General features: G+C 34.3%; 1 protein-coding gene and 1 pseudogene across 1 annotated transcript; both read left to right on the forward strand.

Moving 5' to 3' along the window:
* The first annotated feature begins 13,267 nt into the window (after positions 1 to 13,267).
* Positions 13,268 to 45,920, forward strand: RASSF9 (Ras association domain family member 9). Its single transcript, XM_035257270.3, has 2 exons — positions 13,268 to 13,506; positions 40,688 to 45,920. Exons 1-2 carry the CDS (start codon positions 13,460 to 13,462, stop codon positions 41,946 to 41,948), a joined length of 1,308 nt encoding a protein of 435 aa, XP_035113161.2. The 5' UTR covers positions 13,268 to 13,459; the 3' UTR covers positions 41,949 to 45,920.
* Positions 45,921 to 55,014: 9,094 nt separating this feature from the next.
* Positions 55,015 to 57,884, forward strand: LOC100392342 (TM2 domain-containing protein 3 pseudogene; annotated as a pseudogene).
* Positions 57,885 to 72,089: the final 14,205 nt, after the last annotated feature.

Here is a 72,089-nt window from a genome sequence, read left to right on the forward strand (position 1 = left end):
TTTTCTATGCTTCCAGTGTGGCCAATGTCATTTTAACTAAGGCATTATTTATTTAGATGTGATAATGGAACCAATCATGTTTCTGTGAAGTTTTTTCAGGTGTCTTTGAATAACTGTTGTTAATGTACTATTGTTAATTTACAGGGAGGATGGAATCTGGAACACAGGGGAGGGGTTTGCATTCAGAAATGTCATATTGGATTTTAGAATTTTAAAAATATAGTTTATTGCCATTCATTTAATATAACAAGATTTCACATTTAAAAAGTCAGATTTGTAGGGTTTCTCTTGAAAAAAAAATCAGAAACTGCAGAAATAATGAACCCATGTTCCACAGAGGGGCAATCTGCTAGAGCTACCTAGGTCACTCTATTCATTAACATAACCTGCTTAACACCCTTGGGCAATTTAGTTAGCAGCCATTGATCTGTAGCTTCAGTTGAAAGAAATAAAACTGACTATAGATGTGCCTTACCTTTTAAACATTTATATCAAATGGTTCATAATTGGAATGTGTTTTTGTATTTAAACATGCACTTATTAAAGCACATTCAATATATTTCTTTATACAAGAGGCAGCCTTTGTAATTGCTAAAAGCATGGCTTTATATCTCTTCTCTGCCTCTTAGTAGCTTTAGAACCTCAAGCAAGTTATTTCACAACTCTATTTCCTGTTTCCCTTCTCAAATGGATTTGAACATGAGCCTATGTCACAGGCTCTTGTAAGCATTAAGGAAAGTGCCTGACATATAATATGTGGTTGTTAGGCAATCTATTTTTTACTATTGCACACAATGATGCCGAAATATACCTTTTTGGGCATTTACAATGTTGAATTCTTTTAGGTTACATTTTTAGAATTAGAATCATTAAGTAAAAAGGAAATGTGCACTTTAAAGTTTTAGAGATGTAATTTTGGCAAATTTTTCCCCAAGCAGGGAGTTTCAATTAAATACACATCAATAGTGTGTACCTGGTAGCTAGTGGAGAGTATTATTCTTTCAAAATTTGGCCAACTAATGTTTAAAAAGTGGCTTGTTTTGTTGTTTTATGTTGTCTTTCTCTGATACCTACTAAGTCTACTTGTAATATTTATTTAACTCTGTGTAAGAATTTACTCCAAAACTTAGCGTCTTGGAACATTTATTAACTAAAGCAGTTTGTACGAGAAAAGAATCTGGGAGCAACTTTGCTGAATGGTAAGGCCTCAAGGTGTCTCATGAGACTGCAGGTAAACCTTAGACCAGGGCTGCCTGCAATCTCTGAAGGGATTGTATCTAAATTGACTCCTATGGCTATTGGCAGGGGGTTGCAGTTTCTCACCATGTGCACCACTCCATAGGGCTGGCCACAAAATGGCTTCCCCCAGAGCAAGACAGAACCCAGTCTTTTAAAATTTAATTCTAAAAATAATACACCATCAATTCTACCAATATTTGTTAGAAGCTAACCCACTTTTATTCATTACAAGTATGTTAATAAGACGTTTCTAAATTTGGCCTGGCATGGTAGCTCATACCTGTAATTCCGGCACTTTGGGAGGCTGACAAGGTGGATCATTTGATGTCAGGAGTTCAAGACCAGCTGGGCCAACATGGTGAAATCTGTCTCTACTAAAAATACAAGATTAGCTGTGTGGTAGGGGCGCATGCCTATAATCCCAGATACTTCGGAGGCTGAGACAGGAGAATTGCTTGAACCTGGGAGGCAGAGGTTGCGGTGACCTGAGATCAGGCCACTGCACTGCAGCCTGGGAGACAGAGTGAGACTCTGTCTCAAAAAAAAAAAAAATCATAACAAAAACAAACCAAAAACCTCTCTGCAATCAAAGAAAGGTGAATCAATCTTTACCTATTGAAGGCAGCAGCATTAAGAATCTGTGGATGTATTTTAAACACTTCAACACTGAACTTCTTTAATTATTCTGTTTTATGTTCACATCTGTGTCTTATTTATTTATTTATTTATTGTGACAAAGTCTTGCTTTTTCACCAACCTCTCAGGTTCAGGTGATTCTCCAGCCCCGGCCTCCCTAGTAAATGGGATTGTAGGCACCTGCCACCAGGCCTAGCTAATTTTTTGTATTTTTGGTAGACAGGGTTTCACCATGTTGGCCAGGCTGGTCTCCGGATTCCTGACCTCCAGTGATCCACCCACCTTGGCCTCCTAAAGTGTGAGAATTACAGGCATGAGCCATTGCACCTGGCCTGTGACCATTTTCTAAATTGTAGATTTCAGAGCTTTGCTACACATTAAAATCAATCTTAGTACAATATAAAAATCTAAACCACTGGATTGGGAGTGTGATAGAGTCATTTTTAATGCATTATTCTATCAATTATTTGAATAAATCCATAAATCATCAGGAAATCTAATATCACTTCTCTCTCTCTCCTCCACTTCCCACCTATATATCTGTAAAAGCAAAGCAGTCCTGCTTGCAGAAAGTACTCTGGGAAAGAAAAATGACAAATGTGAACAGCTTACCTCCAGTTCTAGCTTTTTAACTGCTCTGCTTTCTATTGCTCTCAAAGCTTTCAGTCTCAAACATTGGGTGAACAAAGTCAGATGCAACCACTGCCCTAACAAGCTGAGATCCCTGCAAGTGTGGAAGTAACCTTAAGGTCACATAGTCAAACATTACTTCCTGATCTACTCTCAAAATTTGCACACTTAGCTAGAATTTGAAGATCTATAGTGGTTGTGTTTTGAATGCTTTCCAGAATGAATCCTTGCTCATAAGCCTGCAGGTTTTTTCTGTTGAACTCTAGTGAGAAAGCTGTAACCTGAGAAATTTCTTGTCACAGGATCCTTGGGTGTGGCTTTTCTGGCCAGAAACCTCTGTGACCAGTGGTGCCTTTACCTGAGTTTTGCTTAGGCCCACTGGGCTTGTTCTACCCACTCAGCCTGGCAGGCTGTACTCAGCTCCCGCTATCTGCCTACATCCCACTCCTGCCTAGGGTGAGTCAGATGCGGAGTGGTGAGGGGTGTGTGAGAAAGTAAGGAGGGGTCCCACCACTGCACAGTCAGGCATGCTGGCTGCTGCAGTGGGTGGGCAGCTCCAGATGCCAGCATGGACACCACCTCACTGAAAGGCTGTGGCTGGACCAGGTACATTGAAAGCAGCTTCCATAGCTGACACTGGGGAATGTGGTAGTACCTAGAAGCTTAGAGATGCCAGGACCTGCAGGGCCCCAAGGAGGGAGTAACAGCCCCGGCTCAGGGAGTTTCCCAGGTCTGGGCTTCCCGAAGGGCCACAGTTCTTCTCTCCCCTTCACTGGGGAGAAGTCTCACAATGTGGTGCCCAAGGAGGGTGTTTCCACCCTGTGTCACAGCTCTTTCAGCCCTTCCATTTGACCTTTCCCAAGTTCTTATCCTGCATCCAGGAAGAATGAGGTATGCGGACAAGTAGAGGGTGAGCAAGGCGAAGAGGAGCTGAGAGGACATCTTGGAGTCGATAGCTCCTCTCGGCAGGCAGGTTGTCCCATTGAGTGTTCAACTCTCAGCAGAGAGGAGGCCTTGAAGTGGGTAGCTCCTCTCCGCAGGCAAGTCACCCTATCTCCCCAAGTCTGGCTGAGTCCGGGGTTTCTATGGGCCTCAAAGGGAAGAATATACCTGCTGATTGGTCCGTGGGCAGCCATGGGTGGGCACAAAGAAAAACACCGTAAGTCCTCCCTCTGGTCCAGGAGACTGGTACCCAGTCCTCAGGCCTCAGGCCTTCCCCAGCCTGAAGGTGTGGCTTCACAAGGGATCGAACACTTCCCACTTCCTCCGCCTTCCAACCTGTCTGCATTCTACTGCTTTCTATGGTGCCCAGGCTGTTCATGTAAAAAATCCAGGCAGGCCAGTGCTGAGTCTCCCTTAGTCCCCACTTGATCTCCCTCTTGTGCTTTTCAGAGCCCCAAGTCCAGAGGGGGCTGAGGAGGCAAAGGGCTGCCATATTAGAGCTTCTCCAATTGTGCACACACCCCACTGGGCTGTGACAGCACCCAGGCCAGCCTCCACTTTGCTCTGAGATCACAGAGGGTGCCGGGCGTGACGAGGTCGGGAAGTTGGAGCAGATACCTTTAAGTCTGCTGAGGCATGGGGGGGTACTTCCTGGGTCCCCAAGACTGTAGAGATGCCCAGGTCCTCAGACGCGGCTTGGGTAACTGCATGTGAGCCGGGAGGGTGGGGATCCCACCTGCTTCCAGCCTCCACTATTACAGGGAGGCCCAGGTCTGCAGCTGTGACGTGGGCTGCTTCAGCTGTACCCAGGAGGGCAGGCAGGAGGCCTGCTCCCAGCCTCCAAGAGCACAGGGAGGCCGGGGACAGCTGCAGTTGCACCCAGGGAACTCCTGCCCTGCCAACTCAGTAGGGGTTGGGTTCCGGCCTGTCCCTGGCTCCAATTGCCTCTGTGGAGCATGCAGCCCTGGCTGTGCCTCCCCGCTGCAGCCTGCGTCTTGGCAGAGGCTGCTTCAGATGACCTGCCACTGACATCACTTACATTTGGATTTGGATCACTTTTAGCATCACTGGTATCTTTTCAGTCCAATAGGAAAGTTTAATTCATTGAAAAATTCTGTAACATTGCTGCTCAAAGGACAAATGTGGACTCAGAACCCTGCACTTCCCGGGAGGCTCCTTGATGCAGGTGCAAACTCATCCACCTCTTCTTCCAGAACACAAAAGGATAGTAAGAGGAGGTGGCTTTTATTCAAAGGGCAAATGGTACTATGGTGTCCTTTTCCAAGGAAAATCAGTCCAAATTCATCTGCTTCATATTATTGGTGTAGTAGTCTGCTGTCATGAGAAAATTACTTACAACATAAATTCATATTCTCACAGTCCTAGAGGCTACAAGTCTGTAATCAAAGGGTCCAAAAATAGTTTCTGGTGAGGGCTTCTTCCTGGCTTGCAGAGGGCCACCTTCTCTGGTTGCATCCTTACATGACGTTTTTTATCCATTTATGAATAATGAGAGAAATAGCTCTGTTGTCTCTTCCTCCTCTTGTAAGGACACCAGCCCTGTCAGTTTAGAGACCCAATGTTATGCACTCAATTTAACTTTAATTATTGCCATGAAGGATCTCTCTTCAAATACAGTCACATTGTGTTTAAGGCTTCAACATATGAATGTTGTAGAGGACACAATCCAATCAGTAACAATTAGTATTAGTGCTCTGATACATATGAGCCTATGATGTTCTCCATAAGGAAATAAAATTGGTACAGTGGTGAGTTCACATTATATTTACAAAATTTTTAGTAAGTCTTAAAAAGGAAACAGTCCCAAATCTACTAAATAAAAGTAAAGTATCACTTAAGGAAATTTTCCAAAGGCAATTAAGTGATATTATAATTATTAATTATTATTGTTAACATCTATAAAATGACAATAATAACACCTACTCCTTAGAGTTATTGCGATTTTCCCCAACACTCCTTAACAGATATAATTGCTTCTTCCCCCTCCCCATATCACCGCTGTACTGTATAAACAGCTCAATTTAAAGAAAAATGCTTTATGTTACACTTGTTTTTTCATTGAACTCAAAATTTTGAACTGCAGAATTTTGCCTTCTCATTTTTGGATTGCAGGCTTTCAGTTTAGTGCCTTAGATACTCCAGATGTTCAATAAAATGTGTAGTATCAAAGAACAAATTAGCTTCAAGCCAATGTGTCTGTCAAATATGAACCAAACATAAATGGTAAATCCTAATGATTAGCAAATCCATTAATTAAGATTCTGTTTGTATATTTTAGTAATAAAATTTAAGCATTTGTCATTACATAATATTAATATTTTATTGAGATTCCCATGGATTCCCACTTCAAATTTCCATTTACATGATGCATTTCAAGGAGGAAAACCAGATTTAATTGGTGTTAATTATATTTGAGGCAAACCTCAGGGTTTTAGACCAACAAATGGTGGTCCTTTGTAATATTTTGTAAATGCTGAATTGAATAATATTTATATTAATTTCCCCCTGTGAAGTTAATGGATTCTAGTATTCTGCTTTCATTTAGTCATTCTTTCCAATACCATTGTCACCAATCTTTTGCAATAGACATCTTTCAGCTTAAAATACCTAAAGTAGTATCTAATATCCTGCCTAGGTACATATGATATTAGCTTTTCTTTCTACATCCATTACTTATTTGTTAAAAGAGAATTCTGGATTTTTATATTTATTAGTCTTTATTAAAATGTGAAGAATAAATTCTAATCATAACACCCACATTTCTCTGTAAGACTTTACTTTATCAAAAACATTTCACTAGTGCTTCCTGACTTCATGAAATTTCTTTCCTTTTTAAAAATTAATATGAGTTTTAATCAACAAATTGTAATTTCAAAATAAGAGTACATTTCAAATGTCTCACCTTAAAAATGACAGGCGAGCACTGTGATGGCCATTATAGCTTGATTTAATCCTTCCACACTACATATGTGTATCAAAACATCACAGTGATGATGTTTCTTGACATTGGACTAAAACGATTTTGTTTCTTTATAAACTATGAAACAGAAGTGAGGTTTTAACCCCAGGCATTTAAATGCTTGCGAAAAGACCAAGCATAAAGAGTAATATAATTAAAAAAGAAGATTGCATCGAGACAGTTGTGCTCTCACTGTGTTACTGTGTGAAGTTTGGAAATTAATATATTCCCTTCTGGACTAGAACCTTTAGCAGCAAAATGAGGTCTTGCATGGATAAATTCTAAGGTCTCTTTTAGTCTCTAGATTTTTATTTTGTTCTATTTTATGTGTCAATTGAAAATAAGCTATAACTGAATTATTACCATCATTAGCAGGGTCCATTCTTGGTTCTCCTCCATGAGAATGTATGTCCTTGAGCAAGTAAGTGCATTTTTCTCTATGTCTCATATTCTTCATTTATATAATGAAAGATTTGAAATTGAGGGTATCTATGTTTCTTACCAGCTTTTAAATCATCTTTGACTTCAGATTGGCCTTGATTTAGTTTTGATTAATTATTCAATCATCACATAGCTCTCAACCTCATTTTTATTATTTATAACATTAACACTCTATTTTCTTTCCTGCTCAGCATAATGTGATCAAATAAGACACCAAATATAAAAAAGCCTTATGTAAAGCACTGTGACATAATATTATATCATTTACCATAAAAGGTGAATGTATATTTGGTGGTGTTTATATACTTACATGCGCATATTTTATGTTATGTGCATATTTTGAGTTTCATAGCCTTCAAAGCTTTCTTTGAAGTGGAGCAATTTCTACCAGTAGCCAGACTTATATGGATTTATCTCATTAGAGTTAATAACCATCATAGCTACTAAGTGAAGAACTTTGGCCTTTTATTTAGAGCACAGGTATCTGGTCACTCAATCAGTCAGCTCCTCAAATATTAAGCTTGATTTATTAAAAGCTATTTTTAATGGAACCTCCTATTGAAACTGGATGACTAATTATACCACATGACTATATAAGCCCTATAAAGCTTAGGAGTGCCATTCTAAACTTTTATGGAGAATCAAAAGCACACTGATACCATAGAAACCTAGAGTTGAAATAGAATCCCTGATTCTGAGATTTTGTCTAAACCATTTTTTTTTTTGTTTCTTCTATGCTTAAAACTTCCTAGAGAGGTTAATTTACAACCCATGACACATGACATCCATATTTAAAAGGTTTTGTTAGAAAAATATCCATTCCAAGTTTTAGAGACAGTTTCCTATTACTCTGAGCAAATATAAGACAGGAAAGAATTATTGCTGAAGATAGAGACTTGTAGGTAATGATAATAATTGCAGTAGATCTGGTATTCAGTTTACCAATTTATTTTTACTAACTTTTGGGGGCTTTTCTTTTTTGTTGTTTCAAATGGCTTTGTTTTACACAATGGCCTTTTGCCACAACCTGTTGTCTGAACATTCTCACTCAAATCATGGCCCTACCCTTGGCCAGCTCAAATTATTTCTGAGTTCTTCTCTTTTCCAAAGAAGATAAATTCTGTCTTATTATTATTCCCTTGATTGAGAATGGGATTTTGAGTAAATCAGATAAACTGATTGATTATAACAAGCTATATAGTGTTATTTCCTCACAGATTACCATGTAAGTGGTGACAAATTAGCTCACAATTAAGTATGTGTGTATTCAGAAGAATTTCAGTTCAGCTGTTCTTTTTATGAAGGCCCTAGGGACAACTGGCTCTTACCAAAGATACCCATTAAAATAATATCAGTGAGCCATTTAAAAATTAAAATGTAAAAATTAAATTTCTAGAAATAAGTATAGAGCACATCTTTATAAGAGTTTTTTAGAAGAAAAAATTTTCTTAGACTTATATTTAATAAGAAATTAAGGTTGAATTATTATTTCCTCCATTTATCAGATCAGAAAACTAGGCTCAGAAAGTTAAATAATTTACCCAAGGTCTCTACTAGGAAGTGACAGAACTGTGACGTGGCTCCTTGTCGGTGCAGCTCTGAAACGTATACTCTTAACTCTCCTGCCATATCTGCCACCATTTTAGTGAAGATGTATATACTAAAGCTAAAAGTCAGAAAAGCTCATGCAATAAAGAGCCTTGAATGATAACCTACATCGTTTGTGCTGAATTCTGAAAGAGTCTTACAAAAATTTAAGATGAAAATGAGAGTTGTGTTTTTAAAACTTTAGTTTTATAATGTACTGCAGGAAGATGAAAATCAAGACATTGATGTAAACAGTCAGGAGGCTGTGCAAAGACTTTGTGCTCCATTCTGTGCATGTGTTAGATCAGCCCAAATAATTTTGAAATTTAGTTGTCAGAAAAAAAAATCAATACCTCTTCATGTGGTCCAGGTGCAGTGGTTCACACCTGTTGTCCCAGCACATTGGGAGGCTGAGGCAGATGAATCCCTTGAACCCAGGAGTTTGAGACCAGCTTGGTCAATATGGCAAAACTCCATCTCTACAAAAAATACAGAAATTATCCAGGTGTGGTCGTGCATGCCTGTAGTTCCAGCTACTCCGGAGGCTGAGGTGGAACAATCACCTGAGCCCTTGAGGTGGAGGTTATAGTGAGCCAAGATTGGTCTCACTGTACTCCAGCTTGTGTGATAGAGTGAGACTATCTCAAAACAAACAAACTAAAAAGACTTCAAATGGAAACAGGCTGGGTCTCTATCAGACTGCAAGTTTTAACAATCATTTAGCTTTTGATATCAAGTCCACCACAGATTAAATAATTTTTATTTAATTGAGGAGAATATACATTTATTCTTTTATCAAGTATAATGTATCATCTTCAATGTTGATATTTTCAAATGTTAATCTATTTGTAAGGGAATATGTCTTTTCTATTTTGGCTGAGCTTCATATCATAAATGAGTGAAAAGGCATTCTATTTTCTACCATCAAAACCCTTTTTACACATTTTGTTTTAAGAAAAGTAGATATTAAATAGAGAAAGTAGCCAACTTTCTTCTATTAAGACTTCCTATTTGTTCAGAAAAAGGACTAATGTATTCTCATAGTTTTTCAGGGTATAATTTTCAGGAAGCAAGCCAAAACATGAATTTTGTACAAATATATAGTGAGCAAGTGACCAAAACTGACTTAACATATTAATGAATTAATCCAGCAGAATTATAAAGCTGGTTCAAAAAAGGAGTAAGAGAGACTTACGTATAGAGAGTGAATTAAAGACAGAACGCTGAGAGAAAATTAAATAGATATAAACTTGCTTGATGTTCTATAAGACAATAAAACTACAACTTTTGTGTTATCTTTTCTACTAGATAAAATAATTCGTATTGCTTCTGAACAAAAAATATACTCTTTTTTAAAAAAAACAATTTAACATCCAATCTCATAGAATCTCAGCCTAATAAAAAATAGTAAGTAAAACAAAAACGCATTCTTCCAGATAATTGAATAATCTTTGAAAGTATCTATTAGACAGTGCTCCATTATATCTTTGAAATAACATGCAGTCATTCATTCATTTCATTTTCAAATTTGAGATAATTTTTCCATCTCTACCCTATAATAAAAATAGTGTTAGTACTTAGGCTAACACTATATGTCAGTAATTGGTATGCATTATTTTATTTAGTTCTCGGAATTAATATCAATGAACATAAGACTTTTTCTGAAACATTATTTTGTTGCAAAAAGTTTTTATGAGAAAAACTTGAATGAGAGTTTGAGTAGTTTGAATATTATTGCTCTTATACCCAAATTCATTTATCAAAAATGATATGCCTTTTTTTATTTATGCAGAGTAGTGCTATGTTCATCATACTGATACTATTGAGCATCATCATTTTAAAAAGAAGTCAATTTGGTAGATGTAAAATAAAATCTTGTTTCAATTTAAATACACAATGTCCAGTTACTAGTGAAGGTTACTTTTAAAACAATCAGTAGTACATATATGGCATATATATGTGGGGGGTACATGAAATATTTTGATGCAAGCATACAGTGAATAATAATCACCTCAAGGTAAATGAGGTTTTCATTTATTCAAGCATTCATTATTTCTTTGTGTTCCAAACATTTTAAATTGTACTCCTTCAGTTATTTGTTATTCTAAAATATACAACAAATTATTGCTAATGATAGTCAACTTTTTAAAACATGGTTTTAATTGGGCATAGTGGAGCATGCCTATACTATTAGCTACTTAGATGGGAGAGACAAAAGGATTGCCTGAGCTCAGGAGTCTGAGGCTGTAGTCTGCAATGATTGCACACTACAGTGAAGCTACTGCACTCTAGCCTGGGCAACATAGGAAGATTCTAACTCAAAAAAAAAAAATGAAAATTTAAAAAAAAAGAGTAGAAATAAAATAAAAGTAACGGTTTTGTTAATTTCTTTTAAGGCTGTTTTGCTTATTTTTCTGTTAAGGCATTTGTATTCACGTTTTTAAAATGCCTTTCTGCTTCTACTATCTGACAGAATTAACCCTTTGTGCTTTTATTGTCAGTTTTATTAAGGTAAATTGTCAAATAAAATGGTATGTATTTAATGTGTACTAAACCTTTTATGTGTATTCTTACACATCAAAGAACTTGCCATGAAGAGTATTTTATGTGAGGATTAATAACACCTAAATGAAACTCATTTGTGATAACCTGAAACTCAACATAAGATTATGCTAGTAAAGACATAGTATTATTTCCTCATTTTTAATTAAAATTCTTTTATCAAAAAATATAATACACATATGTATATAAATAATGTTAATAAGCGTGGAGAACCAAAAATAAAGGAAACAGAGATATTTGTAAATGTGAAAATATTTGCAGGTTGATTGCAGCAATTATATTAATAAGTAAACAGTAAAGCTTTAAGGGATTACGTTTTGAACAACTTAGAATAACTAGGTAAACTTTCATAATAGTTTAAATCATTTCTTGTGAGGTGCTAGTAAAACGAAATCAAGAACTAAAACAGAAACACACCCAAGATTATGTAATTTATATTGCATGTGAAGTACCTGCATACACAGCATGTAAAATATATATACTTATGTTTATATATATGAAGATGTTTATACAGATATTTATACATTTTTATATATATAATATATATAAATATATATATATTTATACATTTATATGTGTGTACATGTATACATATATATATAAAATATGTCATTACTAGTTTTGGTGTCTTAAAGATTTTCTCTGGAATCACTGACTATATCAAACTAAGATGGATATGTATTTTTTAAATTATCCTAACTCCCAGGGATATAAAAAGATAACTAAATTATAGAATTGGCTATTATAATGTTTTTTACTTCATAATAATTTGGCGGTATATATGGATATGATGTATAATTTATTATATAAAATTATAAAGAAAATATAAATAATAAAATGATATGATACATGTATATGTACATACAGTAACATGAAATATAGATGAATAAAGAAAGATTATCATAATAACAGAAAACATAATTTATCTGAGCACTACATAAATCAATGTGTATAAGAATCATGGAAACCTTTGAGATCATTTTTTTGTTTGCTGTTGTTGGAGATAGGGGATAAACTCCCAAACCAAGTGTGAGCCACTCATATCCTTTGCCAAGGCTCAGAACGGACTCACAAGTTTGTTGGCTTTCTTTTCCCTCCCTCCCTCCCTCATCGTCTGCCTGGGAAGCCCATGATTAGAAGCCTGGCTGTGTGGCTTAATGGGCGCAAAATCCGAGAAAAACACGTCCGTGAGAAAGATCTCCTGGCCCTTGCCTGTGAACAGCGCTTTCCCGTGAGTGCCAGGTACCAGGTTGAAGCTGCGCTGGGTCGCCCACAGGCACCCTGAACTCTCCTAGCTCAGTTCCTGTGCCCAGCTCCTGGGTTCCAGCTCTCCTGGGACCAGACGAAGCCCGCCCTCCCTTCCACTTCCACTTCACATTTCGAGTTCCAGCAGATCCTCTAGGTGTGTCTTCTTTACTAGCTGAGGGGCGGGAGCAGTTTGCTTTTCCTCTGAAAGTCCCAGGGCTCTAAAGTCCCAGTGACTTTCAAAGATGGGTAAGGGTCAGCATAAACGCATTGGGAGTGAAACCCTAAACTCCTGGGGTCCCTAGGCCAAACTGATGCATCAGCCCTGGAGCCCTGTGGTCCTTCAGGTCCTTCGACTTTTGCAAGATGAACTTCAGAGTGTGGAGGCGGGGCCTGGGAGAAGCTCTGGAGACCATGAACTCAGGGATTTGCAATCCGAAGTGGTCTCTGAGTCCACCTTGATACAGTTTCAGCTTCGCTCTCCCTGATATATTTTAAAGCCCCGACACCCTGACAGGATTTGGGGGTCGAATGGGTTGGCAAAGAAAGTTCTCGGCCCTCCCTCATGCTTGCCGTGATCAGATGATTTTTCACAGACTGGAGCTGACTAGGAGTTGGGAGATATTTACTTTTAATTCTTTTATGTGCGTTCAGTACACCCTGTGTGGTTGGGTGTGGAAAGCGTGGGGCGGGGGGGGGGGGTTTCCAGGGCGAATGAAATTCCCATTCCATTGGTATTACCATGCCTGTGGAGTTGGCAGTTCTTTAAGTTTAGCTAGTCTGCAAATAACTACAGAACACAATAGAGTTCTCCGAGTCCTCCTCTCTCTCTCTCTCTCTCTCTCTCTCTCTCTCTCTCTCTCTCTCTCTCTCTCTCTCTCTCTCGCTCTCTCTCTCTCGCTCTCTCTCTCTCGCTCTCTCTTTTTCTTTTCCTGTTTCCAAATGCCTTCTTCGAGGCTGAAGCTGGGCAGGTCTCCAAAGGTGCAGCAGCCACAACAATCCCGCAGTTCAAAGTTAAGCAGCAGTTGCACAACTTCCAGCAACTTTCTCAGCAGGCTACTAATGAGCTGAAAGCCAGGAACATCCGAGAAGAGAAAGCTTCCAGCCCTCCTCCCTTCACCCTGGAAATTCAGACATCCCCACCCCGACTCCCAGATCTCTTTAAGATAATTTCTTTATTCACTTGCCCGACAGACCATGGCTCCCTTTGGAAGAAACTTGCTAAAGACTCGGCATAAAAACAGGTAAAGTCAAGCGTGTGTGTGTGTGTGTGTGTGTGTGTGTGTGTGTGTGTGTGTCTGTCTGTCTGTCTGTAGTCGGGACCTGACCTGTGAAAGTATGTGTTTTGTGGTTGTGAGATTCTGATAAAAACTGCTTTGGGGGCAGAGCCCTTAAGGGAGTTAGGCTAGTATGAATACCTAGAAGGCAAGGACATTCTCCCAGTGTTGATGATGGAAGTGACATGCTCAAGGATCCCAGAGAATAAAGAGTGGTTATTTCTGACTCCTTTCTCCCTTTTTGACCAGTCCTTGTTCCACAGCTAGCAGCACAGTTTCTCTTTTTGTTGCCCTGAGCATTTGAGGGTAGTAGAATAAAAAGTGTCATTTGGTTTCAAACAGAACTTTAGAATATTGTAGAAAAAGTTAAAACTTTGATGAAGATATAACTAGAATTTATAGCCACTAATTAGGATGGAAAATAAAGCTGCGATACAATTCAGAGACAATGCTTTGGTTCCCCTGGGAGTGGGGCATTCCTGAAACCTGGAATGTTCCCAAAGTGAAAAAACTCCGGAGAGAAACTGTGTGTGAACTGATTCTTTCAAAAAGCTTTGAGAACTTTAGGTAGTTTTAAGCTCTAAAGATGGATTCAAGCAGCTATCCTCTCTAAATAGTAATAATAATCCTTATTATTACTAGTTTACTTTTTTCTTGATTTGATATTTCAAGCCTGAAATGGCCATAGTATAAATAAGTTACTTAAAACACACATACACACATATTTTTCTTAAGATAGTATGTCTGTCTTAGTCTTATTAAATACTTCATTTACACATCAAATGTTAGGTTTTCATGCCAAAAATGTGAGAATAAATTTAGACATGGGCTATATTTTTTTAAAAAATATGTTTGCTTTAGCCTAGGGGCTTGTCCACCACTTTTCTCTCAATCATCCTTGTTTGTACTTGTCCTAATTTGCTCAGTGTACATTTAAAAGGATACAATTACATGGTAGGAAATAATATAATTATTTTAAAGTGTCTGCATGGTAACATAGAGTAATACAACTTTAAAGTACATCTCCATACTTTATTTTGTGCACATGTCTACTTTGAAAATCCTGTTTTTAACTCATTTCAAATGTATTTACAATTTAGTTGACAAAATTTCCTTTAGAAACTAAATGGCCTAATAAATACTGTAAAACTTTCCAAGTATGTTTTATGTTTTAATAATTTGACAATATTTCACAAATGTGGCATTTATGATCATCATATATTAATATATTTATCATTGGTATTTATGATATGGTATTCATGATAATTACAGAAAAGAAACTATCTGTGTATTTAAAGAAACTGTATATTAAAATAAAGTGGTTTGAGTATTTCAAATTTGTGTTTTAATGGTGGCAATGTATTTTAAAATATTCCAGAATATTCCAGAAAAGCCTCCCCTCACTCCCAAAATAAAAATATCCTGGTTTTTAAATGATATTTTTGTAGTGGTATTTTTGTAATATTATTTTGGCATTTGTTTAAATGTCACCAAAGTATATTAAAATACTTTGGAAAACTTTACGGTCTCATAAATCAAGTTGTGTTTCTGGCACACTGCTCCTGTAGTCAGGGCTTTCTGTTTGCTGGTTTGAGGTTTTTTGTTTTGATTTGTTTTGCTTTAGCAGCTTGAGATTCCTGTTATTAGTGTGCCAAATACAGTGCAGTAAAACTTTACATGTGCCCCTGAGTTTCCCTCAGGGAAGTGCATTCTTCACTTTCATTACATCAGTTCTGCCATTCTACTATGAAACTAGCTTTCTTTCAAGAAGGTGAGTATACAAACATTTTTTAATATAAAGTTTTCTATGCAAAATCATGAAAAGGTGAAAATAAAGATACCAAATAGGGAGTTTAATACTGTTTCAAGTTTCTTAGAAAATGGAATGTCTCTGAAAATGATGCTTTGTTATAAATGCAAGTGTTTTGGAAAGGCTGGCAATAGTAAGGATAAGTAAGCTTCTCTAACGAAAGTATTTCCCTTTACAGATTTGTTTAATCCTTAAGTTTAAACCACAACAGTGGTCTAGGACACAAAAATATGGGTATTTCAAAATAAGCAGTGAATAAATCACAGGGCGTATTGAAATAGAATTAATATGTGTTTTAGTATTTAGTAATGCTGTATACGGGGGTCTTTCATTTTGTTTTTATTTTCATCTTAGCAGAGGTGAGACCACAGGTGAAAATTAGTTGCAAGATTAAGTTTACTCATTTTGTTTACCCATTTCCCTAATGATTTGAATAATCACACTTCCAAGTACAGAAACAAAATATCTTTTCATAAATTGTAAGTGATTTATCCTTTTATAGAAAATGTGATTTATGATAAGACAGTTATCTGATAAGAGTCACTATATCCTTCAAATATAGACATATAACATTTCTTGTACAATGTAAAGAATTTGAATAATAAATATATTCATATGCATTGTGATCTATAACTAGCAATGATAAGAAAAAAACTACCTGAGCACAATTGCATCTTTATAAGCAGGAAAAATATGAACTTTTAAGAAGGAACATTGAGAATTTAAGGTTATAAAATTATGAGAACGTCTGCTAGAAGAATTTTTATGCATGCTATTCTCTGCCTCTCTTTTCATTTTTGTTTACTTGGGAGTGATATTTAATCACCCAAAATTGAACCTCATGAGATAGTATTATAAATCTTATTATAATAAATAGAGAATTGAGAGTTTGAGAGACAAACAGGATGCAAATAAAACTTCAGAGAATGAGGCAATAAAAAGTTTTACAAAATACAAACCATAAAGCTTAGAGAAGGTGGGGCTATATCTGTCTAGACACCATTATGTTTTCATGTCCAGGACAGTGCCTGACATGTGGTAGACCTGCAATACAGTTGTTTATTCAATTTTGTAAACTGAACTATAATTTGTACTCAGACTAGAACATACTAATTATTTTATTCTCTATTCATCATGTGACACCAGCTGGTATTATATAAAAGTAAATACATTTTAAAGGGTTCGTTGATATTTAATATAATTCAAAACTTATATAGATAGACAATTATATAGAATTTGAAACCAAGTTAATTTTATCCTACTAGTTTTTTTTTCTCTCAATTTAAAGATTATTTAGTTCAATGATTTTGGATATAGTATTCAAGAAATTTGAGAATAATAGATGGCTAAATAAAAAGCCTAAAAGTTTGTTTGCCCAAATATAATCAGGCTTTTTATTTCAAACTTTCATATAAAGACATAGAGCCAACCTAAACTTCTTTATGTTAACAGTCAGAGTCAATCTTTTAAAATATTCTAATTGTAGTAATGTTTAATTGGAAGACTTCAGTTTTCAGAGAAACTATTGGTCTTAGGAGATGAATTATCTACTTTGATTCCAGAAAAACAGAATGTTCTAAGACTGAGTTCCAACGATTGATGCATATCTTCTTTATCAGGTTTTTTGTTCCACATGAAAAATAAAAATGTTTGCAAGTCTAGATTTTTTTTAACAAACTATTCAAGTTTCTGAAAGTGGTTTCTAAGTCGCTAGGCACCCATTGTTTCTCACATAAAAGCTAAAGAAGTAAATAATGAACCACCAAGCCATTTGAGATTCATGTGGACATTCAGCAATTGGATTTAGATTATTAACCTATCTATAATTCACATAGATTTCATTTGTGAATGTGATGGTCTTTATATTAGATTATATCTTCAAGGTAAGGATTGTTTTAAACATTAATGTGTCTAAAGAACAATCAGAAAGTTTTGTAAAAGTTCAGATAACTAGAATGGTCTTATAAAGATTTTTTTGGGGACACTTGGTTGTAAGGTATGATTTCTTAGTGTTTTAATTAATAAACTTTGGAGACAGAGAATTGGTTGGTACTTTCATAAGCATAACATTGCCATAATGAAATAGTGTCCAATAAATTTCTCAAAATAGAAAATCAGAATAGTTTGCATAGATGATTTGTAAGATAAAAAATAATGAATACAAAAACATTGAATCCAGTTTAAAGGGCATTTACAATTATTTAGAAGTACAATTTAGTCTTCTCTTGGTTTTCCCTTAAGTCATCTCAAGGATTTCCTTCAGCTTTCACAAAACATACTGATATAGGACTATCCACCACAGGCTAGACATACTTGTAATATTAGCAGACATTCTTGTATTATTAACCTAAAACTAAAAGACTCCAAAAAATTTGCCTTCCTTGAATTTATTAGCATAAAATATTATATCACTATTGTTTTATAATTGATACATAAAATTTGCATTACAGGTTGCTTTTGAATCAATTAGAACGTATTTAGCCAACAATTCTTACAGCCACGTACATTATATTGTCACTAGAAGTAAATCATTCAATAATTGCTTCACCAGAAGAAAGAATTAAGTTTTATGGTTAGGGTAAAAGTTGCTGACAAGAAGTCTGTCTTCTCTCTGTAATTAGAAGTAGGATAATTTGTGAATTCTGCAAAAGGGGAAATTATTATGTACTATTTTGTGTACCCTTTCAATCAAGATTTAAAATGTTCCCAAAATTGTATGGAGAAGTGCAGATATTTGAGTATGTAATTCATCATAGTTCTCAGGAGTTCCTGAAAGAGATTTCCCCTGATTATACCTAGTAACTTAGGTAGTCATTAGTTGGCAACAGATAGCTCTTTAAGAACAGTGACTGGAATGCTTTATCCCTAGCAATATGATCTTGAGAGCTGTGGCAGGGGTGAAATTGAGCTCTAGGTTAAACTGAATTGTTTCTCAAGAAAACCTAAGTCAGCTTGGACCTACATAAAATGTTGTATTATATACAGTATCAATGCCTGACACATGTCAAGGTGAGAAATACTTAAATCAATTTTTTAGAGAAAAGTTTTAAAAAGTTTGAAGCTGGCCAACAATTTAATTAATATAATGTGTTTATTGACTGTATAACTCAGAAAGTTTTAATGTTATTTTACTGGCATGTAGTTCCAGGAGATCTGATGATAACTCTAAATAATTCACAAATGTGTGGCTCTATTCTTTTGATATTAGTTCTGAAAATGAAATAGAGTTGAAATAGGGGTATATGTTTACTTCTTGCAGGTGTATATGGATACTAGTACTTGACAAAGAATCTCTTTTCCTTTTACATATCAGCTTTCTAAAATAAAACTTCATGATAACTTTACCATGTGTATGTCAGAGGAAAAAGTTCAGCTTACTTCTGCATTCTAATGATTTTAATGTATGGTTGCTTAATGAATTTCTTGACATCCAAACACAACATTGGCAAAACACAACATTGATTGCTTAGGTGCTGATTCTTTACTGTTTTTAAATAGATTATGATTCCATTCTTGTGGAGTCTGTTGTAGTACTACACCTTCTAGAGGTAGTTTATGTATTTGTTGTATAAAATTGAAAGTAATTACTAATATAAATAATTATACAAGTATAAAATATTTATGCACATGGAATAGAGCCTTCTGAAGATGTTTAGCACTGGAAGTAATAAACAATATATTTCAAGTATAAGAATGATCAATATAAATTAAATATGCTGACAAACAAGGAAAATTATACTCAGAGGTTTATATCTTCAGACTGGAATCTACTCTACTTTTATAAATAAAGTGACTTAAGCAATCTGTAAAAAAAAACTTCTCATTGAGTATAGGTCCAGTCAGAGCAGGGACCTTACTTGTCTTGTTCCTTCCTAGATAATCAGAGAGTAAGTGCTCAAAAAGTATTTGTTGATTGAATAAAAAAATTCAACATATACTCTCAAAATACAGCTGATCAGTACATTTATGTTAAATGGATGCATGTGTGACTTAAAGAATGAATCCGTAAATTAAAGGTTGATCTCTCATCTTCCCTGATCCTAGGCTCAGCTCCTGGCTTTCAAGTGGTAAAGGGCCATATCTAATAAATAGATGATATGAAACTTTACCAGACCTTGGGTAGAAAAATAAATCAAGACCCATGGTAATTTGTTCTTCTCTAGGGTTACTGTTTCCTCCCCTCATCCCACTAGAACACAACCAGGTATGCATATGAGTGAAGTTTGGTAGATGAGACTGAATGTTGAATGTGGAGCATATCTCCTCCTCATTTGAGATATTTTAGCAACACAGTTATAGGAATGTTCTGAGTAGCTACCTTTTAATTTTATTTCTTTAGGAGGGGTAAATTGTGTTTAGTACTGTACTAGACAAGCAAAGACACAACTCCATTCCTAAGAGATTAAACTCCTAATTGAGAAAACAGTACCATAGTAAAATAGTTCAAGCAAGAACTTTTATAAAATCACTCTTCCATGGAAAACTATCCTTGACAAGGTAGACAAAATCATAATCTTTGTAATATGATTAAGAAAATTCAGTAAAATCTATTGGAGTTGATGAAGGCTATTCCTCTATAGAATAGCTACTCAATAAATGTTGATTAACTCTATGTAGAAATAAATGAGAGGAGTAAATGGAGGTAAAGGAAAATAAAATGAGCATCATCATAATTAGCTAGCATTTATTAAACTCCTACAGGTGACAGGCTTGAACAAGAGAAGGGAATGCAAGAAGATTTACAAAAAATATGTAGGAGGGGGCTGAATCACACAGGGCTAAGACTGACTCACATAGAATAATCAAAAGAGAAGAATCCAAGAATCAGGCAGTAGTATGGTCAGTTTGGCAAGAATCCATAATTGTAGTTGAGTTGATAGAAAGCAATATTTTACAACTACAATAGAAGTGTTTAAAAGAACTTTGTGTATTTATATAACATTGTCAGGCTTAAAGTCAATGGTAGTTGGCTACTATTTATTCTAATACTGACAAGAAATTGGGAAGTTTATCAGACCTTGAAATTGAGTAACTACCATTTTGTGAGTCTTTTAGATTTTACTTCCATTGATCCAGATAAATTTTACTTCCATTGGTCCAACTTCAGCAAATTTTTAGGCTCACTAATTATGATTGGCAAATGCTTTGTGTCAGAGGCCTACTGATGTGCCCTGTGGTGCACATTTGTTGTTTCAGCCCATGGTTGGGAGATTTTGTAACCACCTCATATACTTTTACTTACTCTTAATTCTCCTTATTTACTCTGATCTTTTTTCAATTTCACTGGAATCCCTGAAATTATGGTTAACTGTGGTAATTTAGCATTCAGCAGAAGAGGATTTGTTTTGGGAAAACAGTCTTCAACAGTAAAGCCTAAAAGGATACCGATATCAGCTCTGCACATAAGACCTTGTGTTTGCCTGGAAGATAGGAGAGATGCTATTGAGAAACCAAGGATCTTTTTATGGGGTAGACATGTAATAACTACCTTCTCATATGGAGAAGAGTTGTACATGATTAGTACAAAAACTTAAAAGGCTATAGTAGAATTTCAAGGGTTAATAGTGCAGGAAACTAGGCACATCACAGAGGTAGACCACAAAGCATTCACTTCATTCCTTGACTGCCTATTCTTCCAGCAGTGAAAGTCAAGGAATTGCTTCCTGCAACTATAATTAATAGCCTTGAGATTTAGACTGGGTAACTGTTTTTAAAATGTTAAGTATTTTTAGTGGTTCTACTTTTAATTAGGAGAACTTGCTGTAATCACAATTTAGAAGATTAAGTAAAATAGTTGACTGTGGAATGCAATGTTTTACACAATATGCTCATACTATAGCATTGCTTTATTTTTATTTTTCATTTTTGGGCACATAGTAAGTGTATGTATATATTTATGGGATATATGAGATATTTTGATACAAGCATACAATGCATAATAATCACATCAGGGTAAATGACGTATCTACTGCCTCAAGTGTTTATCCTTGTGTTACAAACAATCTAATTACGCTCTTTTAGCATTTAAAAACATACAATTAAATTATTATTGCCTACAGCCACCCTGTTGTGCTACTAGATACTAGAATATTTATTTTATCTTCTCAGGAAAAAAATATACATGATATTTTAAGTAGATCACAAATATCTGTCAGACTTGTGATCTACTTAAATACACACATATACACACATATATATTTATATTGTAACTAAAGATGACGATTATGTGATTATTTTCTTAAAATGTTTTAAATATTAAATGAACTCCACACTTTGAGGTATATTGTGAAATGTTAATAACAAATCAGGTAAGGATCATGTTTTTGAGGAACTCGCTGATTACCAAGACACACAAGCCAAATGGAAACAATCAAAATACAAAGCAAGCATTTTAAGGTGTTATAATAAAATCCATATGTTGAACAATAAATATTTGTTTACCCTGTAGTATGTGCCATATATTTTTCTAGATGCTAAGGATAAAGTAGTGAGAAAGATAGCCAAAGTTTCTCCTCTGATCTAATGTATAATGCAGTGGTAGATAGACAGAATGCAATACATTACATGAATAAGACATTTGAGATAGCAGTTACACTTTTATAGGGAAAAACTAGAGTCATGTAGTGGAGAGTGGAGAGTGGTCTGGGAAGAGGAGCCTTGTTAGTTAAGAATGTGATGAACCAAAGAAACCAGGCATGTCAGGCTCTGGTAGAAGACTGTTTTAGCCAGGTTGAACAGAAAGTATAAAGTCACTGAGACAGAATGTGTTTTGGAGTTATGAAAAAAATGAAGGAAGACCAGTTAGTAAGGGGCTAACTAGTAGGGGATGTACTAGATGGAGTGTGATTATTTAGATATTTGTGGATCATAGGGATGTTGACTGGACTTTAAATTCAAGGGAAATCCATTGAAGGGTTTTAACCAGGGGAATTATATAATCTTATTTACATTTTTCAAAAGGTCAACTTGGCTAGCATGTAGAGAGGTAATTATAGAAGGACAAAGAGTGAAATCAGGGAACCTGGTTGTGGTGATAAGTGGTCTAAGCAAAAGATGATGACTTGTGTAATGATAGTGGAGAAGGATTGTAGGTGACAAAATGGATACACTTTGGAAGGAGAACTTAAATTTGTACAGAGTGAGGGAAACTGACAAATGAAGGATGATTCTGAGGGTTTTAACAGGGATGATTCTGAAGACACTTGGGGATTCTGAAGATGTGGTGAAGAACATGTGGAAAATTAATGATTCTTTTTCAGCCTTGCTAAGTTTCATATGCCAGTTAAATATACAAAGTAGAGGTATTCAGTAAGATATTGAAGCCTGAAGCTCAGGACTGAGATGCAGATAGGGTTGTATATTAGGTGACAAGGATAAACAACCTCTGTGGGTTTTACAAAACAGCATCTATACTGGAATCCAAATGAGGGAAGATTACAATATAAAAAGATGGGAAAAAGAACATTGTAAGTAAAGGAGAAACAAGAGGAAATCCAAAATATTTGGGATAATGTATCAGCGAGTTTGTGAATGGCCAAACAGATTATTTTGCTTCTTAAATTTAGTTTAATTTTTCTTTATATTGTGGTGGGAACCACTGAAGGGCCATAAGCAAGAAAATGATATGTTCATTGTGCCACATAAATATTCAACTTGAAGAAATATATTAAAAAGTATTGGAGGGAATGGAGAAAGAACACCAGTGGGCCACATGTGGGAGAGTTAAAGAAATTTCTAACATAAAAAGAGAAGAAAGATGTAAGAGTCACCATGGAAAGAATTTACAGGAATTCAAAAGTCAGTGCATGGGGCCAGGATCAGGATGGAAAAAAAAGAACCACTGGCAACTAGATTATGGTTCTGAGTAACTGGAGACACATGTGTGTCATCATAAAGAACAGAAAACATGGCGGAGATAGGTTCTGGGAGGGAAGAACATCAGGGTGAAGAGTGAAGAAAATTAAGGTGTTATTTGAATGTTTCCAAATATTCCACCTGTAAACACCTGGTGTTTGGACATACTGCACCTGAGATGGGACTGTGAAAGCAGCCTTTCATCCAACCTACTCTCATCCCTCCTGACATCCATATGGGGCTGATTAATACAAAACAGCACAATGCACCTGGAATGGGCTTTCAAGGCAAAACACAAACTGGTTTCCCAGTCAGGGCTGTCAGGCTGACTAATCTTATATTAATCACAGTCAAGCCACATGAGGCAGTCACCCTTTGAATGATCCCTTAATCATTACCTTTGGTTGAAATTGGTTTCAAACATAGCCATTATTTCCACTAGGTTGTAAGGGGGTGTGTGTGTGTGTGATCACATTTTTTTCTACCTTTTTATCTCCTAGAGAATGGTACAGACAAGACTTGTATAGATACTGAAGTTAAATACATGTTTTGTTGTTTAAATAAATATAGTGTAGATTTTTGGTGCAGGCAAATTAGGACAGTGTTCAAATTTTTTGTGTAAAAAAACATAATAAATATTTTAGAGTTTCTGGCTGTGTTTCATTAAAACTTTTGAGAAACATGTGGTGGAACAGTTATAGCCACGAGGCCCTTCCTTTTCAGACACCTGATCTAGATAATTGACTGAGAATTTTCCTTTATATATCTCCCTATAATTCCCCCTTCTCATCTCCACCCCACTTCCAAGTTTAGTTCCTACTATATTAGACATTTAGACTTCAAAAGTGAGAGTTATTCCTGGACTTGACTGTCAAACTAGTAAAAAAGCAAAGCATTATCCAAAGTACGAAGTGCTGCTACCAAGTGTACATTAGATTTTGTAGAAGTATCAAAGATGGTGAAGCCCTGTTGCTACTAAAAAATACAAAAGTTAATTAGGCGTGGTGGCACATATCTATAATCCCAGCTACTAGGGAGGCTGAGTCAGGAGACTTACTTCAATCTGAGAGGTTGCAATGAGCCGAGATCACGCCACTGTACTCCAGCTTGGTGACAAAGCAAGAATCTGTCTCAAAAAAAAAAAAAAAAAAAAAAAAAGAGAGAGAGAGAGAACAGTTTAAAATGCAGGACTTAGAAATAATTGAAAGGTTTCAGTCAAAAAAGTAAAAAAAAAAAACAACCAAAAAACTAGATTTGCAGTTTAAAAATGGTAGTCTGGTAAGATTATGGGGCACAAATGTGAAGGGGAAAGATTTTATAATAATGTAACATGCAACAGCTTACTACAGTAATATACAGGAAAACAGACTTGTCTGAACTGTGGTAGTGGTGATGAATAGGAGGGCAGACATTTGGGATATTTCAGAGAAAGGATAAAGCAAACAGTGATTGGTTGTTAAAGTAGGAGAGAAGCAAAGGAAAGAGTTTAGGAAAACTCAGTTTTGAAAGTGGGTAGACAGTTGGGGTATACTATTAATAACTGCATTCAGTAGTGTGGGAACTCAGGCAATGGAATAGTTTGCTATTTGAGAGAAGAGCATGGTGAATTAGTTTTCCTGGGTCAAATCTGAGGTGTCTGTAAGTTATGAAAATGGAAATATCAACAAGCAAAAAAAAGAAGTTGGGAACTTAGATCTAGAGCTAAGGTCATAATAGAGTTGAGAACCATCATCATACAATTGGTTTACAGACTGCAACTATTATTGCAGTTACCCATAAGAATGTGTATAATAAGACAAGAAATAAGTCATAGTCAAAAACCTAGGAGATGCCAACTGTATCACTTACTGCATAATAAAACACTCCCCAAATTAGTGACAGAAAGAACCATTTATTCTTTTCCATAATTGTATGGGTCACCAAGACTCAGCCTACTGCTGGCTTCACCTGGGCTCTCTCATGAGTAGCTGATTGGCTGAGGGCCCAGTTCAGATAGAGCAACTTGGTTTAGATGGTTTGCCTCTTTCCTCTCCATATGATATTTCAACTCAGGCTTTTTCATCATATAGCAATCTCAGGACTGCATTTCAAAAGGAAGTAAGTGGAAGTTACAAGGCTTCAAGAAAAGCCTGGACTCTAGAACTTGCAAACATGATTTTTGTCACATTTCATTGGTCATAGCAAGTTCCAAGGTCTATTCAAGGGGTGAAGAAATAGAGAGATTCTCTTAATGGAAAGAACTGCAAATAATTTGGGTCATGCTAATCTTATCTTGCATGGCATCAACATCTATTGACCATGTGGGAACTGGGAAGAAGCAGCTGGAAAAGTAAAGGAGGAGCCATGTGAGAATGGCATCATAACAGTCAAGGAAAGGAGAGTTGCAAGAATGGGAGGAGGAGGTCACAATGCATTGTGTTACAAAGAGGTCATGTCAGATCAGTTCTGCAAGGAGATTTCTGATGACCCTAAGAAGAACTGTGGAGGCAGTAGACATTTTGTGGTGGGTTGAAGAGTTTCTGGAAAGGGATGTACTAGAAAGAATGAATGTGGATTGCTATTTGGTGTGGGAAGGAAAGATAAGTGAGGGGAATATGTGGTCAAGTGAAGGTTATTTTAATGGGACAAGATAGTAGAAGGAACCAGAGAAAAAGGTAGAACATAAAAAGAGTTTACGAAGAGGTAAATTATGAAGCAAAGTCCTAGAAGAGGTGGAAACAGTAAAATTCAAAGCATATTAAAGAGTTTAAAACCTAGGGAAGAAAAATAAGCACACAATATTTTTGACATAGATGATTAGAATTTTTCTCTTACCAATAATGTCCCTAAGTATAATATCTCACCTTTTCCTTAACAAAATAGAGTGGCAGACCCTGATATACTCTCATTTCTACAAGTTAATAATTTGTTTTTTCTCTTCAAGAAACTTATTTGTGATTAATGTAAATAGTTGATTTTTTAGATGAAGCTTCCAATGGGAGGCCATTTTATTGCAGTTCATTTGAGTACATTCAGAAAATGAAAGTCTGGAACAACAGAGCCCACCTCATGTTTTCAGCTATCCAACTGGATAACTGAAATTCTTGCACATGATTTATGTCCCTCGAGTTTACCAGCTTATCTAGGCATACATTCACGGGGAAAAGCAGGTGGTTGCAGGTAGATTCAAGTTCAAAATCATTATCATTAGGCAATATCTTCCATTAAGAAAGCAAAGCCAATATGGATTTGGCTCGCAAAAGAAAATCTCTTGCTAATAACTAAAATAACTATAATTATCAATAAACAAAGTATTCCGGCTAGGTGACTTTCCTTTTAATAAGTACTTACTGTTTTTTATTACAAAATATTTCTTTACAAAATACCAATCAGTAAGGGCACTTTAGCAACCTCCCAGGTGCAGGTAACACTGGGAAGTGAGTACTTGAATTTCCAACAAGATTAGATATTTTCTCACATTTCATCTGGTAAACACCACATGTTAAATATTTACATTTTGATTGTAATCAATTTCCGGAATCTGAACTATGAGCTTCGTTTACTTAACCCCAGTAGTTTCCAGTACACATTATTTACACATTCTCTTCCCTTTTCTCTGTTTATGGGAATTATGTTCTATAGCTACCCTGCCATTATGGAATGTCAAGGGTTTTACTTATCCTGCATGACTGATTTATAATATTATTTCTTAGAAAACTAAAGTGGCATTAGTAGAGCACAGAACTAATAAATACAAACACATACACATGCACACACACACACACACTCATATACACACAAACATATATATCAAATTTTAATTTTCAGGATAATTTTTTCTTTGTTTTTATTAATTGTTGACTGTCCTAATTTTTCATGGAGTTATTAATTTTCTGAAAGACGCCACTTTTTAAATGATTTCTAAAAAACTGCTAATGGTTTGTGTTTGAAGGAAAGGATTTTCATATAACTAATTTTCATGCTTTATCTATCAAAACAGTGATTCAAATTTCCGTAGCAACCTAAGAACAGAGCTGTATTATTTGTGGGTTCTGTATTCATCTCTCCCTAGGATAGCAGCACTATAATCCAAAAACAAATGTTACTTCCAAGACATTTGCCACACAATGGGTAAAATTAACCAGTTAGTTGTGGGCCCGAGGTTCCTCACATTTACCTGCTTCATTAACTTTTATTTTGCTTACACTTTTCTTTTTATATGTGTAACTTTAAAGAAAAACTGTCCAAATTATCATTTAGCATTGCTATTTCTATTTCGTGTATAGCATATTCGCTTTACCTAAAATGCCTTCAGTTTTCTGAGGTGATTATTTTTTAAGATAGAAAATAGCCAGACAAACTTAGGATTTATTGATCAATGTAGCTTTTAAAGGCTGAACAAGTGGGGAACATATCCTGCTTTGAAACTTAGTAAAAATAAATTGAACAATTCTCTAAAATTTAAAAAAGGCATCAACTGTCTCCTAGATTGACATTCAATATGTATTCCTGAAAAAATTTTTAATGTTTTACGTAAGAGATCCGATCATCATTTGAATAGAATTATATGCAGTCATACATTATTTACATGAGGGAAATATTATTTAATTTCCTGTTAGCAAATCTAGGTTGCTTCTGAGGTAAAAAAGATGACATTTTTCATTTTTTTAGTTAAAAAATAGTTGAATTTGTTCATTACAGATGTGTCATGTAAACCTTAAATATTGTGAAATGTGCCAAGGTCAAATACATTTAGAAAATACTATACTGAAATAATTTTCCTTTTCTTGGGGATTTTATGATGTAACATTATCATGTTAAATGTCCTCAGAATTCTTAAAGAAACCTATGTCAATGTGTTCATCCAGGGGTTAGCAAGCTTTCAGTAAAGGACTAACGGTAAATATTTTAAGGTCTGTGAACTGTAAAATCACTCTCTCTCAGATACTCAACTTCATGATTGCAGCATGAAAACAGCCATAGACAGTATGTAAACAAAAGAGCATGGCTGAGTTTCAATAAAACTTTATGGACACTGAAATTTGAACCTCATTATTTTCCTGTCTACGCTGGTTATTTTCTTTTTGATTTTTAGAAACATTAAAAAATGTAAAACACATTCTTGGTGCATGAACCATACAAAAACTGATGGTGGCCTGAATGTGATCAAAGGGCTATAGTCTGCCAACCCCGCGGTACCCAAATAATTTCCAACATTTATTCGAACATCAAAACATTGACTTATCACCTATTTATTGAAGAATTAACAAGTCTAAAGAAAACTAGAAAAATAACCAATTATCTTTTTCAGTTTTGTTTCCAGAACTAGCAGAGACATTTTAGCTTTGTATGTTTAAATATCTAGACAAGCTACTAATATTTACAAATATGGACTTGGTGTTCCGGTGGTCTTCACCTGCCTACATTATTGTTGTCTTCATTTTTTGGTTTTCCTAAAGCAGACAGGGAACTAGTCATTACAAATGCTAACTAGGTATCAGTCACTGATTAGGAACTTCACATATATTGTGTAATAGAAATGCCAAATGTGGGTGAAGGGGAGGAAGACTGCAAATCACACTGCCACGTGTGTACCTATGCAACTATCTTGCATGTTCTGCACATGTACCCCAAAACCTAAAACGCAATAAAACATATTTATTACAAACTTGTGATTTGGCTGTTATGTAGGTGAGAAAATTGAAGCTTAGATGTGCATAATGATCTGTCTGCACTTATTCATTCACTCATCCATAAAATGGGCACAATTTTAGTACATCCTTATTGGTTTGGGAAATGGATTAAATAGGTTTGAATATGTAAAGCACATAACAAAGTATAGCACATAGTAAGTATTCATTGAATGTTGGTATTACTTTGGTTTTGATAAAAAAATTAAATATTAATTATCACCACATGCTGGAATGAATAGATCATATTAAATTTTCTTATTTGAGCTCCACATTTTGCTAATTTTATTATACATGTTGTAGCATAGTCCAGAATGAATACAGTGGCCTGGCGCTGTGGCTCATGCCTGTAATCCCAGTACCTTGCGAGGTGGAAGCATCACTTAAGTAAGTTTGAGACAAGCTCGAGTAATGTAATGAGAACCTGTCTCTAAAAAAATGAAAAGGAAATAAAAAGCAATCCTTAAAGCAGTAAAAAACATTGTCTAGTATGTGAAAAAGCCATTAATCAAACATACATGCATTTTATTTCTTCCACATTATTCATTATATTTTTTGGAGGTTTATAATACTATGAAAAAACTTTGTTTAACCCAGGTTTTAAAATATTTTTAAAAAATCTGAATTGAATGGATAATTCAATATTTTATTCAGGTGTTTGGAAGAGAAATTATAAAATAATTTTATGGTTCTTTTTCAAATTGATTTAAAAAATTAGGAGTCTGTGTATGTTCCTCAGCTACCATGCCCACATTAATCATGTTAAGGCACAATTTGAACAGGTCTCCTTTACACACAAGATCTAAATTAACCACCGTCATCCTACATTAAATCTCCTGAAGGTTTTTCTACAAAGGGTTATGGAAGTTGTGAACGAACTGAAGGAATTGAGGACACCTTCTATGTCTTTTTAAATATTTATTAAAGACTACTTAACTTTATTGCTGTTTTTCTTCTCTGAAATTGTATAGTACATTTGTACAGAGCATAGCATATCTTACAATTTCTAATGCTTACTGTGGTCTTGAGTTTTAAAAATTCATTTCTTTAAACATATTTTTTTCTTTCCAGCTATATGACAATATTTTAATATAAAGATCATTTTATCTTCCATTTCTTTTACGTTAACATGGAATCATATTTGTTAAAACTGAAGTTTCATTAACAAATACATGTTGAAACAAATTATAATGATTTACATGCCAGAGCTTCAAATGAACAATTTATTTGGAGGTAAAGTAACCTAGAATAAATGTAATTTATTGATATAAAAGTTTTCATTTAAAATCATACATTTAAGCATTTATTCTTACTCAATTGTGTCTCTAAATTTCTGCTTGGATTTGGATCACTTCTTTTCTCTAATTACAAAGACACCCAGTCATATTATAGAAAAGATACTTTTTTCTTTTACATAGTCATAATAAAGCTAAATTAATTTATTAGGTAAACCAATTATATTTGTACTCTAATAGCTGATTCTTGGGAAAAGGTAGTATGAAATTTGAAAGTGCGATATTTTAGTTTGAAAATGACTATGACATTGTATTTGAACCATCTAAACTGACTATTTGTGGCATCTTAAACGTGTTCAACTTCATAATTGGTATAGATCTGGTTTGCAAACCCAGATACAAGTTTACAATTTCTGAAACAGAGATTAATTTAGTAAACTAGTTCTTTATAAAACTCATCTCTATTATTTAATGTATTATAAGCATTTATTCAAAGCAGTGTGAATTTCTACACGTTCTATAAATATGAGCCTGAGATAAATATACTGAAATATAATATCTTGTCTTATTGTTTATAGCTTTTATTCCTAATTCTATTTCCTAACTTGGCATCTTTGAGTTATTCTATCTCCAAGTTTTGTTTGCTGGAATGTTTTAATATGAGTGCCATACACAGTGAGCTGCTGAGGGGTTCAGTAGGCTGGACCTCATTCTCTGCAAGACTCAAAAACTTATTTGCATAAGATGTTCTGTCTAGAAAGGATTTCCATAACTGGCTTTGTCATTTATATTTTCCATAAAAAAGTGTAATTTTATGAAAACGTTATTAAAATCTGGGCTTTCTGCTGTGTCAGATTCTCTGAGAAGAAATCAAATTTTTTCTCTATATTATTATTATTCTATACTACAATGTCAGAATATCACACAAAGTCAGAATAATATTTTGTACTAATTCTGGTTTTATTTCAAGCTATGATTTTAAATTGTATATGATATTAGGGTAAAATCAGCTTCTATCTACTGAGGATAATATCAGCGTACAGATATTTTACTGAAATTTTGAAGGGAATTATCTGTACTGTTTTAGGAAAATATTAGGAAAATAATCCTCATTTCCCTATGGAAAGAAAATTTTCACTAAAAACATTTATTCACCTTCTATAGCATGAAAAAAAAAATCAGGCTATGACACTACCTTAGCCAAATGCTGATAAAATATAGAATAGGGGTACCAGTGCAGGTTTGTTACATAGGTAAACTTGTATTATGCGGGTTTGTTACACAGATTATCGCGTCACCCAGATATTAAGCCAGTACCCATTAGTTCCTTTGCCTGAACCTCTCCCTTCTCCCACTCTCCACCCTCTGAAAGGCCCCACTGTGTGTTGTTGCCCTCTGTATGTCCATGTGTTCTCATCATTTAGCTCCCACTTACAAGTGAGAACATGCAGTATTTGGTTTTCTGTTTCTGTGTTAGTTTGCCCAGCATAATGGACTCCATTTCTATCCATATCCCAGCTAAGGACATGATCTCATATTTTTATGAGTGCATACAATTCCATAGTGTATATTTTCCACATTTTAAAATCCAATCTACCATTGCTGGGCATTTAGGTTGATTCCATATCTTTGCTATTGTGAATAGTGTTGCAATGAACATATGAGTGTGTGCATGCATTTTTATATCCAGCCTCTATAAGGAACTTAACAAATTTAAAAGAAAAAGAAACAATCCCATAAAAAAGTGGGCAAATGACATAAACAGATAACATTTCAAATGAAGATATACATGTGGCCAACCATCAGATGAAAAAAGGGTCATCACTGATCATTAGAGAAATGCAAATTGAAACAATGAAATACCGTTTCATGCCAGTCTGAATGGCTATTATTTTAAAAAATCAAAAAATAACAGATGGGGCTGGGGGTGGTGGCTCACATTTATAATGCCAGCACTTTGGGAGGCCGAGGCAGGTGGGTCACCTGAGGTTGGGAGCTCAAAACCAGCCTGACCAACATGGAGAAACCCTGTGTTTGCTAAAAATACAAAATTAGCTGGGCATGGTGGTTCCTGTAATCCCAGCTACTTGGGAGGCTGAGGCAGGAGAATCGCTTGAACCTGACAGGTGGAGGTTGACGTGAGCCAAGATCGTGCCATTGCACTCCAGCCTGGGCAAAAAGAGCGAAACTCCATCTCAAAATAATAATAATAATAATAAATTTAAAAAATAACAGATGCTGGAAAGATTGTATAGAAAAAGAAATGCTTATAAACTGTTGGCAGGAGTGTAAATTAGTTCAGTCATTGTAGATGACTATGTGGCAATTCCTCAAAGACCAAAATTCAGAAATACCATTAGACTCAGCAATCCCATTATGGGGTATATACCCAAAGGAGTAACCAATGTTTTATATTCAGCAATCAGAAAGCACAAATGATCACATTTTTGTTTGGAATAATGCATGTCACCAATTCAGATGAATAATGGTGACTTTGTGACAGTATTCAATTTGAGAATGTCTTCTGGACAATGAAAGGAATATCTTATATTCAATTTAATTTTATTGCTAAGCTATTTTTTTTAAGGTCTGTCCCTGACTTATTTAGATCTATCTTTTATGCCTACAACTCCTCTTCTCTCTCTCATTTCCTACAGTTGACTGTGTGGTTTCCCTTTCATGTTAAAAAGACTGCAAATAATTTCTTGGTCACCTCTTTCCTTAAACTTTGAATGCCTAGACATCTCCCTTCCTAATTTTTATCTTTGCTTGTCCCTTCTGTCCAGGACAGAAATAACTTTGAGGGAGGCATATAAGAGAATTCTAATAATAACCCATTGTGCTGACCCCCAGCCCTACCACAACCATATCATTGCACAGGTGTCCACCATTCGGATTAAGTCATGTCATCGACACGTCTTTTTATCCCATAGCTCCTTTTCCATTTTTAGTGGCCATATATCCAAGAACAATTTCTTTATCAAGAAGAAAAATTTACAAGGCTGTGAATGGAAGCCTTTCAATGAACTAAAATTAACCCTATTCCTTAGAACCAGCTCCAGAGTTAACAAAGGGAGGCTCAGTTAGGTAGAATTCATTACAGCAAGCATAAAGATTGATGATGAGATGAAAAGCAGCAAAAAAAAGTCCTATTCATATTTTGTTAAATAGAATGCCAAACTTCATCATATTTCAGACTACTTGAGGTTGGTGGGTCTCCCTGGCTTGTTATTTTTTCATTAATACATTTTACTATTAGATTCCCTAGAAGAGGTAAGAAAAAGGGGTAAAGGGGGAGCTATGATGAAAGTATGTTATATTTTAAATCTGGAGCAGGGTTTGTCAACAGTGCCACTATTGACATTTCAAGCCAGATAATTATTTGATATGAGAGGCTGTTTTGTGCATTATAGGATATTTATGTTCCTGGCTTCTGCCTGCTGGATACATACCGTTTTGTTGTAAATCTGAAACAGGGTGTGTCAACAGTGCCACCTGATGTGAAAAGCAAAATGTCTCTACACATTGTCACATGGTTCCCCGGGGCAAAATCACCCTTGGTAGGGAACCACTGAGATAAATTTCAGTTTAAAGAATAAATAATGATAATAAGAAGGAAACAAAGACTAGTCTTTGGGAAACTGGCCAAGACTCAGATATGCCCCCAAAGCTTCACAGGCCTTATCCTTCAGTCTGATGGAAGTTTCCATCACAATCTCTAGGCATAGATGTCACCAATAGCTTGAAACTGGAAAAGTCCAGACTCCGATTTTCAAGCACAAAGTCTTGTTCTGCAGACTCAAGCAATAAAAGCATTTCCCTTGGAATCATTCCTTTACATAGTAGCTAGATTGCATTAGTATTACACTTTCCAGGCTGGCCTAGGAAATAAAGAGTTGTTTCATATATTCTATGGAAAAATACACTCAGAGTTCCAAATATAGTCCATAAATATTTATGGATTGCATCACAGTGTTCATATACTGGGTTTTAGAAGCATATCTTATAATGTAATTATTAATAATTTAATATTTTATTTATTCTTATTGTTTTGAAAATGGGTTCAGTATTTATCCTGCTATGTTTTATATATAAAATTTCAGCTAAAGTTTAGTGTCTACTATAAGCTAGGAAGAAATTTTACTCTTTGATTGATTTTCCAGGGTCTAACTTTAGTGCATTTTATCTTTGGACAACTGAATGAAGACAGCCAAATTTTATCTATTTATCTTCATTTTTCTCTACCTGCACACTAAATTCCTTTTCTGTAAATATAAATGTTGTTAAATCTCCAATTTGACGTTGCAATATCATAGACAATATTTTATCTTAAAACTTCAAGATTTAAACTGTTTATTACTTGGTGCTTTGTGCTCAGTCAATTATAATATATTGAAAGAATATTTTATTGTATGAATGTTGCCTTTTTTATTAAACCAACTCATTTTAATTCTGTGAAATCGTTTTTATGTTATTAATGCGACTTATCAATGGAGAACTACTTTGAGCTCTTGCTTCACAATAGAGTCAAATAATAAGTCCCATATTCAATTTTTCACTAATATTTGGGAGTGAATATGGAAAAATACCTGTGAGGCTAACACATGTTGTTGAAAGTTTTATTAGTATATAAATTTTCTTGAATTTATGATGAAGATATCCTAAAAAGGCAAAACCTGAATAATGAACCTGGTGTAGATTAATAACCAGATATATATATATTTTCAGTGAAATGTACTTCATTAGCACAAATTTAAACAAAATCAGAAAACTATAAATTAGGGAAACATTAAAAACATCCTTGGCTCATCTTTGATCCAAAGTATATACTAATGATTTTTAAAATGCCTCTTATTTGGTTAAGAGTTATTTTATTTTGGAAGTATACATGCCAAAAAAATAGACTAGTTGAAACAGGTGAAAAAATATTGTGCATATATTAGAAAATATTTATAAAATAATATTGCTAACCACTGTAGTAAGTTCAATAAAGTTACAGAATAAGAATACTAAAACACTACAAGATTCTCTGTATTAAATAATAAGAGTGGTAATTTCATTATCATTGCTAATAACCTGTATTTATACAGTATACTTTCCAGAATTTTTGCAGCTCTATTACTCTTATTTTTATTTGGAGAAATATGTCAGATGTCTACACTGGAGCATTATAGTGAAGAATATATAGAATTAGAAAAAATTATTTAGCTGAATTTTTTAATCTGTTAGTAAAAATTAGGATAAAATCATAAATTTAAAATTTCAAGTCCAATCATTTATGCTATATATTAGTTAAAATATTTACAAATGAATCTCATTAATATTTCAGAGGGTATTAAATAAAAATGTATATTGTAGCATTATGAACATTAAAATATTTCTCTTGTATATGTATTAATAATTTTCAAACATATTGTGTGATTATAAACTATCTTTAAAATGAACAGAACTATGCTAAGCAACAAAAGAAAATATTTCTGTATAAACCTTAGGATATACGTAATATTATCAAATTTAAAAGATCTCTAGAGGAGGCCACAATATACAAGAATGTGATCCTTCTAAAGCAGGAAGGATTCCAATTCGAATAGACGTCATGGGAGTACTGGGGAATTGTCACATACATACATCATCATCATCATCATCATCATCATCATTTTTCTACTGTTCAAAAGGATTATATGCTCAGTTTCTGAGTCTCCTTCACAGCTCTAGGGTAGGCATGAAGTATTTATAGGTCTGCTACAGGAAATAGGAACTGCTTTAAGGAGACAACAGCAGAAGCTTTTGGATACATGAGAGTTTTGTCAGCTAAGGGAGGTACCCAGGTCAGCCAGAAATCTTTTATTACTGTATCAGCTATAAAGCAAGATTTGACTAAAATTAAAAAGGCACAGAAGAGAACAGTTTCTGCACACATTTCTTTATGGCTTCCCTCTTTCTTGATCAATTGGGTGCTCTAATGGGGCACTATGGTTCATTCCACTGGTATCAAAGACTAATTTAAGTTCTTGTTAAAAAAAAGTCTTTCATTTTATTTCCAAATTAATCTGCATATCTAATTATCAAACTTATAAATTTGTTTTTATGGTGTAGTGGTTAGAACTGCAGACTCTGGAGCCAGTTTCCTTTCTTTTCTTTTCTTTTTTTATTCTTATTTATTATACTTTAAGTTCTGGGGTACATGTGCAGATTGTGCAGGTTTGTTACATAGCTATACACATGCCATGGTGGTGGTTTGCTGCATCCATTGTCCCGTCATCTACATTACGTATTTCTCCTAATGCTATCCCTCCCCATGCCCCCCACCACTGCAATTCCTCCCCAACCCCCCACCCCCAAGGCCCCAGTATGTGATATTCCCCTCCCTGTGTCTGTGTGTTCTCATTGTTCCATACCAATTTATGAGCGAGAAAATGCAGTGTTTGATTTTCTGTTCTTGTGTCAGTTTGTTGAGAATGACGCTTTCCAGTTTCATCCATGTCCCTGCAGGGAACATGAACTCATCCTTTTTGATGGTTGCATAGTATTCCATGGTGTATATGTGCCATATTTTCTTTATCCAGTCTATAATTGATGGGCATTCGGGTTGGTCCCAAGCCCTTGCTATTGTGAACAGTGATATAATAAACATATGTGAGCATATGTCTTTATAATAGAATGATTTATAATCCTTTGGGTATATACCCAGTAATGGGATTGCTGGGTCCAATGGTATTTCTATTTCTAGATCCTTGAGGAATTGCCACACTGTCTTCCACAATGGTTGATCTAATTTACATTCCCACCAACAGTGTAAAAGCGTTCCTATTTCTCTACATCCTCTCCAGTATCTGTTATCTCCTGATATTTTAAAGATCTCCATTCTAACTGGAGTGCAGTGATATCTCAATGTGGTTTTGATTTGCATTTCTCTAATGACCAGTGATGATGACCTTTTTTTCAGATGTTTGTTGGCTGCATAAATGTCTTCTTTGGAAAAGTGTCTGTTTATATCCTTTGCCCACTTTTTGTTGGGGTTGTTTTTTTCATGTAAATTTGTTTAAGTTCTTCGTGGATTCTGGATATTAGCCCTTTGTCAGATGGGTAGATTGCTAAAAATTTTCCCATTCTGTTGGTTGCCAGTTCACTCTATCGATAGTTTCTTTTGCTGTGCAGAAACTCTTAAGGTTAATTAGATCTCATTTTTCTATTTTGGCTTTTGCTGCCACTTGATTTTGGTGTTTTATTCATGAAGTCCTTGCCCATGCCTATGTCCTAAATGGTATTGCCTAGGTTTTCTTCTAGAACTTTTATTGTGTTAAACATGTCTAGGCCTCATGTTTAAATCTTCTCCATCTAGAGTTAACTTTTGTATAAGGTGTAAGAAATGGATCCAGTTTCAGCTTTCTGCATATAGCTAGCCAGTTTTCCCATAATTATTTATTAAATAGGAAATCCTTTCCCTATTGTTTTTATCAGGTTTGTCAAAGATAAGATTGCTTTAGATGTGTGGCATTCTTTCTAAGGCCTCTGCTCTGTTCCATTGGTCGATATCTCTGTTTTGGTACCAGTACCATGCTGTTTTGATTATAGCGTTCTTGCTTGAGTTTGAACCTTCACTGCACCACTAACTGTGTGACCTCAGGCAAGCTACCAACACCTCTTGTGCTTTGCTTTCTTTATCTGTAAAATGGGGATATTTTTTACTACCTACAGAATGGTGACAATAAAATTACTTAGTACATGCAAGCGATTTGAACAGTGTCTGGAACATTTTAGATACCTTAGGATTGATAGTTACTATCTTTAATCCTATTTATTTTTAACAGGATTTCTTTTAGAGTTTAATTTTAAACACTAAAAAATAACATAAAACAAAATCGTTCTTAATTTTAACATGATAACTATTAGCATTATAATGATAATTATGACAACTAGTTTTAGTTTTACTATTATTTATAAAATTTTATTCAAAAATTTTGTAATTTAACATGCAATAAATACACAATATGGTTTACAGCTTTTCAAATATCCTAGTTGAAGTAAATGAACTCTAATTTATATTAGTTATAAATTAGTACATGGATATTGCATGTACATGATCAAAACATATCAAGATAAAGATTTATTTAGAGCTGACTTGTGCTATATAGCCATAACAGATAGTAGTATTAGCTACCTAAAGAACTTGCTTTTTTTTGTTTAGAAAATATCTGTGTATTATTTCTCTGCTAATCTAAATATGAAAGTTAGTTTGTTGTCCTAATTTCTAACCTACTCTTTTGCTGTTTATAATTATTAAATGAATTATCAACATTGTAAAATATCATATTTACTCCAAAATATAACTTGAAAATATATTTGATACTGAGTCAATTAAGTGCAAAATATTTTATAAGAGAATTATCACAATTCAGTGTGATTATTTGAATATCACTTACAACATTTTACTTCCTCGATGTGAATACTTCCATTTTCCTGGGAACTCTTTGCTAGGAACTAGACCTAATCTTTAGTGTTATTTGGCATCCCTGATTTATCTTTTACATTTAGTAATCACTTTTTGACCTCGGGTGAGTCAATAACCAAAGTATAAGAATTAGTTAATTTAAAATAAAGATAACAACATATAATTAATCACTATTGCTACCAAAACATAAACATTATAAATTCAAAATGTTAAATATTATAGGAGCCAGGTAAAACTTATTTGGTATGTGGTTCATGGAGTCATATCATTTGAGTGAACTACATAAATAAAGTAATAAATGATTTTGACTTAACTTTCACAAGAAGCCAATTGCTACTCAAAACTGTTATACCATTATAAATAATATTGTATTATAATTCATGTCATGTAATTTGTTTCTTAGCATTCTTTTAAAGAGATATTATAAAAGACACAGTCAATTTGATGTATAGTCATGATGGAAAATATGATCTTAAAGATTCTCCAGTAGGTATGGCTTCTTTTACTACTTGTAGTAAAATAAGTAAAAAGCACTTTTCCCCTTTCCCTTCTACAGTACAGAGAAAATTACTGTCAAGCCCATACACATATATATGTATATTTACATAAATACATGTGTGTGCCTCTGTATGCTGGGAAGGGAGTATCTATCTATCTAATCATTTATATCCAAATGATTCCTTTATGATATCTGTACTGTTCAAACTCTAGTCTGGGAAATCATCTCTTTTCTAGATTGATGCAATAGGCTTCCTGCTTCTATTCTTTCCTATTTTCCAGTTCATTTCGCAAACAGAGGACAGACATAGGTAAAGCATAAATTAGTTCCATCTCTGCTTAAAACTTTTTAGCAGCTTCCACTTTCCAGTGGCTTTAGCTAAGGAACGTGTTAGGTAACACTAGCTTCCCCCTTCTCCAATGGAGGGGATGGAGAAAGGAGATGTTGCCTTTCTCCATCCCCTCCACTGCCTATCATTTTATCTCTCCTTCCCAAGAACAGTAATTCCCAACTCTATTATCCTCATCCTCTCACTACATTCACATTATTGCTATCCCTAGATCCTTATACTTCTGCTCATTCTTCCTGGAATTCTTTCCTGAGAACTCTGGTTGACTCTTTTTGATAATTGACATCTCTATTCCAATATCACCTCCTTAAAGAAGACTGTCTTAAGCACTCTAAGTAAAATAGATCTCCCTTCTTCTAAGTCATTTTCTATTCCTTCACCTTGTTTAATGTTCTTCATAGCATTTACTGGGATTTGATATTATATTATTTACATATTCATGTCAACATTCTTGTCTTCTTTATTACTGTATCTTTAGTTCCTTCGGATGTGTCTGGCACATAGTTGGCATGCAATAAACAGTTGCTATAGAATGACTATTTTTCCATATTGTACTATTTTAAACTCTATGATTTCACAATTCCTACCCATGCTTCAATTAAAATAGCCTCAGTTGTCTTATGTGAAAGTTTTCTATTCCTAGAGCACACTAGGAAATAACAATTAAGGCATTTTTCATGATTTTTATTTTTTTCTTGCATTAAATCTTCTGACTCTTCTTTTTTCTTTTTGAGATGGAGTCTTGCTCTGTTGCCCAGGCTGGAGTGAAGTGGCAGAATCTTCACTCACTGCAGTCACCAGCTCCTGGATTAAAGCAATTCTTCTGTCTCAGCCTCTTGAGTAGTTGGGATTATGGGTGCCCACCACCACACCCAGCTAATTTTTGTATTTTTATTAGAGACAGGATTTCACCATGTTGACCAGGCTGGTCTCAAACTCCTGACCTCAGATTATCTACCCACCTTGGCCTCTGAAAGTGCTGGGATTACAGGGATGAGCCAACATGCCCCATCAATCTTCTGACTCTTTTTTTTTTTTGCCAATCAGTTTGAGCTTATGAGGTTGCTCAGGTTAGCCTTGAACTGATGACCTCACCTTCACAAGTGCCATGACCTCCGGCGGGAGCCACTTTGGACCCCAATCTTCTGACTCTTAATCTCAACTTTAAAATGCCTCTCTCATTAAGGGTAAAAGTCTAGAAAGGATATTAATTTTAAACCATCTTTCAGAGTTTACACAGGTGGTGACAGAAATATAATGTGCTTTTGTCTTTCTTTTAGATCTCCAACTAAAGACATGGACTCAGAAGAGAAGGCAATTGTGGTTTGGGTCTGCCAAGAAGAGAAGATTGTCTGTGGGCTGACTAAACGCACCACATCTGCTGATGTCATCCAGGCTTTGCTTGAGGAACACGAAGCTACTTTTGGAGAGAAACGATTTCTTCTGGGGAAGCCCAGTGATTACTGCATCATAGAGAAGTGGAGGGGCTCAGAACGGGTTCTTCCTCCACTAACTAGAATCCTGAAGCTTTGGAAAGCATGGGGAGAGGAGCAGTCCAATATGCAATTCGTTTTGGTTAAAGCAGATGCTTTTCTTCCAGTTCCTTTGTGGCGGACAGCTGAAGCCAAATTAGTTCAAAACACAGAAAAACTCTGGGAGCTCACCCCAGCAAACTACATGAAGACATTGCCACCAGATAAACAAAAAAGAATCGTCAGAAAAACTTTCCGGAAACTGGCTAAAATTAAGCATGACACAGTTTCTCATGATAGAGATAATATGGAGACATTAGTTCATCTGATCATCTCCCAGGACCATACTATTCATCAGCAAGTCAAGAGAATGAAAGAGCTGGATCTGGAAATTGAAAAGTGTGAAGCTAAGTTCCATCTTGATCGGGTAGAAAATGATGGAGAAAACTACGTTCAGGATGCATATTTAATGTCCGGTTTCAGTGAAACTGAGCAAAATACAGACTTGCAATATGAGGAAAACCAGACTCTGGGGGACCTAAATGAAAGTGATGGAATTGGACAGCTGGAAGAACAACTAAAATATTACCGAACACTCATTGATAAGCTCTCTGCTGAAATAGAAAAAGAGGTAAAAAGTGTTTGCATTGATATAAATGAAGATGCAGAAGGGGCAGCTGCAAGTGAACTGGAAAGCTCTAATTTGGAAAGTATCAAGTGTGATTTGGAGAAAAGCATGGAAGCTGGTTTGAAAATTCACTCTCATTTGAGTGGCATCCAGAAAGAGATTAAATATAGTGACTCATTGCTTCAGATGAAAGCAAAAGAATATGAACTCCTGGCCAAGGAGTTCAATTCACTTCACATTAGCAACAAAGATGGGTGCCAGTTAAAAGAAAACAGAGCAAAGGAATCTGAGGTTCCCAGCAGCAATGGGGAGATTCCTCCCTTTACTCAAAGGGTATTTAGCAATTACACAAATGACACAGACTCGGACACTGGTATCAGTTCTAACCACAGTCAGGACTCTGAAACAACTGTAGGAGATGTGGTGTTGTTGTCAACGTAGTTCGAATGGGTTCTTTCTGACCTGATTTCATGTTTTAACGTTTGTTTAATTTAATAGGAAACCTTATTTTAAACACAACTTTCTGAAAATAAAAGTAAATCATATTATAGTATTCAATAGTTAATAAAAAGTAGAGAAATGTGTTGTTTTTGATGTGAGATTTCCAAGGGGACTTTAATTATTACAAGTTTAAGCAATGAACTATTTATTATGACTGCATCACAAATAGCTTGTAAGTATAGAACACAGAAATAATTTGAGGGAATCACATGATAATCTTCCAGAGTGTCTATGGAAAATGATTTACATAAACTTAAAAAGCAATCTTCAATATTAGACAGTCCAAATATTCACACATAAAGAAATAGAATTAAAATGTGCTGTAATATATATTTTTCAACACCGTATCATAGGAATTTTTAAATCTGTAAAGTATGTAGGAGCTACTCTGTTGTAACTGTATTAATTCAAATTCTGGTTCTTTTAATTGATCCTTTGATAATACAACATATCATGTATATCACTTCCTGAGCCCTTCTACCTGTTGAGACCTATGAAACAGGCTGCTGTTGGGACATGTATAAATATTGGCAGGCAATCAGACATGTATAGGGTACAGATGAGGCACAGCCAAGTGCGGTGTACAAACAGCAATTTTTATAAAGAACCCTAAAATTATTAAGAGCTATGCATGGGTTTTTGCTATCTGGCAATACAGATCTCCTGACCAAACCCATGTTCTGTGCAGGTTTATTCATTAAGTGAGCGTTACAGAGAAAATCAGAGTCATAGTATTGTTTTGTGTTCTGTCTACAAAAGTTGCAGTAATAGAATTTGGAATCCTCTGTGAATAAATAGAATTCTACCTACTATAATTATTAGCATTTTGTCTCTGAACCTACAGAGGGGAAATCACATAGACAAAAGACTTATTTTACTAAAAAAAAAAAAAAAAAAAACTTAGTTCTTACTAAGCAAAATCCCAAACACACTAGTAAGAATCCAAGAAATAAAAGTGATTATTTAGGTCTTATCTTGACTGACAGTCATTACTATGGTGGACTATGGTTTTGCTTGGTTTTTAATTGGCAATGTGCTTTCTTCTTTCTTCCTTCTTTTCCAACTTTCTTCTTATCTGCCTTCCCACCTGCCTTTCTTCCTGTCTTTTCCTACCTTCATTTCTCCTTCTCCTGTCTTCCCCTTATCCTTTTCTTTCTTCCTGCCAAAACACATGATGCAATTATAATAAAATAATTAATTTTTATTGTACTGTTAACTGAATACTGCTGCAGTTTATTTTTTATTTAGCTTACACCTTTCCTGTATGTCAGTGCATATGTAAGTAGAAATATTATTTTACTTAATTTTAATATATGGACATTAGTTGAGAGTCCCAATCTTTCTCATTTCTTCTCTTTTATTCTTATGCATACTTTAGTGCAGGTTTTAACTCAGCTTCCTTATTGTATTACTTTCAGAATTTGAAAAGTACTTTTTTTAAAGCAACGTTATTGTTAACTCTTTTTTTTTTTTTTTTTTTTTTGAGACAGAGTTTCGCTCTTGTTACCCAGGCTGGAGTGCAGTGGCGCTATCTCGGCTCACCGCAACCTCCGCCTCCTGCGTTCAGGCAATTCTCCTGCCTCAGCCTCCTGAGTAGCTGGGATTACAGGCACACGCCACCATGCGCAGCTAATTTTTTGTATTTTTAGTAGGGACTGGGTTTCACCATTGTTGACCAGGATGGTCTCGATCTCTTGACCTTGTGATCCACCCGCCTCGGCCTACCAAAGAGCTGGGATTACAGGCTTGAGCCACCGCGCCCGGCCTTGTTAACTCATTTTTAAAAATCTATTGTTCCTTAAATATTCTTAATGTATGTGTTCGTTCCTGTCCTTTAACACATCTTTGGGAAGATATTTAGAATGTTCTTACTGTTTCAGTTTCGTGAGCATTTATACTATGATTTCTTGCACCAAAAAATATATTTTTAGGTCATATTTCAAGTTAGCTGGTAAGAAAAATAAAAGTTTCCATTCCATAGAAAAATCCAGTGTTAAGAAGCGGTGATTCTGACTTTTTTTGTTTTTGAAGAAAAGATGGAATTGAATAGCCATCAGTGGAAAGGAAAGTTCACCTGCTTAAGAATCTATAAAATTATTCCACAGTATAAGCTACTGACATATATTTATTTTTCACTAATGGGGATCAAATTCAGAAGATCATCATAAATGGTAAACCAATTGTAACATTTTCCTACAGTGGAAGTAATCTCTTTGAATTACTCTTATCCTTAGTGAGAAAATAATGAAATAATATGCTCATCTATTGGACTAATTATCTAAATTCTAAGGGAGTTTTGATAAGGAGTAGGCCTGGAGAGATAATTTCATTTTAGAAACTTTGAATTAACTTCTGCTTTTATACATTTAAGCACAGTAAGGCATTTAAGGGTTAATTCGTCTACATTTTATAGTAAATAACATTTGCAAGTCTTAGCACTATCATTGCTTTGTAAACTCATTTTAGAATATCCATTTGCTCATTAGTCATAAAAATGTATTTGTGTTTTGATCATTACAATAATTAAATTTTAATCATTTATCAGCTACTATAGTGAATCTCTTAATTTACAGTTGTATGTTAATATATTAACAGAAATAGAAGTACTGAAATACAATGCCCTCCTGTCTGGATGCTAAACTATTTGTTATTAAATTAAGTGAGAATTAGAATTATAAATATAGAACTTAATAGAAAGCTTAATGTTACCATTATCTATAGAAACTTTAAAGTATAAATTCTTGAGTAACCTTACAGGTTAACTAAGAAATTGTTATATGCAGCTAGAAGAAACAAACCAAAGCTGACTATTCTTAATTTCTATAAGAAGACCTAGATTCATCTTTCCACTTGGAAGTCTCCTTTTTTTCTTTCTGCTATACTTTGAAATCTTATCATTTCCACAGTCTTCTTAATTTACTAGCTCTTCTATGAATATATTTGTTCCATTTAATCGGTTTGAATAACATCTCTGAACCTAGAAATATTTTAGAGGTACTTCTCATAAGAAGCATTTTTATTCTGGCTTAGGCTATATAAATTTATGCACTTAAATAATTCCCCTCCTTAAATGGATTCTTACTATATTACTTTATCATCGGTCTTGTTAACTTTACTCTTTCCTATTAACTTCTTTACCCCCTACTCACTTTTTGAATTGAATGGCTAAATTTTAGAATTTTGTAGCTTTTGTGTGTGTGTGTTTGTATACATGGTAAATGATGCTTGTGCATTTTGCACGTGAATGAATATGTATTTTAGCAGACTTAAAACATTAACAGTAATTGACCTTATAAATTTGGGGACAGAAAGCTAAATCTTCATTCTACTATGATTTTTTAAATGTAGCATGAATTTAAATTTTAATTTTTAATTCACAGAATTATTGACTTAATAATACCCAAATGCTGTCTCTTTTAGCTGATTTAATGGTTAAATTATAGAATTTTTATTGTGTTGTGTGCTTATAAGAAAAAAACATGTTTTAGAGTTGGGTTTTAAAAAAGAGACACACAAATTAACTTTAAAATCTTCTAAACAAGATACCTATTTCATTTTCCTTCATAAGTAAAATAACAACTTATTAGTGTGTAGAAGGTATTCTAATTCATTAAAATTTTATTTTTATATTTATTTAAATATCTACTGTACATGACAAAATATATTTCTGTGGCTGCATTTTATAATTATTTTCCAAGTATGCACATTGTTCTATTTAAAACATATTTTTTTAGTGACAAAGAAATTCATTTTATCCTGATATGTAGTTTTTAAATATTGGGCTATTTCTTTTAATGCTGCCTAATTGGTTTAATAAAAATAATATGACAAATATTAAGTATATATAATTTCTTCATGTTGTAACTCATCCAAAATAATAAAAGAAATAATTATGCCTTTCATGCGATATTATTCTGGGGAGTCTTTTATTTGGCTATATTAAAAATAAATCTTTCAGTTTGAATTACATAATTATTGCTATTTTTTTCTTTATCTTTTTTTTTTTTGAGACAGTCTTTGTCTCCCAGACTGGATTGCAGTGGCGGGATCTTGGTTCATTGCAACCTCCACCTCCCCAGTTGGGTTCAAGCAATTGTGGCATCTCAGCCTTCCGAGTAGCTGAGACTACAGGCGCCCACCACCACACCTGGCTAATTTTTTTTTGTATTTTAGTCAAGACGAGGTTTCACCATGTTGCCCAAGGAAGTCTCAAACTCCTGAGCTCAGGCAATTTGCCCCCTCCACCTTCCAAAGTGCTAGGATTACAGGCATGAGGCACCACGCCCGGCCATGAATTATATAATTGGTAATCTAATGCACAATTTATTTTAAGATTAGTTATTTCATGAAAATATAAGTATGTAGCAAATATAAATATATAGCAAATAAGATTTTTCCAATTTATTGTGGAAGAATATGCACACTCTTACTGATAGTTTTCTTACATAACTTTACTCATTCTGAGATGTGGTTATTCTGGAGATGGCCCTATATTGTTCATATAGAGATTCCTTACTTTGTTTGATGGCAGTATGGAAATTCATTGTATCAATTGAAATAATTTATTTAACTAATCCCCTCCTTATGGGCTTTTAGATGTTTTCCATTGTTTACTATTATAAACAATGCTATTCCATCAATGCATTTCTGTAAGACTAGATTGCCAGATGAAGAAATATTGACCAAGGCATTTTTAATTTTAGTAAACATTGATAATTGATCTTCATAAAAATTAATCTTTATGCACTGAGTCGTTAATGTACTCTTCCCACCCACAGAGTGTGCTATTTGTCTTTTAACTTGTTTATCTTAATGCAAAAAATTGTTATATAGTTGAATATATGGATAAGTAACTTGGGAAGTGTTTTATGATCATTTTTAAAAAGGCCTTCACTCTTAAAATAATTTCTCCAATACTTCTTTAGAGTGCATTTGTGCTTTAGTTTTAAACTTTCAACCATCTGAAATTAAGTTTGTTACAACACTTAAAAGTGAGGAGATAATTGAGTCTTGTTTAGGTGATTACAAGGTATTCACATTATTTGCCAAATAATGTTGTGCCACTGTTTTTAAACAGCTCCTTTATTGTGAACCAAATTCTGGTACATATTTTGAATCTATTTTTGGACTTTTTCTACCATTCCATTGATTTGGCTGTGTATTCACATTCAAAATCTACATGATTTGAATTATGGTGAATTTATAATCCTCTTAAGATTTGGTATACTTTATTTATATATTCCTATTACTCATGTTTATTTTTAAAATTTTCCTGTTCTTGCTTTTTAAATTTTGCAATATTTATAATCATCTTGCACAGCTACAAACATAGTCTGCTGGTATTTTAAATTGAGACCACACTAAATATATATAAACAATTAGGGAAAACTGACTATTTTAATACTGAGACTTATTGTCTGAGAGCCTCATGTGTTTCCTTTTGTTCAAGTCTTCAATTATGCCCCTCAGCAGTATTTAAAACTTTATTTTATTCGTGCACAAATAGTGTAAGATTTATTTCTGAATTTCATACCTTTTGTGTCACTGTGATAAATGAGGTTTTTCTCCCCACATTAGATTATTCAATTGATAATTATCTTCATCCAAGTTAAAATGTGGAAATTCCCTACTCACTGATAGTTTTAAGCCCACACTTCAGAACTATATTTTATTCATTGAATTCAATAACTTCACTGATTAATAGTACATTAATTCTTTATAGTACTATTATACTACACTACTAATAGTACATTAGTACTAACAGTACATTAATTCTTTATAGTGAATTCATGCTTTAGTTTTAAAATTTCAAACATATTTTCAAATTACTGTTACTCCCGTGAACGTAGACTTTCTTTATTACATTATTTTGCATACCATAAAAGTAAACTGAAAACATTAGAAAATTCTCTGAAATTTCAAACAAACCACTATCCTTACCCTAGGAAAATGAATTAACTGACCAACAAAATTAAGATTAAAACATATTTGAATGCAAAGAAGTCTAAGATTTGTACTAATTTGCACAGTATAGAATACCTACAATTTAACAAGTAATATTTGTAATGGCCATGATATAAATAAAAATAGGATGTATATTTTATCACTGGTCCAGTTAGGAACTTTATGAGGCTACAAAATGAATGTTTGCGTAAGAAAAATGGTTAGCCTGCAGTTTCTCAGCTGCAGCATTTTTGGCATTTTGGCAGAAGAATTTTTGGTTTGCTAGACTCTCCCATTAATTGAAAAACATTTAACACACCAGGATGCCTCCTATAAAATGGCAATGTTACCACTATATATTGGGAATGACAAAAATGTCTTCCTCTAATACTTCCTCTCACCCCTAAGGTTTCCAAGCATTCCCTAGAGGCTAGTATTGTCCCTGGGGGCAAATAATGAAGCCATTTGGGAGTTCAATGATTGTTAGAATAAAATGCCACTTATCTTTTACAAATATAATTAGAAGAAGAAGAAATGACATGAGCTTGTTATATTAAGTAAAAATGCACAAAACAATCTGCTTAAAATGGAGGAGGGCCTTAGTAGATCAAGTCCGATAATAATTTATGAGACTGAGACAACAACATAAAGATGGAGGGCAATTTAGATTTTTTTCTTGAATGATGATTGCTATTAGACCTATTTGCCAAGAATTCAGAAGTCCGAATTGACTTCAAAGTCTACAGAATATTGTTAATATGCTTCTATAAGTATGGTGTTTCAGAGAGTGCTAATCAAATTACCAGATATTGAAACAAGTTGTCTCAGCACAAGTATTACGTACTGCTAGGATGAAATAAAAGTTCAAATAGACTCAATGTGGGGAGAATATTTTTCTTCAGTTTTGTTTAATTAATATCTATGGGGTAGTCAGTGATAAATTAGCACAGTAATTATTATTCTGAGATGAGAAAATGACACAAGTTACTACTTAAAAATTCAAACAATGAGCAAACAGAAAAGAAATTAGAGATTAGAGAATATCTAGTTTTTGTATTAACTTGATGATTTCAGGCATGACATATTTCTTTTCCACTACAAATATATTTCAAAATATAGGATCTTTATAATTAAAAATTTTTTAAAGTGTTTCTTGTATATGATATCCTTCTGACTTTCTTATTTCTTTGCTGAGGCTCTTTAAAGACTTTTATGAACATCAAACAGCTACAGAGTAACGAGCAATGTCAAAATCAACTTACTGAGAACTGGAAACCTGAAGGCCATAAACAATTTGAATTCCAGAATGTTAGATTCCAACCTAGAATATAATTAAAAGTAAAAAATATTAAAAAGTTAGATTAGATAGCCCTTAAGGTTTTCAGCTTTGTCAAATTTTATTGAATAATGTATTAAATGGATTTGGTACATGCACAACAAATATTAGGTGTTTATTTATTGGACATGGCTCTATTCACTTTATCCTGCATGGAGCCACCTTAAGAAGAGGTTAAATTAAAGTACCCTAATAACTTAAAAAGGAGAGTGTTAAAACTCAAAACTCTGCATCTCCTGATACGTTCACTCTTATCTCTCATTTCTTTCCAGATTAATAAGGGTGAGGGTGTAGGTTTGTTATTATTGGCCATGATAGACAAAAGAGTCATGGTTATGTTAGCTAAACAATGTATGACCAGGAAAAAATGAACATTATGTGTGTTTCCAGAACAGAAAAAGCTATTCTGGAAACAAAGGTGGAGAGAAAAGTAACTTGTAATATTTATTTTTATATCTCTACTCCCCAACAGAGATTAGAACCTAATATTTGCCAATAAATATTAATAAAATTAGATATGTAACTAAAGGGCAAGCATAGTGCCTGGAGCTTTGTAGTTTTTCTATAAATGTTAACTCTTATTATTGTAAGTAATGAAAGAGAAGTTAAATTTCTATTACAGGTAAAATATTGCTTACATGCTTTATTTGAAATGGACACTCACAGGGAGGGGAGCACTACACACTGCGGTCTGTTGGGGGGAAATAGGGGAGGACAGCGGGGGGTGATGAGCTGGGGAGAGATAGCATGGGGAGAAATGCCAGATATAGGTGAAGGGAAGGAAGGCAGCAAATCACACTACTACATGTGTACCTATGCAACAATCTTGCATGTTATTTACATGTACCCCAAAACCTAAAATGCAATAAAAAAATAAAAAATGAAATGAACACTACTTTCTCTCTTTCCTGTTTCCATTACTCAGGACAAATATACTGGTACTTATACAAATACACAATCAAGATATGGTTTTTACATTTCAAATAGTATATTTGAAGTTTTGCAAATTATTCTAAGCAGCATTTTTCATATGCCAGACAAGGGAACAGAAACGTTTTATACCTTTTCAGAACTGACTAAAATTTTGAAATGTTTGTAAGTATCATGTGAAACTTGCAAGTCACTCTTGTCTAGTAAGTGCAGGTGCATGGCATGGTGATTGGCAATAATTGCTCTGCTTTCCAAGCAGAGATCCTTTGACCAAAACTCTAAAATACCTTTGAGGGAAAGAGCCCGAAGATGGATATCAAAGCACATATCCCTCTTTTAGCATTCACCCATACCACCCCCTTCTTGAAGTCGTCATTCAAAAAATTATAAAATACAAAAATGTCAAATAATATGAGAAATAGAATTTTCACAAAGGATGAGGGTGGTAATGCTAACTGGGATTTATCATTCAAAAGTAAGACAGACTAAGGAAGAAAGTGTCTTAAGTTGAACATTTAACTTTTAGGTCAAGCCAAGTCATGAGTCTTTTGGAGGTAACTCCCAAACCTGTTTCCACAACAAACACACAAAGAGTACTTGCTAAAAATACAGATTCCTGAGCTTCACCCTGGTGAATTTGATTGAGGTGGTCTGGATTGTGGCACTAACTTTTGTGATTTTAAATATCTAGCCAAATGATTCTAAATAAATGGCATTAGAGTGCGGTTTATTAGCTCACAGCAAACCTGATGATTAAACACTTTACCAAGCTAAATGAAGGAATGTGGAGACCAAGCATTCCCAAAGTGATCCATAGATCTCCTTGGCTTGGAAGAAACATAAAAAGCACTAGGTTCCAAGCGGAGGATAACTGGGAAACAGAAATGTGTTAAAGGGCTGCTTCATAGATTACAGGTGCCCAAGGCTTATTGTCTCTTTTTAAAATAGTGCCTAATGTAAGATGAAAATGAAACAAGTAATCAGATCATTGTGGGAACTTCTGTTATCATACAGGTACTACAGATATTTTTTACATCTCTTATACTTTTTTCCTCAACTGACATTAACAGGGCTTGTACATTAGTTTTAACTGTCCAAAGGTGTCGTTTTTCTTGGCTCAAATTAAATGTAATTTATGCTACAAAATAATGAAGACAAGTCCTCTTTAAGAAGCTGGGCATATTTGGTTCAAATTTGGGTTCAAGCCCCAGTTACTTGCATGATTTTAATCAAATGATTCAACTATTCTCGTCATGAAGTTCCTCAACTGGAAAATTATAATAATAATGATGGCTAAATTTTTGGAATGCTTTAAGGACAAGAGATATAGAATGAAAAATACTCAGCATCTCACCTTGTATAGAGTGGACTCATTATTATAGTAACTATTATCAGTCCAATATTTTCCTGATTTTATAATGAAATGTGCATCACTATACTTATGTCAAAAAAAAAATATCGGTGCCCATCAGTTTGAAGAATAAGTTATGCTGCAGTTTCTCTCTTGGCTCTTGGGGACTATTTATAGGGTAAGCATTTGTTCATTCTACTGTTATTTCATTTGAGTATTTATGCAACTTTCACTCTATTATAAAAGTGTATTTGAACTATTTTACTACAGTCCATCACTGAAATAAAAAATCTGCATGTGAATCAAAAGAGAAAAAAAAGGAGGTATAAGGTCAGATATAATACAAGTATTATTATAAGCAATGCATGTGTTCTTCCTTGAAGAATTACTGTATGTTTATACTTAATTTGGGGCAATAGCCAACAGTTTCCTAACACCTAGTAAGACAACATAAAGTTGCTCAGTATACGGTCCTTGAAAAGATTTTATATACAAAATAGACTGAGCAATTAAAGGCAATAGAAACATCCAAGTATCCCAGAATAGACCACAGAATTTTCAAAGTTAAGAGAGGTTGATGTAACTTATGTGTTATAAAGACTATTGCTCAGGTATCAAATGACAATTTGTCAAAAAAATGTTTTATTTTTTAAAAACAATCATTTTCCCAATAATGCTTGATTATGCTAAGGAATCAAGTGATAGCCAAGGAGAATTGCAGATTGTTATATTACATGTTTTCTCAAAATAAAGAAATAAAGGTCATAAATATTTGTTATAAAAACCAGTATTTTACATATATATGAATTAATCATTAACTCTCAATGCTTAAAAGTCATGTAGAATAATTTAGAAATTCTTAATGAGAACACTTATACCTAAATTGCTAATATAACACAGAAAAAAAAAGATATATGATTGTTGGCTAAAAATACTACAGCATGTATTTATTTTATTCTACAAAAACTGTTTTTAGAAAGACTATATTACTGTAAGTATAATAGAGGTATCTTATTTTAAACAGGCATTTTATAATAGATAAAGACTGTCACAATCAAGACTACAATTTCCAAAAAATGCAAAAGATTGTAACAAAAAATTAATTATGTAAATCTATCAATCAGGAAAAAATTAAAATTGCTATATAAAGGAAAATTTGCTATGGCAAATGCAAAAAATTATCTCAGTGGTTTATGTTGTTTTTGTCTTAGGTAGTCTGTATAAGTAATTATTTTTGGTTAGTTGAAAAAAATGCTTGAGAAATCAGTGAAGTAGATGATTCAGATTTTAACAAAGGGAGGTAAAGTAGAAAAAAAAGTGATCAAAGATGAAAAATAACCCTGTAATATTGAGTTGTGAGCCTTAGAAAGTGATAGTAAGCAGGTGACTCCTAGTGTGAAATTAGCAATGAATTTTGAGGTCATACATGTGAATTGAATTTTTCCTTTTCTGAGTTTCATTTGAGTCATTATCTTCAAACCTCATTAGCATTCTTTTTAGCAAAAGTATTGTTTTATAATATTTTGGAGAACGAAGAAGATTCCATGTCCACCTATCAGACCAGGTGGAGTTGAGAGAAGCTGGGGAGAAAGCAAAATGTTGAGCAGAAAACAAATCATAATATGGGAGAACCCAGTTAATGGCTAAAAGTGATATATGTACTATAATCATTATAAATACGGTGTCTTGTATTATTTTGAATTTTCTTGTTTGTATGTGAAAGTTGTAATCACCATTTAGGCAAAAAAACTTTTAAAAGCACCTTGTCTATACCTAATGTAGATGACGAGTTGATGGATGCAGCAAACCACCATGGCACAGGTATACCTATGAAACAAACCGACATGTTCTCCACATGTACCCCAGAACTTAAAGTATAATTTTTTAAAAAAGCATCTTGTCTGCATTTAATTAACTCTACTGTTTATAATGGGCTGTTTGTGTCAAAGATGTGTAATGCTGTTGTCTAGTTTCTTTTGTTGCATCCTTCCATTTTGCTTCTTCTACAGAATGTCATGTACAATATACCTGTTTATGAGTTGGATAAAAAATTATTCAGTGATAAGCCCAGTGGAAAGCAAATATTAATATTAATTTGAAGCTTTTTTCTATAGTCTTGGAAGTATATCTGATACCTAGAATTATTATTAGAAAAATATACTAAATTGGCCAGGCACGGTGGCTCACATCTGTAACCCCAGCACTTTGGGAGGCCCGAGATGGGTGGATCATGAGGTCAGGAGTTCAAGACCTGCCTGACCAACATGGTGAAATTTGTCTCTACTAAAAATACAAGAATTTGCAGGCATGGTGGCACGCACCTGCAATCCCAGCTACTCAGGAGGCTCAGGCAGGAGAATCACTTGAACCTGGGAGGCAGAGCTTGCAGTGAGCCAAGATTATGCCACTGCACTCCAGCCTAGACAACAGAGTAAGACTCTGTCTCAAAAAAAAGAAAGAAAGAAAGAAAGAAAGAGAGAGAGAGAAAGAGAGAGAGAAAGAAAGAGAGAGAGAAAGAGAAAAATATATTAAATCAATATTTTATATGAAGTGTTTAGCTTCAACACCAAATACTATATATCACCCTATTTGTAAAAAGAGATTTCAAACATTCTACATGATATTCTTTCTAAAAGTATTTCAATAAAATAACTTACTAATTATTTGAGCATTGTTTTAACAACTACAAAACACTGACAAAGTCTTCATGATTCTGTGATATTAAACAGCACCAATAAGTTTGTAACAAATAGATGCATATTGCTAAGAGTTTGCAAACAAAATTTAAAATGTCAACTTAACAAAGGTCTCCCAATGTGATTTCTTAAAAACAAAAAAAAGGTAAAGCAAAAAAATTAATATAGAAAAATAAATTGGGAGGAAAACGATAGGAGTGGCAAGTTTCCATTCTATTCGGTAATCATAGGGAATTTTGGAACATTGATTCCCTATAGCACATGAGAGGAGAGCTTCAAGTGGCTTTATTCATATATGAAAATGAATGATCACTCCAGAAGCCTGAGGAAGATGGAGGTAGTCAGACTATACAAATTTAAGCAAAACAATTTTAAAAAGAATCAAATGGCATTTAAATTAAGGTACATCTTAGACATGGATTTTGAGTTTCCAGCAATCTTTAGAAACATTTATAACATTATTTTAATATTTGTGAATAATTATCAATAACATTTAACTATCTTTCTCTAATATTACTTCACTTTAGTTAAGCTAGAGAGAAGGCAATTTATGACTAACTTTGGCATGTAAGGAGTTACATTTTGAATATGTACAGTTGGAAAGAGATTAGATCCTACCTTTATCTTAATGTCATAATTTTAAAAGGAATATTTTAGCAAGTAACATGTTGGATATACATGGAATAAATATACCATTCTTAGGAAGAAAATTACATGGCTATTATTTTACACACAAAATAATGAGTTGCGATGACTGAGAATGAAGGACCCCCAAATTGCTATGAAAATATAAAATTATCTGCTTATTTTGAACTGAAAATCCTTCAGACTTTTCATACATACACAGAAAAGCAGCTTCTCATATCTAATGAAATTAAAGTATGTGATATGAGTTAAATATTCAAAGCCTGATGCAATGATGTGTCATTACCGATAGACTTAACAGCATTTTGTGAAAGTCTCTGTCACCGTGGAAGCTCAGCTGAAACCGGCTCTGTAAGTTTTCCTCTCCACCTTACTGCACCTAACACCACCATTAGCTAGGCTCATGGGTAGTCACTACTTTAAGCTTCACCCCACTACCTTAAATGTATAATTAGAGCCCATGCTTAGTGTTCATCATTCCTCATAGATACAAATTAAATGAGGCTTGAAGAGTACATGCTTTGTCCAGGCTATGTGAGTAATGAGTTTTTATGCATAATGCCAAGGAAATTTTTCTAGATGGTTAGAACAAGAACACACAAGTCAGGAAAAGAAAAAAGAAAAAAAGATTGATGATAGCTTTCCTGAGCAATCAGTGCTCAATTGTCAAATATGTGAATCACCCTGGCTGCTGCTTTCTCCTCATTTTGTCTGCATTTTGGGAGATTAAACAGTTAACTCTGTTAACCAGACATCGGTTATTTAAATCAGCCTTTTCAGCCTTTCCTTTGACTCATTACTCTACCAACTCCTCATATTCAGTATTTCCAAGACCAGTTAATTTTTGTCATGTATTTCTCAGAAATTCTATCTTTCTTTTATCATAGTTTGTTAAGTCTGGGGGGGAATTAAGAGTTTATGTACTCCAAACCCATCATGTTACAAGAGCAAAAAGAATCCCAGACAACTGAAGGTTTACAGTTAGTAGTGAAATTATTACTGCAATTCAGACCTTTGAACTCTCATTAGAGTACTTTTTTTAATTCTTCAAATTGCCTCAAGGAAAAGTGGATTCCTCACATTTTTCTGTTAATGCAACCCTTGCTGTTTTAATTCTGAAAAAGAATCTACTCAACTGTAGCTAAATTTTAATATTTTCCTTACTTACAAAATTCTTTTTCTTAGGGGGAAAAAAAGCATAAAAAGTATCACATTGCCCAGGAAGAACTTGAGCCTGGAGTTGAATTCTCCTGTAACTCACACCACGTATCCAGAGAAACAACAAACGGACAGTTGCAATATCTGTTTATCTTTGTCCAACTATCTCTTCATGCTCAGTCACTAGAAAAATGCCTACAATTGACAAATGTTTAATGAACATTGATTGAATTCAAATTCATTAGTCATTTGACAACTAGTGGCACAATTAGAAGACCTGCACCCTTTCATCTATTTCAACAAACAGTTCACATTTTTTTGTGTATCTCCTACAGGAAAATACGAGTTATTTCCAAAGTAGCAGAAGAAGAGATGCTTTTAAATATTATACATATTGGATAATATTTATAGAAGTATTATTTCTTATGTAGCATTAATTTAAAAATATTTCCTTGTTGGTCTGTTGCTTTATTGCAGTGAATACATTTACAAGGCAAATTGCCCATGATTTATAAGCACTGACAGAAATGTACCTCATCCAAGCAGGGACTCCTTAGTGAAGAGTTTGCACTACCACAGTGTTTCTTCAGTGAGTGCATTTATTCACTTCAAACTTGTGATGGACGTGAAAGATGAGACCTCTTCTCTATGGGAACCACATCAAATAAATCCTATCATTCATTTCATTTACTCAACAAATGTTTATTGCTAGTGGCTCTCGGTTTTTTCAGTTCTTTCATCTTTAAGAGAGGAGTGACACAAGGACATTCCAGAAGTTATCTGTGAAGCTACCCTCTGGAGCATGAGTCACTGTAAGGAGTTGGCCTGCCTGTTTCCCTCACCCTACTCTTTCTACCACTCCCAAGAGACAGCATGGGAGAGAGAGTTCACTCTAGGTGACAAATCTCCAAACAATTTGTTTATTCAGGCTCTCCCAGTAATCCAATATCATAGATAATTGAGAGTTGACTGTACTCTAATTATAACAAAGACATCTTGAGGTTTCATCTGTAACCTAGAGCGTACCACTCGGGATGGGTGAGGAACCTGAATTTGGATAGACCTGGACTTCAGGTAGCACATTTAGCAAAGGGAGTCAGAGGAGAGAAAGTAGAACATAGTATTATAAATGGTATGAAAACAAAAAATATTATGACTAATGAAAAGAAATTATGGGTGTCTGCAACAGTTCCTCTGTGGGGTCCTCACTGCCTGTGCCATGTGCTGTTTTTACTCTCACAGTGCTACATCTTGTTGGACTGTGAAAGTATTGAAATTCCACTTTATGTGTTCAAAGAATGGTTTCTGTAGCAGATTTTCTGCAGACTTTGTAGACTGCACAACAAATGTCCCCAGTGTCTATGGGAAGCCAGTCACTTTTGACTGCACAGTGAAACCTTTTGTTGCTGGTGTTAAGAGTTAAAATCCCAAAGTAACTTTATAATCAACACGACTTGTAGATTTTGCTGGAAGCTTCCAAAACCAGAATATGAATGTTCAATTCTACCAGCAGCATGAGGTCCTGTCCTCAATGGCATTACACCGCCAACTGCACGATAAACACATTCATGACTTGGGTAACTACTTTTTACAAAACGCTGTACTAAAATTGGGCTGCAGGCTATAAGTGGTCTATTGCTCTGGCTCTAAGCATCACCCTTGGTGGCTTTGGAGCAGACCATTTCTACCAGGACCAGTGGCAAGAAGGCCTTGGCAAGCTCTTCAGCTTCAGTTGCCTGGGAATATGGACACTAATAGACATCTTGCTAATTGGAGTTGGTTACATTGGACCAGCAGATGGCTCTTGATACATTTAGCTCTGATTATGTGATTTGAAGAGGAGCAATGCTAGTAAAAGTCCCTTTGTCTGTAGGAGTTGATTCAGTATGAATGATATATTTGTATATTTTTGATGTGTAGCACTTGTACTTTGCCTGCCTTGATGAAGTAAAAAAGAAAAATGAAACACTGAAAAAAAATTAGAATTGAATATTCTAAATATTGGAAGAAACACACCTACACAATATTTATGGTATACATAATAATAGTCTCACTTTAATATAGCAGTTCTTTAATGCTTTACAAAAATCTCAAAGTATATTTTGTCCATGATATTAGCCAACCATCGTAACTCACATAAAAGAAACTTAAAAAACAATTTACCTACATTTTAGTGATGTTGAAATTAAGGCACATCAATTATTTTTCTCCCAGCATTTCCATATGATTAAAATTGTAGGCAGAGAATAAGCATCCAGTTTTGGTTTGTTTTTGTTTTGAGATGGAGTTTTTTTCTTGTTGCCCAGGCTGGAGTGCAATGGCACAATCTTGGCTCACAGAAACCTCCATCTCCTGGTATCAAGGGATTCTCCTGCCTCAGCCTCCCAAGTATCTGGGATTGCAAGCATGCGCCACCACACCCAGCTAATTTTGTATTTTCATCAGAGATGGGGTTTCTGCATGTTGGTCAGGCTAGTCTCAAACTCCCGACCTCAGATGATCTGCCCAGCTTGACCTCCCAAAGAGCTAGGATTACAGGCGTAAAGCACAGTGCCCAGCCAAGTATCCAGTTTTAAACGATATTTGTATTTTGATTTCCAGAAATTATTTTAATTGATTTTTTTCCTTTCCTTATTTTATTTTTTCTTTTCTGGTGTGTGTGTGCATATGTGTTTGTGTGTGTGTATTTTAATACCAGAAGTTATTTGGCTTTGTTTTTTCAGCCACAAATTAGAAACTCCCACAAAAATCCTTCATAATTTAGACTTGCAAAACTTTGGTTTGTACTTTGATAGAAGATTTCATAACTTATTTAACAAATATTTGATGAGCCCTACAGTGAATATAAGACATGTTAAGTATGTGGTAGTTGCAAAAGAAGTATGATTCAAGACAGGGCACAGTCCCTAAAAACTTGTGGAAGAGGCAAAACACACAATCATAATAGAGTTGAGTGATGATAATAAAAATAACATGACACTAACTTCAGGACTATGTGGAAGAAAAAATCAGAAAAGATAGTTAACATTTTTGAGGACTAATATTAGCTAGGAACTTTGCAATTACTATCTTATTTCAACTTCACAACTCTGAGAGAAAGATGTCATCTCAATCTTACAAATGTAAAAAAAACTCAACAAACCAACCTGACACCAAAAGAGGATAAGCAAATTTCCCACTATAACAAGATCAGATTTGAAACTAAATCAAAGATCTTATTTTGGACCCCAAGGGACTTGGAAAGTTATACCTATAGAAAAAAAAACAGTATAAGCAATGGGATAAAAAGATGAGTGAAGGAGCAAAAGCTCTGAGGAGTCTAGTCTTGTTAAATGAAACAGGCTTGGGGAAAGTGAGAAATAAATATTGCATGAAGCTTGTATTTAATTTTAGTAGCTAACAAGTTGGCAATAATATGATCGAACCATTTTCTGAAAATATTATTCTGAAAGGGTATGCTGAAAAGATACAATTGTAAAAATCTAAGCAGGAGGCGATGTGGCATTAACAGGTGGCTATGATTGGAGTTATTGAGCAAAATATGTGAGATGCTCAGTAATATTATCTGGAAGAAAGCATTTGAATATGTGGGTTATAGTAGAGGTAGAAGACAAAAAATAATATAAAATTATAAATTTATCAGAATTAGTATGATCTCAAACAGACAAAATATTACAGATTTAGATTTATTTTGAGGTATTGTTTGAATTGAAAAATCAATTGCTATAACCAAGAGAAATCCAGAGAGCAGTGACTGAAGCCCTGGCTGTTCTTCACAATGACTTTAAGACGATTATACAGATCCCAATATCTGTGCTATACCCAGACCAATTAAATCAGGATACTTGGAGGTAAATATAATCAGTAATAATTTTTAAATGTGTCCAGTTTGCAGCCGAAGTTAAGAAGCAATACCATAGAGCATGAGAATTGAAGGTATGGATATAGATGAGATCAGCAGGTGGTGGTGTATGTAAATACACATAGTCGAATTATGAATCAGCCGAGTAGACAAAGAAGAGACCACAAAGAGGTAGGAAAAACTGAATAGTGCAAGATCCTGAGGGCCAAACAAGAAAAGAAGCCAAATAAGCAGGGATACTCAATAGGCCAACTGTTCATACACAATTAGGATGAGAACTGAAAGAAGGTTTCAGGTTTGTTGAAAAGGAAGTTAACTGCCGACTAGAGAATCAACTTTCAGGAATGTAGTGAAGATCATATTACAATTAATTGAGAGAATGAATGTTGAAAAAGGGGAGCTAGTTTGTGCGAACTAGTCTTTAGAAAAGAAGTGGTCTGGGGGCTGAGGAAGAAAGAAATGAACTGAAGGAATTTGATATTTCCTGATGAATAACCTATGAACAGTTTAAACTGAAGGAAAGGAAGTAAGAAATAGAAGATTAAACATGTATACGAAAGAAAAGACCAATGAAATTGAGTCCAGGAGAAAGTTAAGGAACAGCAAATGCATGTAGAAGATGAGTCCCGGGGAATATATTAGCACTGTGTTCTTGTAGGAAGAATGACTTTCTTGTGTTGTTTTGATATTTTATTTTAATTTTTAAATTTTTTGACATTGCCTTTCTTCACATGTTCTAAGAATGTTTTGATATTTTATTTTAATTTTTACATTTTTTGACATTGCCTTTCTTCACATGTTCTAAGAATTAGAAGGCATGGTCATTTCCTTAGGGTTTCAAAGTGGGACATGTACTTTTGGGAGAGTTAAGAAGATCTGGGACAGTTTATGTGCTAACTTTGGTAATGTTATCAATAAGACACACACAGAGATTTCAGAGTAGCAGTGGGGGCTCAGTAGGAATGTCACTTTATTAGCACAGCTTTGAGACTTCTTTCAATAAAGCTCTGCTCTTAGGGAAATTGAGGGTAGGGTGATTGTGAAGTAAGTTTGCTGTGTATATGATTCGTATTTGGAAACTGACAAGAAGGAAAGAGTAGAAGCAGGCCCTATAGATCCTAAGAGATTTTATAGGAGTATTAAGCCTACTTTGAAAATAGCCAAGCCTGGAGTTCCAATTGGTTACATTGATAAACAAAGCCAAAATGAGGAAAAGAGATAGGTGCATATAAATATTGACTGTGATAACCAGTAGTGAGGAATTTGTTCAAACACATAAAAAAGTGAAAGAAGTAAGATGAAAAATGTGTTAAAAGAGAAATATTTCAGAGTTTATGTTTAGGCCATGTAAGTTAATATCAAAATACCTTGGAGACTAAGAAGTAGGGGCAATGAAATTCACTAAATTTGAAGACTTTAAGATAGATGATGTTGAATATTAAAAAAATCTTCATAAAGGCTTACATCCTAGTCTATATAAACCAGTAAGTAGAACGTACTACAAGAAACAACATACTATGCATTCAAGGAAAATACTCTGTTATTTTAACACAAGCATTTGCCAATAATTGTTCACTGAAATATTAGCTCTTTCAACAAACAGAGTAGAGGGTGTCCACAGCCAATAATTTTACGAAACATTGTATCCTTTCCTTAGGGAAACAGGAGCCTAGGAGAGCCAAGGTGACACCATTTTAAAATCAACTAAATCTTAGAAACTAGCAAGGTGCATTATTTTCCAATCATAACCCATGATCCTAAGATGTTTATAGTTGAGGAAACAGCCTAAGGATACCTACAAGGACACACTCCTACAACAGTAAAAAGTCCAGATCCCAATACCCATAACAATATGTGCTTTCAAGATATTTATAGTTATGCTTTGATGTCCTTACACACTAAAATGACAAAGATAGTTTTCTTTAAATCAATAGAATAATAAATACTGTCATGCTGTCAGCCAAACTACACGTAGGCACACCTTAGTTTAGTCTTTACATAGACAAGACCACAATAGAGAAAAACTTAAAGCCAATGTGTTTCTTTGCCTGCTTTCTGAGGCTGCCCTACTCTGTAATGGGTGTCCTCAGAAAGGGGATGTCCATTTAACTAGCAATACACTGTCTCTTCTCACTGCACCCTGTGACTCTATTTGAATTCTTTCCTATGTGGGATTCAACAACCTTCTCTTGGGGTCTAGATGAAGACCAATTTTTTTCTGGTAACACTACTATCTAGTATTGAATACTTACAATGCACCTGAGTACATTACAAGATCTGAGAAGGCCTAATGTAAGAACACATACACACAAAATACACAATAACAAACTACCACCACAACAAAACCTGTTTTACGCAACCTAAGTCTAAACTTATAGAGTTACTGAACTTCTTTTTTCTGTTACACCTTGAAGACCCACTACAATAGCATTTTACAGAACATTTTTGGTAAGTGACTTTCCTAGTTTAAATTTAATTGTAGTTTTAGCAATTATTATCTTAATCAGGAAGTAATTAAATTAATTTAGAATCTTTTATTTTCTTCTGCCTTTATTTATTGAATTAAGTAGCCACCTAATTTCTATTTTTCCTTTAATTCACTAGACAAATGTTAACTTCCTTTACATTTAATTGTACATCAGTTGAAGCATGTATTTATGTACTGGTATTAGAAGAATATACAAATTCTCATAATTCATAAAACATAAGAGCATTATTGATAATCTTTGCCTTAAAATGTTACTAGATACAATATGATAGAGGATATTATAGTAACAAGAATTCAGAAAAAGAAAATGTTAACAGGCCCATCAACCATACACTTTTTTCTATGCAACCACATACACACTCACACACACACACACACACACAAGATATAATGCATGTGTATATACTGATTTATGTAATATACTATATGAAATTCTAGATCATATATTAGAATGTTAATGAAGGTATATTATGTAGAAGTTGATTTCATTTGGCTTGATTATATATTCCAAATTTTCTTGTATTTTTTTAAGACAGGGTCTCACTCCTCACTCTGTCACCAGGTGCCATGCTGGAATGAAGTGGCGTGATCTCGGCTCACTGCAACCTCCACCTCCCGAGTTCAAGCAATTCTTCTGCTTCAGCCTCCTGGGTAGCTGGGACTACAGGCACGCATCAGCAACCCCAGCTAATTTTTGTATTTTTTAGTAGAGACTGGGTCGCACCATGTTGGCCAGAATGGTCTTAATCTCTTGACCTCAGGATCCACCTGTCTTGGTCTCCCAAAGTGCTGGGATTACAGGCGTGAGCCACCACGCCTGGCCTGTATTCTAACTTTTCTAATGGTACAATAATTAAATGGAAAGCTATTAGAATGAGGAAGCTCTAAGTTCCTTCGCTGTCTGCTTAATAAACTCCTAAAAACTTTAATTTGCCAAAGTTTATCTTTTAACACTACAATTATCATCTTATAACCGCAAGGATTATTTTTAAAAAATCAATTTGACCACATGTTCCACTGACAAGAAGAGTTTGGTCCTGTCTTAAAAAGGCTGCTTCATATTTTCATAGGGAATTACAGACAACTGCAACACAAATGTGAGTCTGTCTCATCTGCGGGCTCACACACAGGCTAAGAGGGAAGCTAGTCGTTGTTATATATAAAATTATGTTGCCTCAAATCTGTAGATATGCTGAAATATATGATTATAACTGCATTTGGTAGACAAAAATGTTTTCATAGACAAAATATTCAATTAATTTTTAAACAGTTCAAGAAGCAAATATTCATTTCAAATAAATAATAATCCAAATGTAGGCTAAAGTTTCTTAAAAGAATAATTTGAGATCAGCCATCCTGCTAGGTTAAACAATATAAAATTACTGCTATTAAACCACTTTCTTTTTACTTAGCTCCAACTAAAACTTAAATGTTTATGAAATTAGGAAGTTAATCATTTACAATAGAATGTATCTGCTGAATTGAAGGTTAGTTCTTGTATAGAAATTAACTTGAAAGAAGAAAATAAATATTTTTGTTGCTTAGAATTGCAACATCTCTATTGTTTTCCCTTTCTTATTTTCTTATATCTAATGGTAAAGAGTTCCAAGGACAAACAATAGTTTGAACATTTTGAAGACACATAATTAAGCTCTATTTGTAGTTACATACAGAGACATATCTTGCTGAGTGATAGGGGAAAGAAATACAGTAGTTTTCTTTTACAAGTCTAATGAAATGAAGGGTTGGGCCAGGTTACAGTAAACAATTAATTACAGAGATTTGATGCAATTCACCAATAGCAGAAAAGGGGATAGTAATTACTTTTTTTCTAACATGAAATTATATTGAAATAACTATTCTCTATTTTTAATCCCAACCTACTGAAAACTGAACATGCTTTACTTGTTGCCAATTTTCTTTTCCTAGTCAAGATATTGATCACCTACTTCTTTTCAAGGAGGTGTAGAGTCAGAAATTCTAGCATATGATGCTGATCTTGTGGCTTCTAAATTCAATTAGCTTTAGCTACAGCCAACTCTTTTCTCATAACAAAAGTCCCTCTTGAGTTTCTTGTTTTTACAAATGATCTACTATTGTATTGTAACAAATGTGCTAAATTAATTTTGCTGAAGTATAATAGCAATCCCTAAAGCCTTGATGATCTTTGGCATTATTTTATTTATTTATTTTTTGAGACAGAGTCTTGCTCCGTCACCAGGAGCCAGGCTGGAGTGCAGTGGCGCGATCTCGGCTCACCGCAACCTCCACCTCCCAGGTTCAAGCAATTCTCCTGCCTCGGCCTCTGGAGTAGCTGGGACTACAGGCATACACCACCACACCCAGCTAATTTTTTGTATTTTAAATTGGTATACCAGGTCTTAGATAAATAAAGTAAAAGAGGAAAAGTTAATATATCACTGTGGGGAGAAAAATTCCAGTTTAGCAAAGGAAAAAAAAATAGTGAGTTACAAAGAAAAAAAAAATTGGCCATGAAATTAGGTGAGAGATTGTGTGGGCAAAGAATAATCTTAGGGATGTGCCCAAAACAAAAATGAACACAATAAACCATCAAAAAGGCTCAACAAGAGATCGCAAATGGAAAGTTCCACAGATAAGCAATTGATTTTAGAAACAATAAAAGACTGTGTGGGAAGCTAATTGAGCATAACAAACAAAAGCATATTTAACCTTAACATATAATATATTCTGGGATTTTTTTTTAAACAACTTATATTAAGAAGAAATGAAAAAAGCTTCAAGGTGTTTTGATTGTTCTCAGATCTGGGTGATGACACCTTTCATGAGTAAGAAAAGTTATTTTGCAAGATATAATACTTTGCTATTGATAAATTTCTACACTGCCAAAAATAAGCAAATGAGTGTTTTTAAAGAACCAGAAATGTTACCTTTCAAGTTCTATGTGCAGATAAATTTATGCAAAATTATCTTGTCTGTATTAGTGATCTATTACAGCATAGCAATTTATCCCAAAACTTGGCAGTCTAAAACAGTGCAAATTTACTTTCTCACAGTTTTTGTGAAATAGAAACCTGGCAACAGCTTAGTTAAGTTCTTTCCTTTTAAAGTTCTCACAAGTTTGTGATCAAGATATTGGCTAGGGCTGTGGTCTCATATGAAGAGTCAAATTAGCAAGAATACACTCTCAAACTCACAAACATGGAAGAAAAATAAACATATGTCATATTTACTTTTAATCACACATTTAACTTCAATTTTACAATATATAACATTTATTTAGAATAAAACTCACAAACTTTGAAATAAAAATGATTGAAGTAATGACAACAGTTAGAAATCATTATAAATTTAGTTAAATGCAAGAGTATAGAAAGAAATACTGTTATTTCATTTATTTATTCATTTATTCTTTTATCCAGTAAATATTTTTGAGCACTCACTTGCTTCTGAGGATATGGTAGTAAACAAAACGGAAAACATTCCTGACCCCATGTAGATTATATTGTAGTGAATGGAAATAGAAAATAGGTAAATAATCATTCAATATGTTAGCTGGTGATAGTTGCTCTAAGAAAGAAAAGAATGTTACAGGACTATAACTAGTTTTATATAGAATGCCTTTTCAAGGTCCTCTAAACAGGTAATATATGTGCAGATATCTGAAGGAAGTAAATAAGCAACATCTGTAAATAACAAAGCACAGAGCATTTGAGACAGAGGGAAGAAAAAGCATATACCCTTATTCATGGGCATGTATGATGTGCCCACAGAATAGTAAGGAAAAGAGGGCGGTTGGGAACATGGTTAGAGTGATTCAGTAATTGAAACTCTGAGAGATAACCCTGGGCTAGATAGAGTGTGTAGGAGGAAGCTCTAAAGACATAGGGGAGACAAAATCTAAGTTATCTTTTAATAGGATCCCTCTGGATAATGTGTGTAAAACAGAAAGTGGAAGGTGGGGTGTCTAAGACAGTAAAACACAAAGAGTTTTATTAGTTTAGACTCTACTGAACTACCTGTTGAAATAATCCAGGTATCCAGTAAAAGATGATGGAGGTTGGATGAAGGTGACAGCAGTGGAGAAGTGATCAAATATGGGGTGTACTTTTATGTTATGGTGAATTTTTTCCTGAAAAAATAGATGTGGTGAATGAGTACAACAAAGGTATTTTATGCAGATATCAAATTTATTAAATAAATCCCTAAGTTTGTTTTGATGGAATGTTTGTATATACATTTTCATGCTGCTGATAAAGACATACCCGAGACTGGGAAGAAAAAGAAGTTTAAGGACTTACAGTTCCACATGGCTAGGGAGGCCTCACAATCATGGCATAAGGCAATCACATCTTACATGGATGGCGGTAGGCAAAGAGAGAGAGCTTGTGCTGGGAACTCCTCTTTATAAAACCATCCCATCTCGTGAGACTTATTCACTGTCATGACAGTAGTATGAAATATGCCGCCATGATTCAATTACCTCCCACTGGGTCCCTCCCATGACACATGGGAATTGTGGGAGTTAAAATTCAAGAGATTTAGATGGGGACACAGCCAAACCATATCACAGCTTAATATCAATGTTTTTTTTTTAAAGGAAATGATATTTTTAATAAAAAGAATAGTATATATTGCCTTTTAAAATCTCATCTGCTTTTTATCTGATTTAGATTTATTTACAACTTTAAGACTATAAAGTATAAATATATGGATATCCACATAAACATATGGCTATTTCTAAAATATTTCATTTATCATTAAGTGTTCTGTGAGATGTCTGTTTCAGAGATGTTTTGTAAGGTTGATTCACATCAATTTTTACTGTTTACTTTTACTATAGGAAACATCTTTAAAAAGTTTTGATGGGTGGTGTTCATAATATATGTTTAGGGCAAATGTCAAAAACTTAAGCATCAATTAAGTGTCCTGGAGTATCAACTTGACAAGCTCACTCTGTTCTTTACTATTGATTTACTCTCTGTTGGACAAACATAAGTATGTAAAAGGAAAATAAATATATTTTTATAATGATTACAGTTTTAATTCCCAGGAATTTCATCATTAAATTCAGAAACAATAAATATGAAGGAAGCTATACATAATTGAAAGCAATGACAATAATAAAGATGATTAAGTAATTGTATCTAATTTAACTCATGGAATTACTTTTTAAAAATCTTCATTTTTAACTATTGTAGTATAACCATACTTAACACTAAATTTAAGACTGAAAAACTTTACATATCAACCATGTGATCGTCATAAAGTTTCATCACTTTGAGCCTATATCTTCTATCTGCAAAAGAATAACATTGGGGTATATGACAAGTGAGGACAAATAATATAATTAATACATTTTATTATGAAAAGACCCCAAAAGTTAACTTATAAAAATGTGTCTTTCAAAATTCATAATGGCACATAAAGAAGTTTAATTTGCCTTATTTTTAAAGTTTTGCTAAGTTAGACTTTTGTTAACATATTTATTCAACAATTATATGTTTTTGTTGTACTAATATTTTGCAGAATCAGATATGAAGTCCCACCCATCACTCCCAAAAAGTATTCAGTTTTATTTAGGGAATATGTGAGAAAATAAATAAATTCAATACAGTAGACTATGAGAATAATATGTTTAGAATACTCTAATGTGTTCTAATGTGTTCAAGGTTGGGTATTTTTATTTGTCAGGACATTGTAGTTGCCAGTGACAGAAACCCAACTATTAATAACATACTTATGTAAAAGCAGAGCTACATTGGAAGGATAACAAAGAAGCTCTCATAATCAAAGGAAATTCTATAGGAAAGCAGCATCTCTGAAGACCTCAGCCTTGTAAAAGAAACTCAGGCCCAGCATGGTGAATCATGCCTGTAATCCTAGAATTTTGGGAGGCCGAGGTGGGTGGATCACAAGCTCAAGAGATAGAGACTATCCTGGCCAACATGGTGAAAAATCCCGTCTCTACTAAAAATACAAAAATTAACAGGGAGTAGTGGCATATGCCTGTAGTCCCAGCTACTCGGAAGGCTGAGACAGAAGAATTACTTGAACCCGGGAGGCAGTGGTTGCAGTGAGCCTAAATGGGCCACTGCACTCCAGCCTGGTGACAGAGCGATACTCCATCTCAAAAACAAAAGAAAGAAAGAAAGAAATTAAACTCTGCCATCACTACTTTTCTGCCTGTCTTTTTTCTCTTTACTTGGCATCATTCTTTCTCCTACTAACAGGCTGTCTCAAATGATAAAGAATATAACCACTAGCTTACCCAGCGTCACATGTTTCTTGTTCTATGTACCAAAAAGAACAGAGTTTCCATGTTGGTACAGTAAGAAAAATCTCAGAAAGGGATTCTGATTGGACAGGCTACAACACTCCTAGACCAGTATCAATTGCCAGAGGAGTGGGTATACTGTGACTTTCCAGGCTATGTGTCTTCCTACCTCTTGTGGGAGGCCAGGAAAGAGGTTTGAGCAGAAAACAGCAGTAACAAAACACTAATTAACCCAGCATCTAACCCAGAATATGGAAATTAAGTAGTAGAACTATTTGAATCTAATCTAAAAGAATGAAGAGTAGGAGGAAGGGCACATTTTAGGCTATGGGAATAATGTATAAAGGCTTGGAAACATGAGAACATGTTAACACTATAGGACAAGAAAACAGTTGTGTAGGATGCAGTGAAGATGTGGGGTGCTGGTAGGGGACAGTAAGAAATAAGTCTGGAAACATGGGTTTGGTCACACTATGCAAGCCCTTTTATGTTTCATGTTAAGCTTTTGGAATTTCCTGACTTTGATGCAAGATGATTGAGAAAAAAGGCCAGGAAGCAATTCAGGCAAAATTGGTTGTATCTTGAACAGATATCATAGAAAGAAAGAGCTAGAGAGGACACAAAGAGAGATTTTGCAGTATAATTTGGCATTTTGCTAAGAAGTAAGGACAAAAGGAAAGATAAAATCTAGAATGAATCCCCAGATTTCCATTCACATTGAAATAATGGTACTATTGACAATGAGAGCTAAAACACCAGAGGAGGAAATTTAACTAACTTCAGAAAGCTCGTGTTTTCAAGACTAGAATAGAAAATTTCCTTAGAAATTTGGATTACTGCCTTGAGACTTCAACTTGGACACTATAGTCAGATCTAGTACTTATATTTTTTGTTTTTATATAGCTCATGTTTTAATTTATTTTTTACTGAATATACCCTTGGTTGGTTTGGTTTGACGTAATGGGATTCCAACTGGAAGTATTTTAGCCTGTGAATGTTATTATTCAAAGCCTTAGAACAAAGGGAAGGGTATAAAACGTTAATCAAAAGCCTAATTAGTTGATTCTATGATTGGGATTGCTTACGTATGAGTTGTTGTGTGACCTATGAAAGATAAATTTGCTTTTTTAAATTATATTTTCTGTAAAATAAACAATTATCTTCCAAATTCAGACATATTCTGAGTATTTGCTTGGAGGCAGACTGAGAACTGAGACTGTAAGCCAAAACTACATTGAAAGTAGCCCCAAAGGATTGCACTCTAAAAACAGCCTATGAAAAAAAAGCAAGAAAATAAAAATCCAACCCTTGACTGATCTCTGCTTGTATGCTCCAGGAAGGCTGGATTTTGTTAGATATTGCTATCTTTCTTATCACGTTTTCTTCCCTGACATGTTCAAACTAGTCATCAGTCACCCAAATTTTTTGTCTCTGCCATGGCTCATGCTAATGCTTTATTTAAAAGCTTTCCTCCATAGAAAGATGCTGTGGATACCTAGAACAGGAATAAACAATAATCTGAACTCATATCTACACAGTCCACATTATGAACCAGGCACCATCATTAGTGCTTTGTACCTAGACCAGTCTTTTAACCATCACAGCAGCGATATGGGGTTGGTTTTATTCACTTTTGTTGTGTGAAGGTAAGCATTATAAGGTAGGTATTATAATTTATTTGTTCAAAGTCTTAAAGGCAGTGAATAATAAAGTTGAGGTCTGAACATAAGTAGCTGCCTCTGGAACATGTGTGTCTAACCACTATGGGATTCTTCATGTTGACAGGCAAGAGTTTGATGTCACTGAGTTTCTGCAGGAGTAGGAAAGGTTGGGGAGTAAGGTGCCCTGTGTCTTTGATTGATGGTACATTTTAAATGTTTGGGCTTGGGTGAGTCAGTTAATATTTCTCACCTGCTGCATTTATTTCTGGGAGGCTCCATGCCAGGAGAGAAGACATATTTAAATTTACTTTTATTAAGAACTATTTGGTCACAATCTTCCTACTTCAGTTCATTTTTACTGTATGTTATCAATTTAATCCAATGGCAGGCAATGAGGAAACCTTAAATATTAGAATTTGAGGAAACCTTAAATATTAGAATTTGAGAAAACCTTAAATATTAGAATTCTGGATAATTTCCTAGGAACAATGGTACTATGTGTTACATAATTGTTTGTTGAAAATATATGTTGACAATGAAATACTTACAAAGTAAAATATTTATGCTAACCCTGATTACTCCAGTCTTTTGGCAGAAATGAATTAGTTGATATGTTTTCGTTTGTTATTATTGTCATAAGAAGGATGTTCTCTGTTGTGGGGACTGTATTTATTATTTCTACAAAAGCTCTGTTTTCAAAACCAGTCTGATCAAACATAAAGTGAGTCTAATGAACACTGCATAGACAGGTCTCACTCCGTTTCTTTGCTATTCTTTCCATGTTGTTTTATGATGTTGACTGGGAACCTTTAAATATTGGTTTATTCTGTTTTGTCACCATATAAATCCATTCAAATACCAACAGATTGGATATATTTTAATCATGTTATTCAGTAAAGCAACAGGTTGATTCAAAATAGGCTGCTATATTGAATTATTATCTTGCTTACCTGATAATTATTATCACCAAAAGGTAAATCAGTTGTGCATATTATATAACAAACAGCACTACTTGATATTTTCCAAATGTATATTATTCTGCGAGCACACATTTGCAGGGTTCCTATTATGTGGCTTCCTGTGAACAGAATTACTGATGCTAATTTCCATGTAATATGTTTTAAAGGTGCCATAGATTTCAAAGGAATTCAAAATAAATTAGGATATGTATTCATCACTTAATTATTATGTTACATTATATATCACATTCATATATTAAGCAAGCCTTACATATTTCTTATTATCCAATTGTCGGTTATTTTAGAGCATAGAACAAAGTTATTAGGAGAATATTCTAATTTTTTTAACTGTCAACATAAAAAAGGGCTTTAAACAACAGGTTTTGTTTTGTTTTGGTTTTAGTTGTTGATTAGGTTAAGTAAACATAACTTGTTTTAAAAAAAAACAAAAAGTTAGAATCTTGTACATAAATAAGAAAGTGTAAATACAATTCTATTGACATGTAATGTAAACAATATGACCAAAAAATAAGTGAGGGGAAATGAGTTCTTACCTCATAAGCTGGTGTACAATTATAAGAGACTTTGAAAGACTATTTTCCACTGTGGCTTTTGCATGTTTTTGTCCCTCTCCTCCCTCAACTGTCTCTTCCTCTTCACTTTTGGTACATTTGAATTGCTCAATAAACAGCTAAAAATTCACATAACAATTTCACCCTCTTCTCAAAATTGATATTGACCAACTGTTTCTCAATTAGATGAATTTTGTATAAGCCCTCTTGCTAAAGCTCTATAA

This window comes from Callithrix jacchus, chromosome 9, assembly GCF_049354715.1.
Source record: "Callithrix jacchus isolate 240 chromosome 9, calJac240_pri, whole genome shotgun sequence".
Lineage (NCBI taxonomy): Eukaryota > Metazoa > Chordata > Mammalia > Primates > Cebidae > Callithrix > Callithrix jacchus.

Coding starts and splice junctions, on each gene's coding strand:
- RASSF9 (XM_035257270.3), top strand. CDS start 13,460: ATGGCTCCCTTTGGAAGAAACTTGCTAAAGACTCGGCATAAAAACAG. Junction 13,507..40,687: donor AAGACTCGGCATAAAAACAG/GTAAAGTCAAGC, acceptor TCTTTCTTTTAG/ATCTCCAACTAAAGACATGG.